Below are 72,089 nucleotides of genomic sequence, written 5' to 3'. Positions count from 1 at the left end.
ATATATTGCTATCTCACATATTAATATACCATACTGTCGTACAATATTTATAAATGTATTTATTTAGAGCTTTTTTGTAGCAATCAAACGAATGTAAAAATGGTCAGCCACCTGTGTGGTTTAACGGTTATTATAGATCTAATTTATCATACTCAGACCTAATTACCTCCTAAAATTAAATATGCAATATTGTTTAATGATGTTTAAGTCAGTAGAAACTTGGAATGATTTCTTTTATGGTGATTTCTCTTACGGAATTAACTAGGTTCATTGATAGACGGTTTGCCCCTATAAAGCCATTGCCCATACTCATATTCCACTCTGAGACACATGATACTCTTTATATTTCCTTCATATCTGTTTGATTACTATCTACACTTCTGGCCACTTTCTTCGAGTTGTTGAAGACGTAACTGATTTCTCTAGAAACTATATTGAAATTTAATTTTTCACGGGTGAAATACAAATGTCACGTCATTGCGAATGTTTTAAAATAAAATAACGAGTATACTTCTAGTAATCTTCGTCATATTAAGTCTTAGTCACTAGAATAAGGTTTTTTACGCATGAGGGGAATATTATCGTAGTATATGATCCATATCAGAATCGTGAGCTGTGCTCTTTTATTATTGTTATACATCACAGGCATAGTTATTTTACCCAATGTTCATCTGGAAGGTATTTAGTGAAGCGTTTTTCTATTCCGACAGGTGATGATGAAAAGACATAAACCTGAAGGTGGACCAAGTTTCGCAATATGTTTCCTTTACACATAACTTAACTTCCTAACAGTCGCAAAAAAACTATAATGAACCGTAAAGCCGCTATCTTGTTAGAACGCAAGATAAGTAAAACACGAATAAACCGACAAAATATGTTTAAATCGCATTTACACGGTCTGATGTACTTTTTTACGTACCGTACAGAACTCATTGTACTCGGAACTATTTTAGTAAATAAGGACATAGTGAATTTTATACCTGAACCAAACTGTTGACTTTGTAATGTGTTTGTTTGAGTTTGATATCTTGTCGTATGTGTGTCAAAATGTTATTCTCACGTATATGCTGACTTTTGCTATGCTTTATGCGATGTTTATGACAATAAAGACTGATTTTATTTCATATGATCAAAAAGGATTGACAGAGAAATACTGAATTTTCTTTTTGAAGATAGAGAACCATTTACAATTATAATAGATATACGTACTATAAAAAGTTTAACAATATGAATTAGGTCTTTATTCAATCATAATAATTATATATATATATATATATATATATATATATATATATATATATATATATATATATATATATATATGTAAGATTTGGGAGGAGCCTGTACTGTTAGGTGTAGGAATATTGCAAGAATATTAAACCGGTAAAAAATTTCTGAGTTTACAATTGATTTTCATAAAGCAACTATGTCAAATCATCATGCACATTAGACACTTTATACTAGATTTTTGTTTAAAACATTCATCGTAATTTATTAACAAGGTTTTGCCTTTATTGCTATTACCCAATTAATTAAATTAAGTACTGTTTTGTTACATTAATTTATCTTGTATTTTCTTATTAAAATTATAATTTTTATAACTCTTTTTTTCGAAAGTTTTGTACCGTTTCCAATATTATATAATAGTAAGAATTTAAAAAAATGTAATATATTTGTCATTGAAAAACTTTAAATCGTTTTACAAATATATATTGATGCATACTGCTGGACTTGGTGGCATAATACAATTTGAAGTAATAAAATAAAATAATAGCATACATAAAAGTACATTAAAAACCAAAATTAGATTGGTAGACGGTCGAATGAATCTTGTTAATACATACACTGAGTATGTGTTCATGCACATACAAGGTATACTATATCATTAGTTCCCAATCTTAAACTGAAAACAACTTGAAATATGTTAATATTTCTTTTTTATTTAGGATCGGATGCCCTCTCATAATCTACTGAAGTAATCAAGACGAGAATTTTAAAAGTGGTTAGGGGGTAAGGACATTAGGTTAAGAACAGGAAGGGTATAACATTTCATAAACCATCGTTATTACACACTTTGCTACCTCGTTTTTCATAAAAAATACATACATAATAACATAGTATGCATATTAAACTACGTTGTTGGTGTTTTCGATTAAGGTCGTTAACAAGTCATTGAGTTTGGTTGTATTCCAACCCTATATGGTCGCTGACTTTGGCACCGGCTAATGTTGCAAAGCCTTATAAATATGTCTTCTGTGCGAGGTATTTAGAAAGTATGAGTGTTTTACCTATTTTTGTCTAGACAACGAATTAAAGAACCCATTCACCCATTTTCTCTTTAATGGGACAAAAACCCTGATACAAATTCACTGAAAATAATTTACTTGCAATTAAAATAGTACTTGTAATGAACTGTGTACGATTTCAATGAAATATTATATTATAATTGATTGAATACAACATGTTTTATTGTAACGTGCATTGCTTTCAGGATGTAGATTGATTTTATTTGACCAAATAATTTATTTCATTTAATATGCTTTACGTAATCATACAAAGTTTAGCTATTATATAATATTTCAGTGATCTGTCTCAAAATCTGTTTTCTCCTTAAAAGGATAAAATGACTGTTCATGCTTTTTCTTCTTTTTTCTTTGTTAAAGTTAATTAATACTAAATTCCACTCTATAAACACGGAGTTGTTAACTGGAACCGGTCTCACACTACAACGTGAAGGGACTCAGACGTGACATCAGGGTAATTCCAATAGATTCCGCTCATCTTGTTATAATAATATAATGCTAATATTCATTATTTTAAAATATAAATCTTTCTAGCGAAAATTCCAGGTGCCTTTATTAATACCTCTAAATACGGCAGACAAGAATAAGATAGATGGCCCATAAATTATTATGTTAAGTAAGTTATAGGTTGTTCAGCTAAGTAAGACGTCAAATGCAAGCGTGTATGAGATTTATCTTATTGATTCACAAATTAACTTAAACTGGCGTACGTAACGCAAACGTTAGAGTACAGTAATGTTCTTGATCAATGAAACACTTAGAGGTTAAAACTCGTTGTTACATTAAACCGAGGAGAGTAAATGTTTACTTTAACTACACCATAAATTGACTCATAATGGAAAACCTAATTTTATTCAAAAACTTAAATAACATTACTTATTACGTTTTTAACTTATAGAAATGTTTTATTTATAAAAGGTATAATTATTCATGTTACCACTAAACTTTTGTCAAAATTAAAACTGAGGTTTACCACAACAGTGATTTGTCAAAGTTCTCTAAGTTTAGTATATGTTTTCGTATTAGCTAATAAAACTAACTAAAGAAAAACTACCATGTTATTGATAACTTATATTTTTAATATATTCGTAATTGAACAATATCATCACGTCATAGTATGTACTTAAAGTGAGTGGGAAGTTCTTCGGTTATGGAGTCAATGGGACAAACAAGTGGAGTTCCAATTTTAAACCCCTTTTATACATAATTGTTATAGTAACATTGCTGTAAAATTTCACTGGGATGAAAACTTTAAAACATTTAATAAACCATACCATCTGATGACTAAATTTTAGCGAGGCAAGTAGTTGAGCCTGAGGAGTGAACCATTTGATAAACATGTTGAATCGAATCAAATTAAATTGTTAATTATGTCACACCAAAATTTTACTTATAGTGAAATTAAATATTTTTACACGAGATATTCCCTTTAGACAACAGGTGTGTATAAAGATAACAATCATTATATCAGTCGCTTCTTTACAATTGTATGCTTATCGTTGGAATCTCTTTAAATTGTGGCTGACACGTACTTAACTTTACAGTATACAGGGCTATCATAAAAGGAATGCTGAGGTTTCAAACTTAGTTTAAAGAAAAAACGAGTTACTTACAGTTAATTTTATATTCATCCTATTTGCCACCGTAAAAAGTTTTTTGTCATGATTAATACATTTCAGTATGTGCACTCTTAGTCGCTAGACAATTGTCAAAAAGATACGCACTTCTCTCCAAACATTTGTTAACATTTCTCAGATTATGGTTGTCATTACTTCATTAATCCTGTGTTTTAAGTGCTTCAGATCACGAATTCTTTTGTGCATAAACAACGCTTTTTATGAACCCCACATGGAAGAATCACAAGGTTTCAGGTTTGGACCCCTTGGGGGCCACATAAGTACAGTATTGTTTGAAATGAATTTGATGAATGCTTTCAAGTCCATTTAGTTGAAGAATATAATTTGTTAACACGTCAAGATACACTACTCTATTAACTGTTGTGGACGAGGGATGGACTTCACAGGACTTCAAACTGCCGATTGTTTAATTAATCAATCGTTTCGTCTGGTACACCTGGTGTACCGGTTGATTTCTGGTTCTTAACTGATCCGGTTTCTTCGAATTTTTTAAGCCAACGTGTTATGTTATTTTGGTGTTGTGGACCTCTTACTGATTCATGTCGAAACGCATTTTGAACTAAAATGAAGTACGGAATTTAATTTAGCCAACAATAAAGCACACTTTGCTTCATATTTATCCGAGAACATACTAACTCATTAAACTCACCGTAACAACAATACAAGAACCGATTTTCAGGTTAGAAAAGCTTATAAAAAGATTTTGGGTTCGAGGCATTCAGAGATACTAATATAACATCTATAAATTCCACTACTATCTCCCTACGAATTACTGAAACCGCACCATTCGTATGATAACCCTGTATATTGGGATAGTAAGCAACCTATTATTGAGGGAACATATTGCATAACTTGGTACATCGTCAGATTTATGTCTTTTCATCATGACCTGTCGGGATAGAAAAACGCTTTACTATTAGCTTCCGGAAGAACACTGGGTAAAAGAACTATACTTGGTGTGTATAACAATAATAAACTATCTACTCATTGCTTTGTTCCTGCGATCTTCACCATTCCGCTATTCGTTAGAGAAACTGGATTTATTAAATTCTGCCTTCCATACTACGTTAAAGCACAGGATAGTGCATCCCTTTCACATTTATAACAGTACTTTTCTTTTAATATTCGGTTTTATCTTCATTGTCTGTGGTTATTACTATTTTTTTAGTGTTGAATATTGCACGTATTAACGTTATTGCACGTTTATTGTTTATTTACTTTTGATAGCATATTTATTGTTTCTTATTTATAATCGATTTTGTACTTGTTATTTTTATTCTTATTAATTCCATGCAGTATATAATTGTCTGTTGTGTTTATTTATAATTGTTTCTTATTTATAATCGATTTTGTTCTTGTTATTTTTATTCTTATTAATTCCATGCAGTATGTAATTGTCTGTTGTGTTTATTTGTAATACTATTTAGTGCATTTAATTTAAATAATATTTATTGCATAAAGTTTATATATTGATTGTTATATACTGCATTTATAACCTTATTTATTGCCTAATTGCTGTTAATTCTGGATCTCCAATCTCGACCTCCCGCGTACCGTATTTTTACTTGAGCATCGGGTAATCACTTCAGTCAGCACACGACGAGGTAACCGGGAAGCCAGTCCCAACATACGAATCTTGAAGCACACAACCAACAATCTAGGAAGAACTGACATTGTTGGACCTTGCAAAGTAAAAACTCACATCAAGTGTGTACATTGCGGAAGTTCCCAAAGCTCTTTAAGATATACATAACTCCAGCAATTGATTATGAATTGTTCCCAAGCTGATTCTCAACTGATAAAATATGCAGCAATGCATTTATTATTGACCGACGTCCATTTGCTTTGAAACTGGAGGTCGAGAATAGGATTGAAACCAGCATCGTCTAGTTAAATTCAAAAGAACAATATATCCATCTTGAACAGACCTGTTGCGTAACTGACCGGTAATTATATAGTCCCATCTGTAATGAAAGAAACCTCTATCGTCTACGTGAGTTGTCTGGCATGATGTATTAGGATAGAACTTTGTGCTGTAATCCTTCCCAGCGTCCCAGCACAGGAAGTCTGTGCTACAAGGACCGTGGATCATTTGCTGTAACACAATTTCCTGAGTCTTTCTCCGGTTTCTTATTCCGAGAGAATAACCTCGCGGATTACAGAGTCCATGTTTGTCTGCTTGTACTGGACCGTTTCCGTCGATCTTGAACACAATGTGGGCGTGAGGAAGACCTCTCATTTACACAAGGTGATGTAAGCGACATAGTTCGTGCAGCCGAACATCGCTCTTCTCCGCAGATCTCGAAGAAGCTCTAGAAGTTTTATCTGGAAAACTCCGCAGGCTGAGCAAGAGTCACTGCGCCCACTGCCTTTAGAACACGCTCTCTTGCTCTCACCAAACTTGTGCTGTACGTGAACGTAAAGAAATGCTCTGGTAAATTCTAGCGTGTTACGAAAGCCATCGTGTTCTCGTAACGAATCTTCATTTACCTGGGCTTACCGGTGATCGTACTTATGAGGAATACTTTACCACGTAGTGCCTCACCCTGACCTTGAACCGTCTCGTCACCTGCGATGTAATACATAATCTGCCTTCCTGCCAGACCATTAAGTTGAGCGTTTAGTTTTCCTATTCACATGGGATTTGGGACTGACGACTGGGAATATTTTATGAAACGAACTCTCCTCCTCTAACCTCGCAAACATCTCGACCTGCCAAGCTTGCGAAAGACGGCCTAGACGCGAAAACCGGTAATCGGAGAGTAAGAGACAACGAGCATAATTGTATCGAGAGTTTTTCCCATTATTGTCCACCATGCCAATGTACCAACTCAACGTGCCCCGCTGATATGCAAGGGGATACTGGAAAGACTCCATCAATAGTCTACACAAATCTATCGTAGACTGCCTTCCAGCTCCCACTTTCCAGACGGGGCTCAGTAATTGTGTCGTCAGTCCTAAGCACAGCGTGCATTTCAAGCCACCTAGTCATTCATCAAGAACAGGCCCATGAGTAGCTCGACTTGTCAACTGGAATAATGATGGGCGTTGAACGAGGGCTGATTACTCACCTGTCTAAATTCACGAACATGTGGATTGAATGAATACAAGTGATTGGTAATGGCGTCAGTTATGTCGGCATTAAGGGATCTTCTCATGGCTTTGATCTTGCGTTCTTCACACAAATCTATCGTAGACTGCCTTCCAGCTCCCACTTTCCAGACGGGGCTCAGTAATTGTGTCGTCAGTCCTAAGCACAGCGTGCATTTCAAGCCACCTAGTCATTCATCAAGAACAGGCCCATGAGTAGCTCGACTTGTCAACTGGAATGAATGATGGGCGTTGACCGAGGGCTGATTACTCACCTGTCTAAATTCACGAACATGTGGATTGAATGAATACAAGTGATTGGTAATGGCGTCAGTTATGTCGGCATCAAGGGATCTTCTCATGGCTTTGATCTTGCGTTCTTCACTATCGTCAATACACAGGCGGCACCGGTTTACGAATTGGACCTCACCGCTCGCAGTACCGAACCTTTGGATGGGGTCGTCCAAGCTGTACACATGGCGGTACATCCTACCCCCATTACGCAACACCATTTCCTTCCTCGAACAGAAGTGCTTGGCAGTGACTGTTTGTCCAGTGATGAGGAATTCAAGTTTTTGAAATCCAACAATCCGAGAGAAGTTCATCAGGGCACAAGTACCTGTTTCCACCCATACGATTCTCATCCCGCAATGTATTGTAAATAGAATCGCCAGTGATGAGAATAGTATCGATGGCTGCAGTAGGAAATTCCAAATGCAGTGAATTAACCGTTTATGCTCCTCTGAAACAGCAGCTCGTTCCCCAGATGCATATCAATTTATAGAGTAATTCTGTTTTTGTGTTGAACAAATAAGATATGAAGACGTATAAAAATTTCATAGACAACTGAATACATTATTTGTTTATCTTAAGTGATATTGTCATTCCAATCTTCACCAGCTATACTTAATGTAAAAACTTAAAAAATGTCGAAAGATGGTTCTTGAGATGGGTAGATATAAGGATCGGTTAAAAACACTCCGAGGTTCCTACACGGCAGATTTTTGAAATTGCCACCACTGTAATTAAGACGGCTAGTTCAGGAAATCCCTTCTTGTACAAAATTAAAGGCTCAGATATCGATTATTCAGAGTTGCTTAAAAGAAAAAAAACTTGTGAGTTATTTCTGTTACAAGAGTCACGTTCTTCGTTAGAGAAACTGGATTTGTACAATCTGCCTTCTAAACTCAACGTTCTATACTGCATGGGTTACTGCATCCCCTATCTGCAGAATGTTATAGTTATAGCACGTTTATTGTTTATTTACTTTTGATAGCATATTTATTGTTACTTATTATTTTTATTAATATTTTATTTATATTACGAAGTATGTTGTATTTATGTAACAGGATGTTTGTTTTGTTCATTGGCATGATTTAAAGGAGCACATGTGATCTGAGGGCGTGTGTGTGACTCCATAGTCAGAAATTTAGTATTTTAATATTCAACTTTAACAATACATTTGTCACTGAAAATGTTTAAATTTTTTAATAAATATGTATTGATCTATACCACTAGAATTGTTGGTATATTACTATTAGAACTAAAAAGAAACCGCAATAGTATACATAGAAGTAGAGTATTCACTAAAATTATGTCGTTACCAAAAAAATCCGCGAGAAGGTCATCAGGGCACGAGTACCTGTTTCCACCCATACGTTATTATCCTGCAATGTATTTTAAATAGAATTGTCAGTGACGAGAATAGTATCGATGGCCGCTGTAGAAAATTCTAATCTAGGGCACAAGCAGAAAATCAGTGCTTTACGAATTTATGCTCATCAGAAACAGCAGATAATTCCCCAGATGGGAAGAGCCCTTAAAATGCAACAGAAAGACACCAATTTATAGATTAATTCAGTATTTGTGTAGAAAAAAAATTAGATATGAAAGAATATAGAATATATTTATAGATCACTTAACCTAAGAGTCGCTGAAAAACTATAATTAATCGTTGCTTGTTTGGCTATAACGCCAGAAAAGTAAAACATGAATAAACAGACAAAATATGTTTAAACGGCATTTGCACGCTTTGATGTACTTTGTTACGTACCGTACAGATCTCACCGGGCTTGGTACCAGTTTAGTAGATAGGGACAGAGTAAATTTTATATCTGGACCAAACTTTTGACTTTAAAGGCGTTTTCTCACTTAACTGTTGGGTATGTGATAAAAAGTGATTGGAAATTTTGTGTAGGAAATTTACTTTCTTTTAGGCATACTGCCATAATATTTTTGTTTTAACCTCTAGTTCGGCCGCTATTTATTATTTACGAGAAGTTTACACGGTAAAAAGAGTAATTCTGCCTCCACCTACTAATTTAATAATATTTTGATTTTCTGGTTAACTGATAATGATACAGGAAACGTAGTAAGTACCTTATTTGTAGATCTCCTCATTGTCTAACATACGATGAGTATAAATTAGAGCTACTGCCTATCGTTCGCCTGCAATCGGGTCAGGAATAAAATATTTTATTAAAATAAAAAAAAAAATATTGAATTGAAAAGCGTTTTGTGGCTAAAGCACTGGAGATAGGGTAAAATGTTACTTGACAGTTTCTTTATACCACATATTATTATATTATCGACAGGATTATTGATTTCAGCTTGGACCAATAATGAACGGAATTACTAACTGGAACCGGTCTCACACTACAAGGTTAAGAGATTCAAGCGCGATATCAGAATAATTTTTTATACATTCCGTTCGTGTTGTTACAATAATGTAATGATATATATGATTTATTATTAAAAATAAATTTTTCTATTAGCAAACAAAGCCGGGAGCCGTTATTGTTAAGTACCTCAGCTAACTAATACCGTCAAACGCAATTTGTGTAGGAGATTTGTCTTACTCGTAGATTAACAAATTAACTTACTTAATGCCCAACGTAGATTACAGTAATATTCTTGATATATACATTTGGAGGTTGGAGCTCGTTGTTACGTTAAACCGAGGAGAGTAAATGTTTAGTTTTACTACATTATAAATTGAATCATAATGGAAAACCTAATTTTATTCAAAAACTTAAATAAAAATTATGTTTTACGTTTTAACTGATATAAGTTTTTTTTAAGGTAATAATAATATGCATGTTGCCACTATTCCATTAAACTGTGGTCAGAATTAAAACTACGGTTTACACAATGATGACTTGTCAATCAAAGTTCACAAAGTATCTTTTAGTATCTTTTTTCGTATTAGCTAATAAAACTAACGAAACAAAAACGACAATGTTATTGATAAGTTAACTTTTTTTAATATACTCGTAAGTGAACAATTATAATTCTACATCTACGTACCATCACGTTATAGTACGTTCTACAAGTAAGTGGGAAGGTCTGCGGTTATGGAGCCAATTGGACAAACGAGTGGAGCGCCAATTTAAACCCCGTTTATGCATAATTGTTATAGTAACATTGCAGAAAAATTGCAGTTGGATTAAATTTGAAAAATATAATGGAACAGACCATACCATCTGATAACTAATTTTCAGCGAGGCAAGGTGCCGGCCCGAGTAATAAACTTTTTTATAAACATTTTGGATTGAATAAAATTAAACTATTTATTGTCTCACACAAAATGCTTTACTTAGAATAAAATTAAATATTTTTACACGAGATATTCCCTATATATACGATAGGTGTGCTTAAAGACAAGAATCACTACATCAGTTTTTCTTTACAATTTTATTTCGAGTCCTGCCAGGCACATGGAGCTTCCATAGCTTGGGTGACCTTAGAGCCGGAAAGCCAAGAGACTGTCAAAGGCCGTAGTTTGCCAATGTGCGAAAGGTCCTAGAGGCTTAGAGTTCCCAAAAGCCAGGACCTGACAGAGCTCGGGCTGTCCCATGTTACGATCACCCAGATGCCAGAACCTTTAAGAGGCGGAGAGCTGCCAGAGAATGGTACATGCCAGAGTCCAAGATATGCTCAAGACAGGTCATACTAGCGGCAAACGTTGATTGGGTGGGTTCTAGAGCTCAGGACCTAATCTGGATTAACCTTATTAATTCAAGAAATTGAGATACAGGATACTTTTTAACAGAAAATATTTCTAAGAGATACAGAATCCTCTTACTTAATTTACTAAAAATATTTATTTTTATTGAACATTAAATTTTCACGCCGACTTGATGAGTTACACTGGTATATTTTTCATTTATTTCTGTCGTATTTAAAGAAATGATTGGTTGCCATTATAATTTGTGGCTGATATTGATTGAACTTTATATATTGCGGTAGCAAGATACCCAATCTTATGATAGACACTAACTCTCATTCGTGTAGGGTAACGTTGATGAACGTAAACTAATGGGGCATTTGTTTGAATTACAATTATAGCCAGGAGAATGATAGTAGAGGGAACTTATTGTACTTTACCTGGATGTATGCTAATAAGAATAAGAATTCTGTTCATGCGTAAAGATCATTAAGGTCCTGGAATCTGGCTTATCGTAACATGAGGCAGCTCCGACCTATGCCAGATCCTGGCAGGTCAGCCTCTTGGCATCTGGCAGGTATTTCATCTAGCTGTTCCTAACCTTTAGGAGCTATCAGGCTCTTAGGTCATCTAACCTACAGGAGCTACATCTGCCTGGCAGTTCTCAGCCTCTGGAATTGTATGTAAAGAAAAGACTGATGTCAGGATTCTCGTATTTACAAATACTTTTCGGCGATACAGGGAATGACTTTGGTGTGGGTTAATAAATAATTTATTTTGATTCGATTTGGACTGTTAATTAAGTGGTTTTACCTTTCGGCCCCTTATCTCTCTGAAATTTCCAAAAAAGGTTTTTGAAAAAGCAGTATTACAAATATATAATATTTAAATAAGAACAAAGAGACATTATGAATGAACACGATAATGTCTATATATCCTAGTTAATTGAAAGTAAGGAATAAAGCAATTCGTAACAAATTCCTTAATGATTTCTTAGGTCACCCCCAACGAGTTAAATTTTTAGGATGCTAATCTATCTCATTTAAAAACATATGACCTTGGATATGTCGCAACAGAAAAACAAGACAAAATATCACAATGCCTTGAACATTAAAATCAGTTTGAATTTATTTCACACAGATTTATTTCGGTATTTTAAGGTTAAAATAGTAGTCGTTTTTATAGATCCAGCAGTATCGGAAATTTTATTACATCTTCCCTTTTGTCCTAAAAATAAACTTGAAGAATTCTAAAAAAGTCAAATATTTTAAAAATAATTGCGGAAATTGAGAGATTTATGTCTGGGTCCGTGTTGGTAACGTCAAAAGAAACTTTGCTTAACTTCAAATTGAATCAACTTCTAGGTCGTCAAGCTCTTCCAAGTTTGCTTCAAAAATCTTGGGTTTGCATTACTTGGTAATGTAGGAGTATTGATATATTCTAACAAAGAACGTAAAAAAAAACAAACTAAATGCTTTGTTTTACGCCTTTTTTATATTTTAGATACCATTCGTAAAAAACGAATTACAACTGTTTATTTTTGCTGTTACATTTTTATCCATAGCAATTTAGTAATCAATAACTTAAAGGTGTTATGCAGATACGAAAAGTACGTTATATTTATAAAAACTTGACAATTTCACAAATACAGATGCTTGGAGGAACTATTGTTACACCCCATCCTTCTGCATGTTAGAGATAGATACAATGTTATGGCCTTACGCTATCTGCTTTTACACTCACTTTAAATATTATATAGGTGATATTTTGAACTTTAGCAGCAACTTATTAAATAATGCATCATAAAACGTATATTGCATTAACCCTGATCAACGGTACTGGTTCTCTGAGGTAGAAACACTACTTACAGAACCTCTTTAAAAATACTTAATTACATTAGCCTACTCAAACCTTTACAATTAACTAAATATGTTTATTTCAATGTGTTGCGGATGGTTAAAAGTTTACTATGTTGAACAAATACATATGTTTAATAAATAAGTGTAGAAGTTTTCATTGAAAGTAGCCTAAAATATTAATGAGCTGTGTATATTATTTCAGTTAAGGGAAGTGAATATTAGTTCTCTGTCTATAACCTACAAAATGTTTCCTTTATTTTTGATATATCATCAACAAATTAAAACAGTTACAATTAAATGAATAAATTCATTAAAATTTTAAGTACTAACCCACAGAGCTTTGAACCACGACCTGGAGTTATAAAATAGCCTCTTGATTTATAGAAGTTAAAAAATAGGCATATACTATCACGTTTTAATATCCAACGGGTAATTTTCCACATATACTCTCTGACAAAAGAAACTATATGAACTGCTGACTCGTTTGTTAGTGCTGCAGAATCAGCGTAACAGCCAACAGCAGGGAATGAGATGTGATCTTAAGGCCGCACAATGTCGGCTGTCATAGTCGCACAAAGGAAAGAAATTACTTCTTCTTCGGTGGTATTTTTACTTTAGCGAGATGTTTACGAGAGTTGTTTCGTAACTCCTGTCACGGTTACTTAGTAACGGTTACTCATTTCTCCCAAGAGTAACTGTTACTAACGTCTCAAAGTCTCCGTTACAGTTACTCAATCTCCATCGCTTTCGATGTTATAGTTATCAAAATAAATGTAAATTGTACATTTTCGAGATGTAACTGTTAACGTTTAAGTATGGTTACTAAACTGAGAGCTGTCAAACCCACTCTCTACTGCTCAATCTCATGTCGTAAATTATATGGTGTAAGGGAGGGTTGAGAGTCTCTACGAACACAATGACACTAACTTCCTGCAATGTGCATATAACCGCTAAGCTGATTATTCTTGATTTTATTATTTTGCAACACTAAAGAGAAAAAGTTCGTTGTATATGAACACATTGCATGTTGGAATAAAGTTAACACCTTTATATGCTACAAATTTACTATCTTTGCTCCTTTCAGTATTATCGTAACATTTGCCACATTCGGGTGTGTTTGTATTTAAAATGTCTATTTGTTCGTGTGTAATATTTATAAATTTACCTAATAATATTAGTACCTCATAAGAAACTCTAATAAAAGAGTAAGTATTTATTTCCCCTCTGTACTTATGTGATCTTGGTTAATCGTTGTACTTAGTAAATGATAAGTACTATGTAACGTACAAGTACATTGTAACTGATGAGTACTTTGTACCTGATGAATACTTGTAAGTGATGGTTACTTTGTAACCGGTATTTGTAAGGGTTACATGAGAGTAACTAACGACTACTACGACATATTCATTCTAGTTCTACCATATTTACAGCAAAATCACTCTAACCCCAGTAATTTTTTATATTTTGTGTTAATATACAATTCAGATAGATAATATAACAATTGGTTATATCAATTAAGGGTGTTTTTGTCACCTGTGTTACGGTCACAGTATAATACGCTCACACGCATAGCCGATACTCATACATTTTCTGACGCTTTGCAGGAACCACTAATTTTTCGTTTAGGTGACCATTGATACCTTTTAAATATTTTACTCATTTATCCAATAAAAAGACAGCCAGTTCAAAATAAGTTTTCCTGTATGCATTTTTAATACTATCATGTGATCAAATCTTAGTGGGTATGTTCATTAAAGTTAAAAGCGAAAGCCTTTGTTACATTTCTCTGAAATAAATCAGATTTCAATTTGAATATTCATCCACGTTTTATTTAACAGGGTCATGTATACTACACTTGGTAATGACAGAGTAGGCGATAGCTACCTACGTTTGAAGGACTAGGTTCAGCAATTAAAATTTTACACTTTTTATTAAGAACCGTATTTGAAAAAAACTATGGCTGCAAATATAATATTTCTTGACAGCTGCTGATACTTAAATGACAAGAGGGAGAGAATACCCGAGGAAACTATTGTCACAGCACCATCCCCTTATAGTTAATGACGAGTATAAATGCCCCTTGGAGACTACTCCCTCTACTGGTACACTTCCCTAGGACAAGTAAGAGGAGTTGGACAAGTTAATGAGGAGAGCTTTTGGCCATGCTTGGAAGTCAATGAGACTATAGCACATTTACCTAGATAGCGCTACATTTAATAGTCTAGGTGATCCAGATGTCGAAAAGATGCAAAGAACTCGTTTTGAACTTCTTTGTTATTTATCACCGACTATTTTTGGATCCCTTCAGACAAACATGACTCTAGATTTCATGACTTAAGTTTGCAAAAGTATAAGATTTCAGATGCTGATCGCAATAAAAAGGTAAACTGGAGCTAAAAATTCGCAAGAGATGTTTTTTGTATGAACACATACCGACATTCTTCTAAAACGCTTTAAACTACCTAAATGGAGAAATTTTTATTAGTAGGTATTGAAAATGGATAAACATAATAATTGATCATTGTAGTTTGAACTTGGTACCTGTAAATATTAGTGTATATCATTCAACATTTTTATCCAATTATATTCACTCAACGTAACCATGACTTTTTATACTCATTTTAATAAATCAAAAATCTTATATTACTATAAATTAAAATATTGGGGTTCCATCACACAGGCATAATGTTATAAATTAGAAGAGGAAATAAAGACTTCACGTAGTGTTCCCAGAAGTTTTAAAAGCTTTGTTTATAATAAACTTACGAGCGTCTTAAAGTTTATAAACGGCTGCAGTATCTGAGAAAGCTCTGCCAAAGTTACTAAGCCACTTCATCTTGTTAAAACATTTTGACAAAAATATACTTCTTAACTAGAAAGTAAAACAATTTTGCTCATACTTACAAAATAAAAAAGTTCACGCGTGCGAAAGCAAGATACATATCAAATGTGGAATATGAAAAATTATGGGCTACATTAGTGGATATATGGTGGAGATTATTTTGCATTAATTAAACAGCAAAAATCACAGAGCCACAATACTTTGTTACATTTAAAAACCTATTTTTAATTATGTTCTTTTTCTTGGAAATGGAAGCAGGGTAGATGATTGGGTTATGTCTTATTTAAAAAAAAATGTAAATATATATATATATCGAGTGAAGTTCTTAAACTAAAAATTCAGGAAAGCTAAATAATTAGTATGCTTCAGAGCGCTCTTTTTAAATAGTTTTATTCTTACTACAAATAAATGTATATCACACAGATTTTTAACTGTTTTTCTCTTTACCGATAGCACTTATTTTTCTGTACACTTCAAATTTCTAAAGTTCAAATGCATAATATGTTTAATTTGTTGGTATGTGCTAATTGTCTCTATACTTTTACTGGGAAGACGAAGTAAAAGTTAAATGAAGAAATTAGAATAGACAGTTTTCAAATTTAGACACACACACACACACACACATATATATATATATATATATATATATATATATATATATATATATATATATATATATATATTAATGTTAAAATGAACGTTAAGTTAAAATGACAATATTCGAAGCCTTCGAGCTAAATTAATTAGATCGTATCCTTAAGCTTATCGCTCAGGGGGATGAACGAAATACATTTCTATCATCTGTCAGTATGGCCGTAATATATATCGAAAAAAAAAAACTGACATAAAGCTTAATTTCTATATAAACACTGAATTCGATGATGGTGGCATGTCATTACATGGAATCTGACTTAAGTTTAGCATATTAATTTACATTAGTAATATGGGTAACCATGACGCAGTGTACTGAGCATTTTTTGCTCCTAAGAAATAACTCCTCGTTTTCCTGATGGAATGAGAGTCCCTTCAAAACACAAGAGAATGGCATTATTATGTTTAAGGAACTTCAAAAGATTGATTTAAGCAAATTAAGACTACCTGTAGGGTTCGTTAAAAACGAGAAAATAAACTGAAAGGAGAGGATATATCGTATAAAAATATGTAGACAAGAGGATAACTATCAGTAAAAAGGAATTTAATCTGAATCCAGTAGGTTTGTAAGAATATTTACACAAAGGCGATGTTCACGCTGACGCTATCTACTAATGTTACAGCCACCGACCTATTTCGACTTAACCTTTCAAGGAACAATGAAACAGCGATCGTGTCAGTACAACTAGATCAAAACAGATGAAATAATATAAAGCTTCTCCTTTCCATTTCCTACCTATATAGCTTTCATACGTACCGTAAAGAACTCTCACAACACCATCTCTGTCTGTATTAACCGTCTCTTGTCCCTATCTACTTGTGATGGACCAAAGAGCACTAAACATCTAAAATAAGAAAAAAAATCAACTGGACTCCTTATTAAATGGGACGTTTTAGTCTATTAAAAGCCATTAAATTTTAAACCGAAGTAAGAAAGTACACGTTTGGATTAAACAGGAAAAAAACAATCAAAAGCATTTATATTAAGATATTTAAGTACACGGTGTTATATTTACGTAAGAAATTAAATGAAAATACTATTTCCTGCATTGTCAACTCTGTAAACTTAGGCTGTAAAAACTTCACTTAAAAATCGGTGTCATGGTAAGATTATTAGAGATTGAGTACAAATAAGACAAAAATTAATGACTATCATGGAATTAAAAAAGCTGTTGGAATAAGAAAATAACTATAAAAAATGTTTAATTAGTTCAGGCACTCCTCTTTTGAATTGAAGATTTATTTGTACAAATAAGAGTTGGAATGAGGATTAAGTTCTATAACAAGCTTTAAATGTAAAACAAAGTTGCGAGTAGTATCCATATAAGTTTATACAAGTTACCATAAGTAAATATGCTATAAAAACTGGTAGAAAGGTTTTGTAATATTAAATATGTTTTATTTTCCTGGTGAAAATCAGAATTTCCACTTTGTCGTCAATTAAGGTTTCCGATAAACAAAAATTGAAAAAGACAAACAAACAAATTACAAAAAAAAAAAAAACGGTTAAATTATTAGGAGTTTTATAACTCTATCGAACCAATTAAGTTTTTTGTAATACTAACGTCATAGTTATGAGTAAATGAAAATGAATAAAAATACTAAAGTAAGTAACAATGTGATTACGTTCTTTCCTTATGTGGTATTCTTTTCTATAATTTAAAGATGTTTGCATAGAATATGAATGATTTCCAAAAAATCTATTTTTGTACCACAGTTTTGAAACCATTGGAGATAGAGACAAACTTTAAATGTAGAAAATGTTTATTTTTTAAAGACCTTTCTAATGATGTACAACACAACCTAGGTTGCTATTTGAGTTTTTTTAGATTGGGGCTGTTAAGTATTTCAAAATTCTATGTATTTTTAAAATGTGTAAATTTTGGGGTAGGGTGGCATTTGATGATATTTTTCGATAAGCCGTCTCATCGTTAGTTTTGAATAAAAATATCGTCTCTCTACATTTGTGCAGGTAGTTGCAATAAATTTACCCACAAACCCCTGATTTTTTAACGTATTGGTGTACCCTGTACATAAGCGGCAAGATAGGTTCAAAATTTTTGCATCAAAATAATCAGTGAAAAAATACCTTTAAAATGAGGTATAACTGAACATACCTTTACATTTGAAAATTTTCCAAAAACCACCCCTACCCCCCAAAAACTACCCTTTTGGGGAGTTTTAGAGATTTAAAAATAATTTCTCCAAATTCTTTGGGGTGGAAATAGGGGGGTTTAAGTTGTTACGAATAATCTACCTCGTTTGGTTTGGCCGCTATACGTACTGTACGGGTGGTCTGCCTCACCCTATATAATTGATTAAATTAGGTATTCTCGGGCATGCAATATCTCTTTTTGTGCCACGTTATACCTGAAAAATAAACCTTATTATTTAAAGATGTAATATAGTAATACGTGAAAGGTTTTATGTTTAAGTTTTGGTGTAAATAGCAACCACTCTAATATCAAAGGATTTTAAACTTCCTCTGAATAACACCTTTGTAGCAGCCACATGGCGCAGACTTGTTACAAACTGCATTAACGACTGATTTAATCAAGTCTGCTGAAACAGCTCGGTCGGTTCACCTAGAGTTATTACTAGTCTATTTACTCTTGTTGAAACTCCTTTCGACACGTACTACCTACGTTTGAAACATATTTGAGATGATAATAACCATATTCTTGTGGTTTTGAAGGAATATCTTTCCTTTTATATTTATATATATATATATATATATATATATATATATATAAGGTTATAGTTCATATATATAAAATATGCTATATGTATATATGCTATACCCAATCTAAAAAAAGTTTTATCCCTATAAACGATCGTGACGTGATTAGAATGATATTTTTCACTCCACGTGGTTACTTGATTAATAGTAAAGAAACTAACAGAATTTTATTCTTTTGCCGTAAAACAAATTCTATCAGGTATATTTTCATGTCTTGAACATCCAATGAAGTTTTGTACCCCAATCTCCCTGAGTTTGCTCATGACTCATAGTTAGATACCAGACGCTGCAATAAAAAGAAGGTGAACTGGACTTAAACTCAAATTTCAATTGAATCAACCATTCCTACCATAAGTACATTATGTGTAGAAAACTCGGTTGCTTCTCCGTCCTCAGATTGTGTTAATCACATCGCAGTGCATACAATTACTCGCCTTCGGCTTGCTGTTACGGGGGGGTTAACACATCAGGGGGTTTAATTTACTCAGGAGGTTATCTGGTCATACCAGGAATTTCCTGGGGGGTTTAATGTTACCTTCTCTAACGCTCAGCCAATTCACGATGTGGGGTTGTAGTCACTCGTTAAATTTAGTAACACAAGTTAAATCCAGAACAAGAACGGATTGCACAAATTACAGTCGCATCATATTTACAAGTCCTGAAATTGCTAAATACGACCAAGATTTTGCCATTAAGAGAGATTTTAGGGCTTACGTAAGGATATACGACAAAAAGCTACGTTACCTTTTTTTAGATATCTAGATTGTCTAGTTATTGAACATTTAGGATTTAAGTTATGACCAATAGTTCGGCTGCTACCGCCTCCAGAAACAAAATTTTCACCTAAAAATTATAAAATATTTCCTTTTAAACAGGTTTTTCGGCCAGACCATTTAGGATAGGGCAAAAAGTTACTGGACTTTTTTTGTAGAACACGTCATTTACTAAAACTTATTGAATGACGTGTTTTGAGCTACGACCAACCGTTTAGCCGCTATTAAGCCCGGAATGTAAATTTGTAGGCGAAAATTTCCAAATATTTCAACTTATTCGCGTTTTGCGGTCAAACTAATGGAGATATAGTAAAAAGTCACAAAACCTTTTTTGTAGATCATATTATTTCCTAAATCTAACCTTTGTTTTATTTTGACCTCCGACCAATGGTTTCACCGCTATCTACCCCACAAACAAAGTTTTCACGTGAAAATTACACAAACATTGCACTTAATCACGTTTTTAGGCCAAACCAATGGAGATAGGGCAAAAAGTCACTGGACCTTTTCTGTAGATCGCGGAATTTAATGGGTCAATCAGATTTGAGCTACGACCAACGGTTCGGCCGCTATCGGGCTCGAAACATTATTTTTATCGAAAAAATCTCTGGAATGTCAAATATTCGAGCGTTTTGTCGCTTAACCATGGAAGATAGAGCAAAAAGTCACTGGACCTTTTTTGTAGTTCACTTCATTCCTGACGATGAATTTTTCGTCAGATCCGAGCTAGCTCGAACGGTTCGCCCGCTATCGGGCTTACAAAAAATGTCTGCACGGGTGGAAGAATGCGCAATTTTTTTGGAATTTTTTTGAGGGGTTTAAAAGTAAAAAATTCCGGTTTTCAGACTTTTCCTCCGGGTCATATTGTGAAAGGTGCCTGCGTGCCAAATTTCACGTTTCCAGCACTTCTAGAAGTATGTTAGAATTTGTATCTATATATCAGTGAGTCAGTCAGTCAGTTTCACATGCGGCTGTATAGTATATTAGATGTACCAAACGAGACAAGAAAATACCACTTAACCTATTTATAGGTGTCTATGATGTCGAAACGATGTAAGTGTTTCGCTGTAAGTTCTTCGTTGCCGACTTTCTTTGGATCTCTTCAGACAAAATGACTTCAGGTTCCAGCAGTCAAGTCTGAGGCAGTGTCACATACCAAATAATGCAATATAAGAAAGGTGAAATGAAGCTAAACTCAAAATTCAACTTCAACTAGGTCTCGACACTGGGTTGGGCCATGGTTACGTAATTATAAATTATTAAAATCAACTGAAACTCTCAAACTGATAGTTATTTCAAATATATATTTTGAATCATAACGACATCGTATGAACGTCTTCGTACAATAAACTGGAATTTAAGGCGAATATTAAATAAAAAAAAAATCACAAGATAATTCATGAGTTCTTCAATAGTTTATGCTGTGATTGACTTCAAACTGCGCATGCTATATGTAAACGTACGTATGTACGTTTAAGTTTTGTCGTTCACTTAAATCTTTCTAACTTATTTGAATTGTGTATTTGTCTGCAGTTCAGAAATAAAATACACTCATGCAACTGTTTCTTCGGGAAAACTTGGTTAAAATAAGATGAAGCATATTAGATGATTCATTTATCCTTAAGCTTCCTGTTAGTTATGTGGTTGCACGGATAGGATTGAACTTAATCACCAGTAAAATGGAAGCGCTGGTTTGATGTGGTCGTCCAGGACCTGTATTCCCAGTTCCTTACGCCCTTATCCACTTCCTAAGGTCAAAGTCCTCCTGTACTGTTATTGTTATAACAAATATATTGTAACTTATATTCTACAGTTAAGCTTTGGAAACTCTCACGCAGGTTAGGGGCGGTATTGATTTTATCACCCTGATCAAGTGTAAGTTTTTTTATTAGGGAAGCTAATTTATTTTTCACCTTACAGATATCATTACTTTCATATTTCTGTTTGTCATTGTACATTACATAAAAAAAATTAATGAAGTAAATAATTTTAATTTTAATTTTTCGAATCCTCCCAAGACAGACTTTGGGACTAAGTGTTCACGAGAAAGAGATAACACGTCATGAAACCTTGTGTTTAATTGATTAAAAAGACTTATATATAAATTAAAGACGCCATTCTTAACAACTATAATTTTACTAATAACATTTATTTATGTTTAAAATACCATGTGTACGTTTTTATTGATGGTTGAAATGTTTTAATACCGACTGCAATCTTGAGTTTATTCTGGTTTATACCTCATAAATGATTATAATTTCATAAAATATTATGATTGCTTCACTCTAAAAAAATAACAAAAAAAACAATGGAGACCGATATATAACAATTGTAAAAAAGCATAATTTGGTTATGGAAAAAGCTATAGCAGCATAATAATTATTGTAAACAGTAATATTTACACTATTTCAAAATTTACTTCTTTTTCGGAAATATGAGGTATAACTGTTTTTATTTACAGATATTTCAGTATTAGGTTATATTTTTCTTTAATAAATACAGTGATTGAGTTGCTGAACGACTTAGTGTTACGTTAGTTACGTTAGTGTTACGAATATTGTATTAAGGTATGATTTATTATGAAAAGAACAAGAAATATTTATGAGAGAAGGAATGCAAAGCGGGATCTCAAATGTGTTTTCTTTGACTTAAATTTGTTACTATGCTTTGAGAGTACGTCTGGAAGAACGTTTGTTGCATTGAAAGCAGTTATTTTTACATAATTTCTTAGATGTAACTTAAAAGCGTAATATACAAATATGTCTTCTATGTGGATTCTGTGTGCAAAACGAAACTGGTTGAAGATCATTTTCTGTAACAAAAATACAATTGTAATATGAAAATATATATTGTATGTACAATGTACATTCACAGTGCATACTAAACTGGTTGAGGATAATGCTCTGTAATTTTGGAGAAGAGTTTAGAAAATGCAACATACTTTTGAAGGTATATGAGTTTATTGGTTCGAAGCCGATTAAAACAGAGTTCTAATGTCACATATTAATCTCAAGAGATAACAGAAATGGATATTTTCAGGATTATAATTTATTTTTAGTATGAATAGGTTTTCTGTGTTTGTTACTAATATAAATTATTTTTTATTTGAAAAAATTTTATGATATCTTTACAATTTCTACCTTTGATTCCTAATGTTCTTAAAGGTTAGTTTTTCTACCTAAAAATTCAAAAGATATAAGGAATTTGAAATATTCAAACTCTAAATACTCACCATCACCATTTCAACAAGTAAGTTTCAATTTTATCTACATGCATAACAAGTGACCAAAGAAATTAATTAGTAGACTAAAACAAAAGCAACAGAATATGCAACCAGCAAACAAAACAATAGATATATAATATGAAACAAATATATATGAATTGTAAGATGCATAATAATAAAGTATAAATTGATAACAAGTAATGAAATGAAAAAAATGAAATGAAAATTCTTTATATTTACAGGCAAAGTTAGGGCCGCATGGCCCTTTCTTACACAGTAAGTTTAATGTGTTTCAATAAAGAGCTGACAAAATTTCTGTTTGGTTTGTGCTTGAGATGACAAATTAATAACAAACTCCATGCTGTCCTATATGATAAGATCGATAGTCTTGACAGAATGGTAACTTGTTTCATATTAATAGTCCTATAAGCAAAAACGCGAGTTGATATTATAAAATATGCTCCGATTGTACAATTATTTTTTATTACATTGGTTTGAAATTCATAATCAAGATTTGGAAATGTATTCTAGAATTACAGATATGACCTGATCCAAACCAATTGATCGGGAATAATGAGAAGATTTTGTTGGTATTTATTAAAAAGTTATTTATTTACGATCTATATTCATATTTGTTTCAATTTGTAGCATTAAACTAATTGAAGAAGGGAATCTATTTACTATTAATTGTTCTAGCCCTCCATTATCTAAGTCTAAACCAAAGCAGTTTGATTTGTAATGATCTGGAATGTTGGTTGGCAGAAGGTTTAGAGCATTAAAGCACCGAATCCAAAATTCTGGGAGCCATGACGCGTCAGTAGTTCTTTATAGGGCGATGTGCTGAAAAAATAATCAGTGATGTGCTTTGACAGCTGCAGCGATATCCGAATCGAAGGACGAACACAGCCATAAACTGAAACTAAATTACTGAGTCAACAAGACGACAACCAGGTCTTCAAAACGAGTGAAAAGTTTCTAACTGATGATGACGTTTTTAACGGACAATCGTTTAACGATTAAGAAGGAAAGACCCTACTATAAAGTCTATGATTACAGGTCGTTATCAAACCTTTAAAGTAATTCATTAATTCAGAAAATAACTGACAATTTTTAGAAATAGACAATACATTGGCCTATTTTGAGTGCTTTATTTATTTATGTTAGAGCTTAACTCACGGAAAGGACACAAATCATGTTAACTATCTAGGGCATTGTATAGCCTTGTTTTAAACTATCAAGATGCACCTTCTTCACTACTAAAATTAAACTTTAATTGAGAATATAAGTTTAGAAATGTAACTGAAAATCAGTTTTCAAAGATAAAAGCAATTGAAATATATATAAATTCATCTACAATGCTTTCTTTTTTGGAAATCAAAAAGTTATTAATGGATAATTAAAATAAAAAATACAGAAAACAGAAAAGAAACAAATCATTTCTTAAAATATTATACGATCAATGGAATAAAACAAACAGGTGGTTGATTATGTAAGTGATTATTGCCGCATTCCAGGTACCAATATATCTTTCACGTTAAATCAAAATTATAACACTTATATTGCACGTAAATACGACATCCAGTATTTTTAACTCCATAAAATATTATTTTTCTCTTTTTCCCTTAATTTATAAAAGGTAATAGAAGGGCATGACTATTACATTAAATTTATTGTACCTTTTTCGTCTCTTATCTTCACATAGCTACCCACAGCAAAATATTACTATAGTACGTACAAATGTCACAATATTTTGACTTGCTGTGAAATTCAACCCTTAAATAATTGTTATTATCTAATAACATACACATTTTATTATTTTTCTAACACACATTTTAGTATTTGATAAGTAATAGGAATGTTTCTTAATTAAAAATATTCATTTTATCGTTTATTGAACGAAATATTTGTATCCCTTCCTTAACCAACCTCATCTACAAAACTGTGACTACATTATTAATTCTACTTGGCACAATGGTCCAATCTATCTTAACTATAAAGACTGACGAGAAAATGCGAACACAGCAACCTTATTTTAACTGTGTTTCCAGAGTTTCCTCTATGAATTAATTTGTATTAGAGTTCAACTTCGTAATCTAGAATTGAAGTTTGGCGCATTTAATCCGAGTATTATATCTAAATATGTTTACTTGTTGCAATACACATACTAGATCAAAATATTTTTACGTAATATACTAGTTTTTTTTGTAGCATAATTGCACTAGTATTGCACACTAAAGTTTGTTTCATAGTACATGGTGCAATTCAAGTAATCTAGAGATTAAAGTCGTTGCTCTTTTACTGTATACTGAATGTAAGAAAAAAGCAGCCTAGACTCTGTGGCTTTGTTGTCAAGCCCGTATTCAGACCACCCGCAGCTAGGCTTAACACCGAGTGTTCTATTGTAATACCAGTTGATACTGATACTACAGAAAGTGGTTCTTGTTAACCAACCAGTATGTAAAACTATATCAAGAAGGAATATTTATATGACTTCTTTTTTTTGATGAGCGGCAAATATTCTATTACTCGAGAGATTTCAAGATGGAAAGATTTTATTTCTCTTTATCTGTCTGTCTGCTTGATTGTCTACACGATATGTCGAAGTCGAGCTGACATATGCAGTAAATTATAAATTGCGCATGAAGCTTTATTTCTGTATAAGGAACATTTCGATAACGGTGGATTTCACTCCATTGGAAATTATATACAGATTTAAAATCCAGTTTAATGAACAAAAACGAGAATATGTCATTTGGCAAGATATGTAATATTCCATTTGTCGACTTCAAAGTATTTGAAACTCGATTTATAAATAAAAAATGAGTTCTATGATGGTACGTGTTCAAGTATAAAATTTGGCTGAGCGTTATTGAAGCAAGTGACTTATTAGGCTGACAAAATATCCTTCTGTTTGCCTGACGACCTACAAAGTCCTTATTCATATGATTGTCGTTCTATCTGTCAACAATAAAATGATCTATAGACTTAAAATGTTGCATTAAAACTCAGCAAAGCCTTTAGGGAGACCTGGTGAGGCGTACACTGTGTATCTAATATTATATAAAACATTGTGTATTTACTGATATTAGTTTATAATGTATTTTAACTTACTATTCAATTTTAAGACTATTTTGAAAAATTATTTGAAATTTACAACATAAAAATTCATAACAAAATGTAATGTAAAATTTAATACAATTTAACCTAAATTCAAGTCACTTTAAGGTGCTTTCATACGTGAATACATAATCGAAATGAATAAAAAATATAATTTGAATAATGCAATTTTACTCATTCTAAAAGAAAATTGTTATCTATGAGCCTAAGTTTATCTTGATTAATTTTTAAACTGTAATTTTAAATTGATCTGAACGATTCTACGACAACTTTTTGTGGAAGCTTGGATACTGAGACGAAAGTACAATAAAGTAAATATAAGCAAAGTACCTACTGATTGTGACAATATGTAAGCAAGAAACAAATAATCTATGACCCAATGCAGTCGTGCCATCCAACTAATACCAAACTGTATGTTCCTATTGGCACTACACAAAAGTTTGTACATGATAGTCTACTGCTCAGATAATTATTTGCAACAGGCGGTATCGCCTCTCCAAAGTATCAGACATCGATCTACACAGTCAACTAGCAGATTGTAACAAATCCCGGAGGAATCAGTTCACAAAATGTGGCAAAAGCTTTTTGTGTTAGGAGATAAAAAAATTAACTCTATATCTGCTGAGTATAATAGCTAATTCTTATAATTTTATCTTCATCATTACAAAGTAAATAAAAGGCTACGTTTGGTTTAAAAAAGAAACCTATGTTACAGACCTAGAATGGTTGATTGGATTTTCACCATTAAGTCAAATACGTTTGCTATACTAGTATACTTTATTTTGTCTTTTAGTCAGTAGCGACAAGCTACTCTACATGCCATATTAAATGTGTTACTGAACTGTATGATCAATCACTGCCTAGCTAATTGTGTAATACATTTATTTTTCTGTATATGGGTAAGTTATATATTATATGCGTATAAGGGGGTATAAACAACGCATTAACCTAGTCTTTACATAACTGGTATAAATATAAGGAAATCAAATGTTAGGTGTACAGGATGAATATACCGCATTTCTCACTTCTATTTAGCCTGGAATTTCAATTCCATATAAAATATATACACAAATATATTAAATTACAAGTAAATGCTAACAAAGTACAATCCTATACATCCGAATAGATTGCAACTTGAAACGACGCAGATGATATAAAATCCAGATATATCTAGAATGACATAATACACTATAAATTGCGAAAAGAAAGAAATGTATTTGTTACAAATATAACAGTAAAACCAATATATTATTTTGTTTTACAGAGATTTTGTCGAAGGGAATATAAATATAATAATTATTTTAGAAAACTTAGTTTACTGTTTCCTGAAATAACTTAAGTATTCTATTTTATTTAAAATTGTTAAACTGATTCCTGGAAGTACAATCATGCAGACTTAAAAAAGCATCCTTTTCCTTTCACTATTTCAGATAGTTGTAGAAATAGAATCAGTTTATCACATCTTCCACTTTCTTCGTTATGCGAGTTATTTTTCCCTGTTCTTTTCACCGTCTAAGAACATCGCTTCGACACTTCTGTCAGTCATGATACCAATAATTTATATCATTATAATTTACAAAATGATCAAAATCTCTTGTAGGCATAACACATCAATGTTAATTACATTTTTAATTACATTGTACGTGTTATCTTGATCATTTTAACATTTTTTAAACCGATTACTTACACGGGAAATTTTACTAAACTTGTTTTCTTCTTGCAAATGTTAGACTTCCTCCACTCTTTACAACCGATTGAGTTAAAGAGGACATCTGGATAAATGAGGTCCATATAATCAAGGTTCCACCGCACATGATTTCAGTACACCGTCTTAATATTTTTTATCGTCTTGATGCAAGGAAGACCGAATTTTGAAAAATATTTCAATGATATATTTGTTGTTGGTCATTATTATACAGACGAAGAGGAAGTGACTTTTAAACTAAGTATAAGGAATGTTTTTAATTACGCCCAGCTAACGCCTAGCTCTGTAATTGTTTTTACCTTATTTGCTACATTATACTATTTAAATTTAAAAAAGAAAGAATATGAGTTGGAATTTTAGATTTATAATCGATAACGTATGGGAAAATATTCAAATAAGTTAAAGTTTTCTAGAAATCATATCTACTGCGTTGAGATACAGAAACGAGTTGAATCTAATCACAGTAATAGCTGAAGCGCTAGAAACAAGTAGCTGCTATTTCTGTATATGCTTTACAGAATGTATTGATGATGAGAGCCCTCAACAGAGTACATCAGGTGATTGGCTTTAGAAGGAACGGTTCTTGAATATCTCGCCAGCACTTTTCGTGAATCGGTTTAATTTGGGATGTGTTTCAGAAATTGTATTTTCTTTCAAACGTATAAATGCATTTACAATACTTTAAGAGAAAGTTGATGAGTATTGTATTGAATTGTAGAATATTTAGTAATTAAGTGCTTTAAAACTTTTTCCAACTTTATCCATACAAACTAAAAATAAAAAAAATTAAAATGTTTTAATTTGAACTCAAAGGAGTTAAGGATCTTAAATATATAAGTACTAGAAAGACATACCAGTATACTTCGTGTTTTATACTAAATAAGTGTGACACATCAACTCATGACATAGGCAGGCATAAAACGGGGTAGACAGGATCATTTATCGTGCACAATGTCTCTAATTTTTCTTTTCAATAATTATGTTGATATTGTATTTATATTGATTCAAGGTTATCTTTATAGCTGGGTTTTTACAAATAAACCTAGGCAATTGATTTATTTCGAATATTAACTTAGCACATAAGGCCTTAAATTTTAATTTAATTAGCGTGAAATCGTTTCAATATACAAGTTTATAAATAATTTCTATTTTAATAATCATGGCAAGCAAAAGTGAGCCTTGTAAATTTGTATTATAAAACTTTAAATTTTCAATATATATAATTTTGTGACTTTCAATTTATTAAAATTCTAATTTAAGAGTGCAGACATCGTTTTTACTTGGAATCTTTCAATAAATTTAAAACTTTTTACCAACGCAGTATTTTTAGTTTATTATTTATTGTTCAGCGGAATATTAAAAAAAATTAAATAAATACTTACGGTTAGAATGGTTTTAAAATAATTCTCTGCAAAACATTAGGTTACAAAAAAGAGTTACAGTGAGATGCAGGCAAGGAGAGAGTAATTGAAGAGTTGAGAAGACAAGTCTGGCTGTGGTTTATAGGAGTTTTGTAAGTGACACTTTTAGGAGGTCTAACACACTTAGTAAGAGTAATGAGCTCCTCCTCCTAAATGCTGTCATTAAGAGAAAGTCATCGTGTATACTTGTCACTGTACTTTACTTGTGTATACTTGTGTGTGAGTGGCCTTTTCCTAGACAACAGAAGGTAATTGACACAGTCAAGAATGCCATTTTATTAGATGAATTATAGAATTGCAAGGTTCGGGTTCAGCTCATGCGTGGTTTTCCAGCTACTTACAAAACAGAAGACAATTTGTTAAAATTAAGTTTTAAGTGAAATGGGTGTAGTCAGGCAAGGAGCCCCCCAACTTTTCTTCTTATTTATGTCAATGACCCTTGTAATGCTTGATTAAATGGCCAAATCACAGCATTTGCCGATGACACGGCCCTCTGTTGTATAAGTATGACATGGAAGAAACCGCAAGAACATTTTTAACTGATCAAGAAACTTTAAATTGAATTGTTTTGCAAAACTGAATTGGTTCTCAGCACAAAACCAAAATATTTGAAATAACCCCCGTTAAAGGAGGTCTATTGAATTTAATAATACAATTATATATATAAATGTTTTGATTGTTTAAATACGTTAAATACTTGTGTAAACTGTTCGTAAATAAGGGAAACCAATGAAATAAAATATTTGGGTGTAATTTTTAGATAGATAATTAAGCTGGAAAATACATGTAATTAAACTAAAATCAAAATCATGACAGGAATTAGACTTTTTTGCCACTTTCAGGGCATATACCCAATCCAAACACTGCAGTGTTTATATTTAGCCTTTGTAAATAGCAGATAAGAATCCGCTACAATTTCATGGGGTGGAACGCATATATCCTCAATAAAACCTGCGGAGGACACGCAAATGTCGTATATTAAATCAATTCTAATGAAAAGATTAAGAAACCCTTTTCATCCATGTTTTGTTTGTATGAAAATGTGTACGTAACGTGGTATTTATATATTTAAGGTCTTAAAAGTTTTTTATTTAACTAGTTGAAATTTACCATCAAATGTTAACTTTTAAAAACTAGTTCTTATAATTGATTGGCATTTTAGAGTTCCTAAAGTAGTAACTTTTTATACAAAAAACATTTAACTATACATCACCACGATTTTTTAATAGGTCGCCGCAAAACATATAAAAATATTAAAAATGAAGTAAATTCCTCAGAAGTGTTAAAACTTAGCCTTTAAGTATGGACACAAGCAGTGGGGAGAATATTTTTTAACTACTATTCATTAACAAATTTATTTTCTCTTATAATATATTTACTGTGATATGTTAGTATGGTATTACGTTTCTTTAAAATAAGTGTGCTTTAGTGTATACAAGTAAACCGTTAATATTTGTCATTTTAGATTGGTAGTCTGTAGCAATATAGTATTTAAAACATGTATTTTGTTTAAAATGTGTGTGTGTTCAATTTATTGTTTAATTCAAGAAAGGTAAGCTTAAGTTTAGTTAATTCTGTTCGGTACGCGATAAACGTAAGTGTACAATAAGTTATTTATGGGAATAATATTTGTATATAGTCTTAGTGTCTGTCATAGCGAATGAACTCTTTGTTTAATTGAAGAAATTATCTAATACGATCCGTAATCACGCTTTGTTTTTAGGCCAATATTAAAACTTTATACTTCATTTGTCATAAACAAATATTATTTAATGTTATTATAGATTTGCAATACATATATAATTTGTCTTGTTACTATTATTTGTATTTTTTAGGATATAAATAATCTAAGTGTTTTTGTTTGTACTAAACACTTTTACTTAGAAGCTTCCGTTTTTTTTCGGAGAATATAATGACAAAATTCTCGTGCAGCTGGAAAAAAATAATTTACTAAAATAAATAATTTAAGATAATAACGAGCTATGATAAATCAGTCTGATTCAAGGAAAATAAGTAGGAAGAGGTATGTAAGGGAAATAGTTTATGATAAAAAGCAAGCAAAAAGAGTGGAAACACTGTAATTAATTATTCATTAATTTAGACTCACGCTGGATAATTTGTGTTTTAACGATACTCCCTCAGTAGTGATATTTTGAAAATAATTCAATCACGAGTTTATTTTGCTGCACACGAGGTCCACTTGTATTTGTTGATTAATGTAAAAAATAAAACCAATATCGTGGTATTAAAAATATCTTTATTTTTGTGGTCTGTGCCTTTTTGCATATCCAATTAGGTAATAATTAGGTTTACTGTAATGAATTTGATACTCAAGAGAAAACTTTCAAGAGAAATTATTCCAGCTTGTAAAATAGGATTTACTTGAGAAACCACATGGCCTAGGCGATTGTGATATACCACGGAGGGACGGTATTTGACTTAAAACATACAAATCGGGTAAACGGAGGAACACTTCATATTAATTAGAGAAATCTTACATATATTGAAATATATTCAAACGAATACTGCAATTAGAGAATTTTGGAGAAGGGAAGTTTACAGGTACAATTTTGTTTGTACTAAACACTTTGACTTAGAAACTTCCGTTTTTTAGGAGAATATAATGACAAAATTATCGTGCAGCTGGAAAAAATAATTTACTAAAATAAATAATCCGAGATAATAACGAGCTATGATAAAACCAGTCTGATTCAACGAAAATAAGTAGGAAGAGGAATGTAAGGGAAATAGTTTATGATAAAAAGCAAGCAAAAAGATTGGAAACACTGTGTGTGTGTGTGTGTATATATATATATATATATATATATATATATATATATATATATATATATATATATATATATTCATCAAAGACCTTTCTAGAGTGACGGAAACTTCGGAAAATTTTATGGACCATATAATAGTTAACATGTCATCCGAATTTGACACGATCGACGTTATTGATGCTTCTCGGGTGGGCTAACCTTAATATACAATGTTAATTGTGACACACCTCTTAACGTCAAGTTTTTAGCCCAACTTAATTTGACATTTCTTTGTGTCAGTGTTTTCCATATTGACCCATATGGAGATGCACAATTGAGCAGCGCCTGAAGGTTGAAGCCTTTTTCAGAAAATGGCTCACTTACTATTAAATTTTGCGTTTTGGTTGCATCTCATTTATAAGAATCAGCAAGAAAGAAGAATAATAGACAATTAACTTTTTTATCGTAGTAGTATGTGTAAGAAAGAAAAGGAGAGGTGTAACTTGTATGTTATAGAGAATATTTAAAACTTGACTAAAAGATATTGGAGGGTGTTAATAATATTAAAAGATATATAACAAATAACATAAAACAAATCATTAACGAGCATGCGCCGATTATTTGTAAAAAGTGAGGAAATCGATATCTCCATGGAGAAGTAAGAAAATAAGTGGATTCACTAAAGAAAAGAAGAGACTTAGAAATAGAATTTAGAATAGAAGACAAATCGAACACTGGAATCAGCACAAAAGAAACACTCTAAAAAGACTTATTGTTGAAGCGAAAACGTTATTCTTTGGTGAAACTTATTTACTTTCTGATCGATCTAAAGTTTTGGTTATGACTAAAAGAATTTAATGTCGTTTATAAATTAAAATATATGTAAAATAAGCCATACATGAAATTAATTCCACAGCAGTAGGTAATTATGAAATTGTCTATTCAGACGGTGAAGACCGGTAGTCCTTTTACACTTGGAGCAATTACTCACCTGATAAATGAATCTTTGATGTATGATCAATTCTATGAACAATGGAAATAGCAATGTGATCATATTGCCATTGTAACCAGACCTACTAGCAAACAACAGCTCAGACTGATTACTATTATTCTTCATACGTCAAAATACTTGAAAAGATCGCCAACCGTAAGTTAAAACACTTCAAAAAAGGAGGAAAATAATTCACAAAACTGCAATCAGGCTTCAGAAAACATTATAATACAAGTACAGCACTATTCAATTTGTTCAGTGACCTTTACGAAGCAAAAGATGCTGGGAAATTTAGCTAAATTATGCGACTTGAATACTCTCAATAATTTAATTCTTTTAACCAAGAGATGCTGATTCCCAAGTTGAGATGTTATGGATGTAACACAACATCCAGACAAAAGGACACAGCATCTCCGTCACTCCGTTTTACTCTCTATTTGTGAATCTAGCTATTGAAGTAAAATCGACTGAAAGATATTGGAGGGTGTATCTAAAGAATGGCAATATTAGAGAATTGCCATTCTTACATATCAATATCTTATATATATCTTACATATATATTGCCGGTATATCAACATTGGAGATTTAGGCAATTATGCCATTGTATAATTCCCGCAGTACTCGGTACAATTCTGAGTACAAATGCATAATTAGTAAAGTATAACAGTAATTCCTTACTTTTGATGTGATTTTTATTAATTTCTCATATTTTCTTTCAATAATATAAGACGCTAATGTGGCACTTGTGACAAAGTGATCACTTGCACTGTCTTGCATACTGCTTCACAAGAATTAATGCATTCCCTCAGTGACACCATTATGCAGGTTATGCTCGGCGAAGAAGTCTTGTTAGTCTCAGACAATATTAAAAATCTTGTAGTCGTGTTGCACAATTCAGAGAGCTATAACTAAGCTTTGAGGCTTGTGCAGTACTTCCGGAATCCGCAGGGCTCCATATACACTTACAAGTACTGGTGGTATTTAAATGCTGATATCCTGCATACTGTAACAGCATTTATGCGGAATACAAATAAAGAATAAAAAAAAAAACAAACAGCACTGCCAGATTTGTCTATTGCTTGAGACGTTTTAACCACGTGTCTCTCAATAGGGATGCTGCCTATCTTGCAATCGAAGCCGTGTGTAGGATAATGACATTATGTTTCATTCTCCAGGTCCTTGGTAATGGAGAACTACTGTACATAGTTAAGAGGTTTCAGTACCGGTTTTATTTTTACTATGGTAATATCATATTATTACGTGTTTTTTTTTTTATATTTTCAATAAATAAAAAATTTGATTTAATATAAGTATATTACCTGCGGTAATTTCACAGATTAAGTAATTATTAAGTATAAAGCTAGGCAGCACCATACGATGGAGTTGCAGACGACTTGACCGACCACTCTGAATTAATGGCTTCGTTCACGCAACAAGTTCGGGCGTATAAAGTAAAAGTATAGCAGAGTATATTCTAAAATTATTTTACTGTATTTACTCAATAAATATATTTTTATAATTTAATCAGGTAGTGAATTAATTACTTTAATTTAATTATTAAGGTAATTTAATTACATTTCAGGCTCATAGGTTGCTTAATTTAATAACGCCAATCAAGATTCCAGGAAGGTTACTCAACGCCTCGAGACAGTTGAGTTCCAAACTAAATTACAAGTCGTAAACATAGCATTCCATTTACGACACCAGCAGTTTCGGCGAAAATCTCAAGGCAAGTATATTCTGTGGAATTTACCGCAGTACTCGGTACAAGTCTGAGTACAAATGCATAATTTGTAAAGTATAAAAGTGATTCATACTTTTGATGTAATTTTTATTATTTTCTCATATTTTCTTTCAAATAATATAAGACGTTAATGTGGTCTAGGAGTTAACATATGTCTATACATTATCTTCTTCGTGTTAAAACTACGGTAATAGTAGTGTATGATTTTACTTACAAAAATTTGCTAGTGTAAAAACTAGCGAGTTCAAAGAAGCACAATATTTCTGAATGAGACCGATAACCGTGTAATAAATATTGCATTGTTATCTTTAACATGTATATTAAATTTAAAGTAGAAAATTGTCCTAAAGTGTATAAAGTTAGCTCATTACGAGGGGATGTAAATAGGTAAGTATAATGAACAGTACAGCACCTAATGAAGCTAGTAATGACCGAACTTGTGAGGTACCAGGCAGGTTTAGAATAATGGATTAGTATAGACCAGATTACCTTGTTTCATATGTACTATAATAACAGCCAGAGTAATTAATTCATCTCTATAAGGAGGTCAGTGTGCTAGTCAGTTTTTGTTTTTTTTTCTTAACAGAATAAAAAATATAATGCGATGTTTCGTAGTTGTTAAAAACTTTAAACTCAATGCTAGTCTTTTTAACAAAGGTATAATTTTTGAGTTTTCAACTGACATGCAGAATCGTTCAACTGGTAGAAAATCTAATAATAAAAACTATCACCTTTTCTTAATATTATGTATTATTTAATTTTTTTCATAATTGTTAAAAGTTCTTTGTTCATTGGTTTTAAACATAATACTAGTTACACGGTGATAGATGTTAATTAAGGGATGCCTAAAAATCAATGAACAGGCTCTGGTTAGGTTATACAGTATTATAATTGAAGAAAGTTGTTAAATATAAATTATAACACGTTGCATTGAAGTAAGTTTACAATGACAATAAATCTGTTACTAAGAAGTTTTGCGAATAAAATACTGCACTGATTCTACACCAGGACACTTTAAGAAGCACTTCTGAAGAAACTGGTAGCCTCTGCACCGTCCTTCTAAGTGAGAACTGTAACAATTTAACAGTTATTGAGCCAATACATCGTGTTGGGGACGTTATTGTTTCTTCTCTTTAATGGTTCCAGTCTCCCAATGTTCGATTATTTCAGTTTTCTGGTTTGTTAACTTTTCCTGTATTTATTCTGCGTAAGTATGAAAATACTGGATTGTTTACACTTAAATATTTTCTAATATTATATAGTTATTGGTAGATTTTTCAAAACTGTATAAAAACATTCGTACAAAATTATTTCAAAAAACAAACTAATTTTACTATACTTAAATTGTAGTTTACATGAATATCGCAGTCAACTAATATAACCTTTAAGGTATTTGTACATTTTATAAATAGTGCAACATGTCGCAGAACTGTTTTAAACTGTTTTATCGACAGAGTTAATTGAGTTTCTTTGTATACTCAGGAGCCTCAGTATGAACTTGTCTAGTTGACCTCGATGTGTTAGTTCTGTGAAAATTTCTTCCATCCTTACTCATCGTTATCAAAATATTGATTTCAATGTTATTTGCGAATCCTTTAGTAATGAAATATAGCCTTTTCTTAATGTTATTAGATTCAATTATTTACTGAGTATTATATTAATATTTTGGAATACCCTTAAATTTCTGGTTGAATATTTCTCTTTAAAGACCTTCTTGGGCACTTCTTTGCAGCTCTTGCTCTGATCTGACAATGACTAACTAAAACCTCTCTAGAGACGAATCGGTTATAGAGTAAAGAAAATGAAATGGTAGAACGTAAAATTTCAATAGCAATAATAAGTAATGTGATAAAATTAGATAAATACATTATAAAATCAAAACAATATGTAGTATGGCAGAGAGTATTGTGGCGTTATATTCAGTTTCATACCAATATATTTAATAAAACATCTGATATGGTTCAATGTTTCTTAGTATAAAGCACAATTCAAAATAATTGAAAGAATTTTAACGAAATGTATGAGCATGACATATGTACGTTTTGGTACCCAAGCCCATATCATATTGTTCAGAGACTCGGTTGGGTTTTGAGTACCCCCATGTAAGCATCGCCTCAACAGATCAGGGTTAGAGAGGTCCTTGAAAATAGGTTTGATTACCTCCATAATAACCTGAGGTAGATGAAAGTGGTCATTATGACAGTACCTTTAATTTTTCTACTGTGCCATTTGGAATTTGCACCAGGTCTCCGGTCCTTTAGGGCATAGTCCATGCGCTGGTTATCCATGCGTTGAAACTAAATGGAAATACAAACAAAGCCCACACTGCCTGTTTCATACTAACCAAACTACTGACATTTCGTCTAATAGCAAGCCGATTGTATGTAGTTATTTTTTGAATTGCTGAGTCACTGAGCCTTCCACGTCCTCCAATTGTTTTTACCGTCAGAAAGCTTCTCCTTTCCTTTTTTTGATTTCATTGTTCTGAGGCGAGTTCCCATTCGTTTCTGGACATGACAAACACATTCTAGTTTTTCAATTTGGCAGTCTGAGCCATAAGGTTTTCGCTGTGCAATAGTGGCAAAAGCTGCTGTATCGCCATTTCCAAGGTATTCATTGTAGCGTATGCTATGCATTTGTTCAGAGCGCAAGAAAATATTTCGCACGCCAGCCACCTCCATGCCCCCACTCGAGCCTGAATAATTGCTGTACAATTTTGGTCATGTTGAATTTTTAATCTTTTTTTGCATCTACAGGACTTGCTCAGAACTCCAACGTCAATAAATTTCCCTGTAGTGATGCTTATGCCTGTGACCACACCATTCTGCGAAATGTGGCCACGCTTTTGTCAAGATCCATCAAACGCGACAGTCAGATTGCGCTCAACAGGTTCTGGAGATTCATTTTCTTGGGTTTTTAAATCTATAGCTTCATTAGCTGCTTTTTTCATGCTAGCTAATCTTACCTGTTTGATTACATTACATATCATTTTATTGAAGGGCTTCAATTCAGTAGGGCAAGGCAAGTTCATCATTCCGCAAAATAATTTTGCAGCTTGCTCTCCAAGGCCAATGCAGCGAAATGAATATGTCAATGTTACATTTATCTCAGCCTTAACTGTTTTAAATATTTTACTGTTAGTGTCACATACAGTTACACCACAAACATTACATGTAAGTTCAATGGTTACACTCAGGTCTAAGCGTTTCCCAGCGACAATAGACATTGATCGAGCGCACTGTGCACAAACACAAACTTTATCGATTAAATTTTCAATTGTTTGCAACTGTACAATATTGAAACATTTAGAATCACACTTATATGATGTGTATTCTGACAGATTCTCAATTATTTTTTTACTCGATGTACTTTCCTTGGGAGTGTAACTAGTTCCAGGAGTAGACACAGAAGTTCCAGGAGTAGACCTAGGACCACTATCACCAGCTTCATTATGTTGAACTATAACTATTATGGGTTTTCCCACATTTTTACGTTTCTTGAACACGCTATTCACAAATCTAGGCATATTTATAAACTATTATTATAGATTATAAGTATCAAAGTTATCAATAGTCATAGTTTTTACCGGTACATAACCTGTTTTCACTTCAATATCAACACACTGTAAACAAGAGGCGAAAACAGTAACACATGTAAACAATAATGAGAAGCTGAAAGCAATAACACATGACAAACAGGTATACCAACCAATCAAACCAGAATATTAATTTTTTACTATTTAAAATGAGTACTATATAAAGTTGCAGCGTTGAAGAATGCAACTTAAAAAATTGTCTGGATTGTGGTTGCAGTACTTCACAAAATAATTAATAAAAAAAACTACTCTTCAGAATTTCCTAAATTTTGACTTAAATTAAAGGTCATGAATTTTATATTAATATTCAAACAAAATTTAAAAAAGTATTTTTTTATTATTTCCCTCCCGACTCCCTCTTAACTTTTAAAGAGCTCTAAATATTCGACGACATTAAAATCAGATTACGTAGTACCGAGAAATTATCAAGCGATTTTCTTATAAAATCATATGGAAAAGAAAAGAAATAGTAATTACATCAGATTTTGTTATGATTCTATTCAATTTTCCTCTAAGTTTGTATTTTATAAGACCAGGCACTATCTGTGCAAAATATTTATACATTTCTGTAAAGGAAACATAGATTTTTTTAATCAAACTAAAACTTGAAATACAATCAAGATTAAATTACTTGACCGGTGTCTACATTTTAAAAGTGGAGTAGTATTAGAATGTTCTATTATTCTTTTAGTTGAAATACCAATTTAAAGTAATCTCCGTTTTTATCACCATCTTTTCATACGAAATATAGATTTTTCATAAGGAATTATTTTAATCAATATCAAAGGATAAGAATATACAATTTTCAGATAAATGCTTGTAGAAGTAGCCAATATGTAGGAGTGGTTTCGATATAACTTCAATATTTCTGTAACACTTATTCTAACATATGTTCTTATTGCTTAATAATTTTTTACAATTCATAAACGTTTTAAGATAACTTCTTTCCATTGGCTTATTTTTACATATATAATACATACATAAAGGCTGTGAGTGGAACATAAATTGAAAGAATAAAAACATTTCAGTCCGTAACACAACATACTCTTCATACGTCATGTTTCAAATTATTGTTCATGTATGATCATACAGGTTGACTTAATCTGTACAATTTAATTAAAAAAGGTATGGTAATAGTAATAATTTTTAAACTATAAAAATAGGAATTACTAGTTTATCGTTAATTAGTGTTTCATAAATTGAAAATTTCTAACTCAATCGAAAAAATTATAACTTTTGTAATAGTAACACCATAATTATTAGTCAAACAAAGTAAATAAAGACCAAAACAACATTATAGTTACGTTCTTTCTTTTTTTAAGTTTGTATTTCCAAAATCTAAACATATTTATACAGAAATAAGTTATTTCTACTTCAGGAAATTATTTAAAAATAACAACGTTTCTGTGAATTATTTTAAAGGTACTCTAATTGTTGTTTAGTATTTCAATAATTTTATCGATTATTTATTTGAACAGAATATATTAGCAACAACTACACTTAATTTAATTACATTTAATGATACTTTAGATTTTAAATATAGAGTTTTATTTAAGTTGTCTCATGGAGATTGTGAGAGATCGAACTGTCGTATAGTAGTGAAATAAAGGGATTGTCCACAAAAAAACCTTTGGTAAAGTTAAAAAAAATTATGTTTATGAATTTTATGCAATACAATTCATTGAAGTGTTACACATTAGGTGAACTTGTGTATTAACGTTAGCAGTTGTCTGCAGCTTCACTTCCACATCACTTCAGTACGACTTGTAATCTTATCTAATTTTAAAAAGATTTGCTGTTGGTTCATCCTCATTACCTAGTGCTCTTGTATTTAAAACAAGGTTTGTAATCGGAACTTGCGCTTCGATGCAAAATCTTAATAAACCACTAAAAACTACAAATATTTAGAAAAAAGTTATTGAGAGAAATCTCAGAGGATCATACTCAAATATAATTGAGTTTATCGTACATTACACAGTTTCCAAGAGTAAGTCTTTGATTTTAAACAAAATATTCAGGAATTTTACACGTATTAGTGTTTTACATTTCAGCCTCATGTATCTACTTTTTAAATTGAAAATACAATAATAAAATTCAAATAATACGTTGTTAAACTTAGAATACGACACAAATCAATGGGCCTCTCCGATATAAATAGGACGAACTCCAATATAAAACTTTGAAAATACTTGGGTCGTATTCTGGAGTTATCTGTTAGAAGACGCTTCGAGAGCTTGTATCTACGCTTTATACTTAAGAATATACAAAATAAATTGAGATATAAAATATGATTAAGCTTTCGTTCTAAATATTTTAAGTTTTGGATGGTAATTGAAAGTAAAATGACACAATTGTTTAATGTATAAGTAAAAAAAACAACGATAATTATGAAATATTTATGTGATGTAAACCCTAGTGTAACATTTCCCAATCTCTGTTTGGGACAAGCAACAAAGTTGGAGCTAATCTCCATGCTGACAGGTTATTTCGTGCATTGGGAGCTTTCGCTTTCACGAACCAATGTTTCAGTGAACCACGTTGCTAAAAAATATTTCGAAACTCATTTCACTGTAAGAATAATGTAATATGTTTTAGTATAATAATTATATCGTCTTTATAACTAATTGTAAGTTCACCAAATATATGAACTGAGATTGCACGTATTATTACAATATATTTTCATTGATTTAAAATGCTGTTTTATTTTTTAATCTTGAATTAGATATTTGAACATCTGAAGTGATAGGACAGAAATATAAACGAGCACTAGTAAAGTACGCCGGTAAGGATTAAATATGCCGAAACGATCTGCACTAGCTAATTAATCTTTGTAAAATGTATAACCTGCACTTACCTTTGCCTTCTGGTATGGTATGATTTGTGTCCTGAATAGTGATTTTTAATTACGTATTGATTTTTATATCTTTTATTTACATTTAATACCCGTTATTCAAATATTGTTGAAGATTGTTAAGATTATTATTCAGAAAGTACTCGCTCCACCAGGACTCGAACCCTTATCTCTCACTTGCCGGGGATACATTTATTCACTGAAAATAATTTTAAAACTTCATAAAGAAATACGCGTTGAATACAGATGTTTTAACATTTATTTGATAACACTCTCATGCCGTCTATACAAGAAACGCATTGAACATCCTTAGGTAATCTTTGGATAGATAATCTTTATTTCAAATCTTGACATTGTATTTTTTAACATTAATTCATGAAAAATCATATTTACTCTACAATGGAAGCATTTTACTGCTAGAAGACTTTGATTTTGTTTTTACATTTTCTAGGAAGATTAAATTTGACTCATATGTATTTTATTCTTTGCAAACAAGTAAATATATATATATATATATATATATATATATATATATCAAAAAGAACAACTATCCGTAGCTGTTGAAATAGGTTGACATCCCAAGGAGAACAGCTGGGGTTCAACACAACTGGGTGTTATGCTCGGGGGGCTAAACGGTACTATATCGCCCATGTTAAAAAGCCCAATTATAGGTACACTTATCTCGGGTTGTATTTGAGATAGAGTTGAAATTTTTGGAGGATGTTTCTTAGGTCTTTGGCAAGCTATGATGAACCAAATATATTTTTAACATAAAAAATAAAACTTTTCTAAACTTTTTCATTTTTTATTATTTTACTGAATATTGGATTTTTTTATTTTTTATTTCTTTCAATTTTCTTATATATATTAATGATTGATTCTTTGAATTGTTTTTATGTAACAGTGAACGAGGTTTAAAAATTTCAAAGAGATATCTTGAACGGTTCTCAAGATATTGGTACCTAAAGGTGAAAAAATGAACCTTTCGGTAATCGCAAAAAACAAACCAAGGTAGCCTTTATTTACAATGACAATGTAACTTACAATAGTTAGAAACCTCCTGGACATTAGTGATCACCCCCGCCTCCACTTTCAGCAAGCTTCTTTCTTCTCTTCTGCACTCTGGCTCTTTGGTCATCTCTCGGGCTGCTCTATCCGCTTTACGGGTCCAGATGTCATCCGCATCTTTCAGTGCAGCAACAGTACGTAATCCAAAATCACATAAAGTCCTAGTCCTGTTAAAACTTGTAGTCTACTTATATTGCCATCATTAAATGTTAGAAGAGCATCTTTAGCTCCTAATTCCAAGGTTTTTCTTCCTACAAAGTTATTTTTAGGAATCCTTGTCTACAAAACATTATTAAAGGATTCATTCACGTTTTGTGTTTTGCCGTGCAAGCATTTTCGAAGCAAATCTGGATGGGCCAAAGCTTGAAAAGTAGGCTTTATGGCCTCCATTGCTGCTAAGGGGATGGCCCTTTTGTGATTGTAGGGTTTGTTTTCTGCTTGGGTTAGCCTATACTTACACCAGGTGTCTGGTGGCGGAGGACACAAGCTGTGGCTGGGATTACCATCAGTTGACAGACGGTGGAAGTAAATTGACCACACAGCTTTACTTCTTAGTTGTCACCATTGTTTCTAATTGCATTTCCATAGTAGCTTTGTATTTCATCAATAGTTTTATCTGGTAATTTTCCAGTACCTTTGATAGATTTACCATCAGACAGCAAATTATTTCCCAACTTTTTCTTAAATTTTCTCAGTCTGCAACTCATTTTCTTTTGAATGTGGCCTACACATTCAAGTTTCTCTACTTGCGTTTCTCCATATGGTTTACTTTTAATGACTGCTGAGTATGCCTTAGAATCACCATCTCCGAGAAACTTTACGTATTGAACTCCACGTGTAGTTTCAGACCGCTTGCAAATCGCAACTGCTGCGACAGTTTCGATTCCACCACTTGGACCTTCATAATTCTTTACGCAATGTGGTTCATGAGCAACCATTTTTGTATCTGTTTTGTTGCGGTTGCATCCAGTACAGTACTTTGTCATTACTTCTATGTCCAATATTTTGCCAGTATCAACACTTGTGACTGTGCAACATGAGTTTTTGGAAACAAATCCTCTGTTTTGCCATGTACCATCATAGGCTATAGCAATGTATCTAGACCCGTCATTATATTCTACTGCCTCTGCAGTAGCTTGTTTCATTGATAATTCCGCTGCATTAGATAACACTTGGTTCAAAACATCTGTGTACATCGATGGTTTTCTCTCACCATCCTGTCTTACATACATGTTTCCTGTAAACTTGCGTTTCTTGCACCATGTTTTTATTCTAGGCATTGTATGTTCTGAGAAAGAACTATAAAAATATCAAATAGCAATTGAAAACAATTTTCACAAATTCTCAACACCAGAACCATATTGTTGTTGATTTACAGCAACATTTATTTAATTCTCATTGCAGACAGCTGTTTTTAGACAGGTTAGCCAACATGTGTATGTTTTAAAAATGAAATACTCGGAATAAAAGGCAAATATATCATCATAAGTGAAGTTGATCAAGTGTCGCGATCACTTGAATTATTCAAAACATTCTGCCTATACGTGGGCAAAAAACCTACATGTAAGGTTATTTTAAAACTTAAAATTAAAATACTTAGAAATGTCAAAATTCCAAACTTTTTGCACCATTCTTTTCAGAAAGAAACATAGATTCAACAAATAAATTTAAAAAATTTAAAAAAAGAATTTTTCCTTTAGCCCCCCTTGGCAAAAGTGTGGCAAATTTTGACTTTCTGAGATATCGGGAAGTTGAAAATTGTTGACGAGTGAGTGCTTTGTTTTTCATATAATCTAAATGTTACATATATAATTGCGTATCTATACGTAATCTTCTCTCATGGTTCGTGTAAGGTATGTAATTTCATTAAATTTGGTATACTCGATCATCCAATGTCTCTTTATGCTCCGTTTTAGCGGAAATATAATCGAGAACATTGTAATATGTATTATAGTAATTCGTGAGAGGTCTTGACCAATGACAGTTGTATGAAAAAATATTTGAAATTTATCAACCTCCGAATAACATCTTTCTCAGAACTACACACCGCAGACGCCAAAATCTGCATTACCGTCTGAGTTAATCAAGTCTGCAGTAAACTTGACCAACCCAGTAACAGATTGGCCAGTTCGCCTCGAGTTATTGCTAGCTCTTTTTGCTCAAACTTGTTTCGGTAAAGTACCAACTACGTTGGAAACATATTTGAGCTGTCGAAACCTATATTACTAGCAGTTATTAAAAATATTACATAGTAATTTTGAACATTACGAGACTCTTTTGTTGTTGGTTAACTGCTTAATTTCTTATAAAGCTTGCTAATGATATGAGGGTAAAAAAGGAACACTAGATTTAGTTTAAAATGTATGTACAGACTGAAATATTCAGAAAATACTTGTTGGGAAAAGCTGATGTAATTTCTTACTTTAGTTCCTTGATTTTAATAACCTCCTTCCAGAAAAAGTTTAAGGAAACGCAATTAAATGTGTACAAAAATATATACAAGGTAATTCGAAAATCTATATCAACTCAATTAATCAAACTAAATTAATGTAAATAAGTACTTTATGACAGCTTCCAGTGATGAAGTTAAAAGCATAATTTACCTGGTATTCCTCAGTGATTCTGTCTGCGGTTTATGCATTACTACGTTTTCGTAGCGATTGTTACGTCTTCATGTGGAATAAAATTTTTTTACCATAAGAGCGCTTTATAAGACGTAGGATGTCACGTTGCTCGGAGCTCGCTGAACATCCTGTACTCTGTTACGTAAACACACATCGCAATTAAAAATATTAAGCATAAAGTCATATTAATTTTTACTTTAGCTGATAATTTTATGTATTATGCATTGTCAAAAGAAGAAGCTTTGAAGACAAAGCAAAATATGATCGATTGCAGACCGGCCTCTTTCCTGTCTAATTATTCGAAACTTTAATACATTTATGTTACGTGATGGTTAAAACCCTCCGAGCGTCGGCCGACTTGTTTTAAGTCGACGGCACCTTTCTCTAAACGTCGCCGTCTTATTTTAAGTCGACGGGCACTTGCCGATCAAATTAATTGCACCCGCGCTATTATTGGCGTAATATTGTTCTAAATTACATATAACGAAAGCCCGTGAGTTGTTTTTTTACATTTAGTGGTCTTTGTATACCTCTTGGTCTGTACCAGATGCTAGTGTACGTGGTTATACCAGCTGTTATTTCGGGCGGGACGCGGCTCGCGTGATTCTTCAGTGTGTTGTTGTTTTGCACACCGATGAGTGATTGAGCATTTTTGCGAATAGTATTTTGTGTTGTGAATAGTTTTCTCTTTATTTGTGTGAGTTTAGTGTACTAACTGTAAACAATGGGTGACCCGTTGCAGATCAAGTGAACATTAGAGAAATCTTATCATTGACCGATGTAAGTGAATTTGATAATTCTGAAGTTGAGGCAGTCCCTACTACATCCATAGACGAAAATAACCTAGACGATGATCAAATATCCCTAGGAGATGTATCGGAAGGTAATTCAGATATAGATAATGACCTATGTGACTATTCATCTGGCTCAGATGACGATTATGAGCCAAATGCATCAGATTTGGATTTCTAGTAATGAGGAAAGCGAAAGGCCTAGGTCCGGCTCTAGCCCAGCTGGGAAACGAATCCGACAATGATTATCGTCCTGAGATCCCAGTTCATCCTGCACCTCCTGGGCCAGTGTGGGTTCGAGTATACCCAGGTTCTGAAAACCCAGTCGATCTGCCATCAAAATTTCGTGTGAGGAATCCGGGGATCAAAAACTGTCCTCCAAGAAATAGTTCACCTTTGGCATACTTCTCTTTATTTTTTACCCAAGCAATCTGGTTTTTGCTATGTAATGAAAACTAATTTGTATGCTTCAAAAAAATTGGATGAAAAAAGAACTGGAGGTAAAATGAAACCAACATCTAGATGCAAGCGATGGGGTTGATGTTTCAATAGCTGAGATGAAGCGGTTCATTGCCATAGTTATTAATATGGGAATGATCCGGAAACAAAATGTAAAAAGATTATTGGGCAACCCTTAGCAACCAATACATTCCCCTGGTTTGGACAGACAATGTCTTACAATCGTTTTTTGTCTCATTTTCGTCATTTCTCCATCTGACTTCGGCAAACACTCTAAAAAAGGGAGAACCAGGGTACGACCCCTGGGTCAAGGTTCGAGAGTTCATGGACTCAATTAATCATGCCTTCAAAACATATTTTGTTCCCTATCAAAAACCTATCGATAGATGAAAGTATGATAGGTATGAAAAATCGATCGGTATTCATACAGTACATGCCAAATAAAAGGACACGCCAGATTTGGGATTAAAAAATTTGAAATATGTGACAGTGAGACTGGATATATCTTGCACACGGCATTATAAAGTGGTAAAGACTTTCTCCAAGACGGCAATGATCCATTTACTCACAAAAGTTATAATGGAATTAATGACACAAACAAGGCTTCTAAACAAATTTTACCACCTCTTCACAGACAATTTTTATACAAAGCTTCCACTCGCTGAATCCTTGTTTGAGAAGGACACTTACCTTACTGGAACTGTGAATAAGAGGACCAAAGATTTGTCAAAGAGTGTCTTGTCAACTAAATTAGGTGAACAACAGAGTGTTTATTTTAGAAGAGGGCCTGTGTTAGCAGTAGGGTACAAACAAAAAATAACCCGAAAACCAGTATACCTTTTGTCAACAGCTTGTCATGCCCAAGATCTACGAGTTCAAAGCAAAAAAAAAGTCACCATGAGGCTGTTAAAGCCATACATGATACAGCAATATAATTTATACATGGGTGGAGGTGGACATGAAAGATAAATCCATCTATCACATATCATGCTCGCGGACCACCACTCGCTATTGGAAAAAAAAATTTTTTTATAATCTCCTTGACATGGCAATTTTCGACTCCTTCATCTTATATTCAAAAAATACAGACAAGCCTATGCCCAGAAGAAAATTTGTGATGGTTTCTAATTGATGAAACTCACAAAGAACAGCACCAGAAGAAGTAGCCCCTCAGCCTGCTCCAACATCAGTAGAACATGCACTGGCACACCTACCAGGGAACAATCAAAAGGGTATGTCCTGTTTGTAAAAAAACGCAGCTATTGGTGGTGTGAAGCATGCAATTGTGGGGTTCATTCCCAAGTGCTTCAGCAAAAATGAAGCACTTCAGAAGGTCCCTTTACAGGGATAAAAAGGCAGCACCAGATGGACAAGACGACAATGAATAAAACTGTGAACAGTTTTTTTTTGTATATAATGTAAATAATAAGTGTTTTTTTCGTGTGTGGTGTGTGTGGTGTTATAGTTTTTGTGTTGTAAAAAACTCGTTTCTTCATCTAATCTACAAACTACTTCAAAAAAGGTAAATAACAAAAGCATTTAACTGCATGAAAATAATTTTTATTGTTGTGCTACTTAGCAACACCAAATAGGCAAAAATTCAAATTTGTGCATATCCATGTAAGTTTGTATAAACATTATGAATATATTCACAGAACCCTATAACCCTGTATATTTATGTGTTCATGACTAAATTTGGTATAATTTGCCTATTATGAAATTGTTCTAGAGGTAATATAACAATAACATGTGGATACTTTTATTATATTATAAAAATATTTTCTAAAATATTTTTTCCCTTTCATAGGCTGTTGCAAAAAAAATTTTTTTTTTTAATTTTAATTTTTATATAATCATATTCTGTAAGTCTTTACGAGAAAAATGATGTATAATACTCTATATTTAAACCATTCTTTAAGATTTTTTATGAGTTATATGCAAAAAAAGACTGCAAAACCTATAAAAAAGGTGGACGTTTAGGGAAATATGATGGACGCTCGGAGGGTAAGTTTAACTCATTACGTGCTTAGGAAAAAATATTTAAATTTTAAATTTATTTCTTATCAAATCGTATCACCGGGACATGTTATTTACGTACAAAATATTTACATACAATTAGACTAAGCGAATTAATATTAATACCAATTTATTATGGTATATAAAAACGATATTTCTCGTATGCTAATTCCTACGCACTACACTCACTGCAGATAAGTAATTATAAAAACGAAGGTGGGGCATGGCGAGTTGTTAATATAATTCAACAGTAGTAATACTAACTAAAATCATAAACGAATTATTTGTTTACAGAACAATAGAATGCTGTAACGATTACATGCCACACAAGAAGACCGACTGTAAAATTGATATTGGCAACACCTCACACATTTCCATACATAGTAGAGGGAGCTCATGCTCGCCTATTCTCTCATGCCCAGAGTGTGCAGCATGAGTCCTACACTACAGTTGTTCTTGTTTAATGAGAATTTTTTGTCAGCTTATGTATCCTCCATAGTTTCTTTCGAATAAAAAAATTGTTATATGTAACTGGCTACTCAAGAAGTCGCATTTATTGTTACATAACTGAACGTGTAAATAAAACAGAAGTAGATAAAAGTAAAACACTTTAATAATCAACATATTTCTTGAGAACTTTGAAAGCTAATTCCGGTGATACTAAAAAAATCTAATAATGCATTGTGCAGAGCATGACGATTTAATGTTCGAGTACATAACTTCCTCATATGATGATTTATATTGTTCTGCATTAATAAATTGTTCTCTCTCACCAGTTAACTTTCATTAGATGTTTATAAACTATTACAAATTAAACTGATTTTATGAATTGTTGTATATTTTGTTCGTAAAACTGTGTTGTACAGAAATAAAGAACCACGTATTATCACATTTTATGTCAAGAATATTTTAACGTAGTGATGTAGTTTTAATCAGTTAGATGAAAAAGACTTCACATTATAAGCCTGCATACGTTTTACAAACTGCTCAATAAAAATTATACCTTCACAGTTTTCACTTAAAAAGAAAGCCAAGGATTTTTCAATAAAACTATAATCCAAACAAACTAAAGTGAAAATCCACATGGTAGAACTGAGGCCAGAAAAATAATAATAAAAAATCGATAAGGTCTGATTTGAACCAGGCGAAAGGCAAAGAAATATGTACATCTCAAGATTTTGTTTCTTGTCTGCAAGTTTTCCTTAGCAATGAATTTATTTTAAACACTACAAGTACCTAGACAGAGGCGAAGTGGAACATTAATGCAAATAATGAATGGACCTTGACCAATTACAAATCAGGAATTAGTTGAAGCAGCAAATACGTTACCCCACAACCTCTAAATGATCAAGGTGGAGTAGGTTTCGTTATCGGTCCGTTTCCCGTTTGGCCGCAGGCCAACGAGCAGAAAGCTTATGGTATTTCATGTTATACATATTAGTTTTACCTATTCCAAATATGTTTCATCGTTATCAATGATCGTGACATGATGTTCACTTAATAAAGAATGATATAACTCAGTGATTACTTGAATAATATTAAATAAATTGATACAGAGAATTGGTAATTTATGTATAAAATAACACTGTCATGTAAACAATCCAACTAAATGTGTTACCCAAATTCCCCCTCAGCTTTGCTAATGACGTAGATGAGTGTGCACGCGCGTACATGTGTAAAAAAGCAATTATTACTTTTGACAGTGCTTTGAGATAAAAGACTTATTAATATGACTGAACCTTAAAGGTTGTTTTTAAGAAAGGAATAATTTACAATATTTGGTATTGAAATCTAATGTATACATTTGTTTCACGCTTTCCTTATTTTGCGAAAGGCCTTATTATTGTAAAACGATCTAATTTTCTTTTCAGCCCTCTTTATCACCAGCTATCTTCACAATAAAACGAAAATAAATTCAAAATATTTGTATCAAACGTGGGAATTTAATTTGGTATACACCATCCACAACTATGACATCATCAATGTAATCAATAAATACAATGTAACACTTATATATATATATATATATATATATATATATATATATATATTTACGTTAAATTGTATAAACGGCAATAGCCTTATTAAATTTCAATAAACATTGAATCACAAAAAGTACTTGTTATTGAAGTACTTATATATATATATATATATATATATATATATATACACCAAAGTTCTTACTATTTCTTCTTATATTCAATTCTTTAATTTTAAGAAATTCTCGATTTTGTGACCTGCTATTCGTCTTTTTAACTATTCACAAACATTCCTGTACACTATTCTCGTAAAAATGTTTTAATGTTACCAAGCCTAATTAGACCAATTCTCTTATTATATCTATTAAATCTCTAATTAAAGATTTTTTATAAAGATAGTAATAAGTAGAAGTCCTTACAGCGGCGTTTCGATAGCTGTAGAAGAAACATTCACCTTAATTTAAAAATAAATTACTTTAAATTCGACATCACGGTATCAAGCTTGACCCTGAAAGAAATAAAAATGAAATATCTCAAGTTTTTCCTACATAGACGGGTGGGTAGAGGACAATAATTACAAATTTTAACTGGGAATGATTTTTGTAAAATAATCATACAATAAATTAATTCTCAATAAGTATTTGGAACGAATTAAAAATGAGGGCAGCCAAATAATCAATAGAAGTTTTATATTATCGACAACTAAAAGGAGTCACATTATCGTAATGTTTTAATACCCATCATTGCTATGTTTTATTCTTATATATAATTACGTACCAACTTTAATCGTAATCTTTCCAGAAGGGTTTTGCGTTGTACCGATTGTATTAAATAGTAATTTTGGGGTAACTGGATTACCGGTGGAAGGAGTAGGCCCAGAAGAATGATAAGGACTGGACAGTACAAAAAAGCCTTCTATCAGCGAGGCGCGCATCGCAGATGGGAGAGTTTGATAACGAAATTGTGAGGTGGAGTGAGGTAGACGTGCCGTACCTCCCATGTCAGTGGATCTGTAGTAGTGGTAACGATATAAAGCCTTTGAAAGTGTTAGAGTTGTTTCTTGCTAATCGTCGTCGAACCTGCGGGTAAGTGAACTTTTAACTGGAGTCCAGTCAATATTCATTCTTAGTTATTTTGAATAATCTTGGGGAAAGAAATATTGTGAAAATTAAATTTAATGGGAATTTAGGAACTTGTCCTTTTGATCTGTGCAATATAAAACTTGTTGGTGCAGTATGAGCACATGTATATACAATTTTATGTAAAAAATAAGATAATAACTAAAAGAGTTTTGTGGTTGTTACAGATGCTTTCAGCAATTTAAATCCCTAACACTGAAGAATATCTAATATTCTCTAACACAGAAGAATTTTTATAATACAAAGATTGTTGATATTTAAAGTAAAGAAATTACTAACAGAATAAAATTTAATTTTGAAGATAAATTAAAGTGAAGAATTGCCAGATCAGATTAGAGTGTGGAAGTTTTGAATTTTGAAAATTGAATAAAAGACAAGCTGTGAGAACTTTGGAAATTTTTTTTGAGTGACGAATATATTGCAAGTTTGAACTTAAAAGTCATCAAGAAGTTTTTATTTTAATTTTAAATCCAGTGATTATTTTCAAGAAGAAGTTTTATTTTAGTTTGAACTTTATTAATTTGAGAAGATTTTCGTTTCCTTTTTGAACCTTCACAAAACTTAAATTTCAAAGCTAACCCCTCATGTGCCAGTAAAACGGTACGGCGTGATTGAGTATCAAACATCCGAATGTCCAAACATATTCAAAAACGTTTTGAAATTGTTGCCTGAGAATTAGTGAAGCATATCACTCGTGGTCCTGGAAAAATTTCATTTCTGTCTGTCTGTGTATATGTCCTCGCGATATCTCAAAAATGAACTGACCAATATCCTTTTCGATAAAGCGTTATTTATAATTGATCAACTCTGAATCTGTAAGAGTGCACGTCAATTTATGGAGATAAGTGACTATGATAGCAACCATACAAAAGTAAAATAAATAAATTTATAAACAAAATATGTCAAATAATTTTTGTTTAACATTTAATATTTTTTCATATATTATACAGAATAATAATTACTGTTGTAAATTAATCGGGCTACTCTTCAGTGTATCGTGTGGCTTGATTTATCGATAAAGATATATAAACTTTAAAGTTTGCATGATACATCATTTTAAAATACACAAGAATGATTTCTGTCATATACCATTTCGAACAATAAAATTAGAGCATCATTGAAAGCTACCACTGACAAATCTGACACAATATTTTTTTCTGGTGGGGGTGTATAATTTACTTGTATGCATTATTGTCTACCTACCTATAGTTCAATAGGACGACTCTATGATGAAATAAAGTACTGACTTGTCATTTTAATGTCATCTATGCCTTACACCGACCTTATAATATATATATATATATAAATTTTCATGGGTGAAAACACCCATTGGATGATTAATGTTGCAAACTGTTCTTTTCAAAACGACTCTATGTCATGTAATTGCAATAGAAATAAGCTGATTCAATTATGGCTACCTATAGTTCCATGACTAACATTGGGTAGTATCTATAATAACAATTTGTTCTCTTGCAATTTATAATTAGACATACACAACCTACGACAAGATCATATTGGGATTTTTACGTTCATATCAAACGTGCTTATTTTGGTATAATTTTTGCGTATACAGTAAATAAACGCCCAGAAAATATTTGTAATATTTCATTGTGTAATTTCAAAAGCTTTTTTTATTTAACTTAGTAAATCAACTATCTATATTCAAGAAATGTAATAGTTAAGATTCGGTATTTTGACTTCCCCGGAAAATGCGACGTTTGTAAGGCTATTTTATCATAGGAGTAAATTTAAATGAAGACATCCAGGTATAAATCATGTTTACGTGGAATAAGTATGGCTTATTCTAATATAGTATTAGTGTCATACTAAACATCAGTATATTATATTTTGTAATAAAGAGGAATTACAATATAAAATTTGATACATATATTTGGAATTTTGTTGAACTATACAAAACAATATATGTTTAAAACAGTAAACTATCATTGCAGATAAGATGAATTACAATATAAAATTTGATACATATATTTGGAATTTTGTTGAACTATACAAAACAATATATGTATAAAACAGTAAACTATCATTGCAGCTGCTATCAACTGCTGCTATTAGTCATCACATTATATATTAACTAATGTTGAGACCACCACTATAAATATTTTATTCATAAAAATAGTTCTTATGTATACCATAATTGGTTGCAATGCTCATAATTAATTGTAAATTATATTCTGTATAATATATATATATATATATATATATATATATATATATATATATATATATATATATATATATATATATATATATATATATATATAATTATTACAGATATCGTCAGAGAAATAAAACCAGAGAAACATTTTCTTTAAAAGTTTTGACATGAAAAACCATGTATTTGGAAGTAGACTTCAAGGACTTTTGTCAAAAAGTGTGAAGTGAGATATTAAACCTAGGAGCTAACAAAACGGAATGTGGATTTCTAGAAAAACCAAGTGCACCGGAAGTCATTAAAAAGCAGACACCGTAGTGGAGTAAAAGACCACGAGGGAGTTCTTTACTTTGCTTGTTCTTTTGTGCGGCCAAGACAGCTTACATTGTGTGGCCTTATGACCACGTCTCATTTCCCGCTGGTGGTTGTTCCTTTGATTCTGCGGCACTAACAAATGAAACAGCGGCGCATCTTGCTTCTTTTGTCAGCGGCCATTGTTTTGGAAGAGTGTCTTTGTAGAGGTGAGCTGTATGTTATACTGCAGTTTTAAGATTCTTGGGTATTTATACTCCATTACAAATTATATTCAGGATATACTGCGTATAATTATTTAGGTTAGATTTGGAGATTTAGTTTTCTACAGTACTTAGTGAATTGTTACAAACAACTTATTAAAATTTAAAAAGAACAGGTCTAGATTGGAAAAGTGTAAAAACGTTTGTAAATTATGAAATTTAAAATTATAGAATGAAGCTGATTGTTGAACTTGAGGTAAGGACGGTTTCAATCCCGCATGGCACAATACAGTCGGTTTGTTCCATTAAATGGCATTTGCTAGTCTGCAAAATCACAGTCCAACAGTTAATACTATATCCAAGTACTTTTACTTCCAGACAGTGGCTTGGTTCGTCACAGCTTCAGGAGAAGGAAGATCAAAAGCACTACTATTTAACGATATTCCATAAAATAAGCAAAACCAATAAAATACGGGGCTTTTGTCACGAAAATTGCAGGATTAAGATGTTTTTTCTGACTTCTAAGTTTAATATCCCACTTCATCAAATCCTCTTTGCAGTCTAAGGAGAAATTTGGTACACTACTGAGTGATGTGCATCAATGATGCTCGGCAAATTCCATTGTTAGACATGCACTATTATACAATTCCTTCTTGTCTATCTATAAATAAATATTCATGCAAAATTCGAAGCATATACAGATCTTCTTAAGATATCATTCAAGTGTTTAAACAATTTTTTTTATAAACATTGGAGGGTACTACAACATAGCAGTGAGCTGAATTGAAATATTGCCACTAACCTTTAATATTGACTTATTATTGACAGTGCGTTATAATTTCACTTTACTCTTTGAATAACATTGTCATCACTAAAAGTCTCTTACGGTTATATATGTTATATACCTTTAATTGTTGTATTCAGCCTTCATCTCGTATCCATCATGGTTACATAGAATACCAATTTAAAAATATTCGCTAACTCTCAGCCAAATCCTATGGATGGAAATGCACCATTCTCAAAGTTAGTGTTGCTATTATTGAAATATTTTCATATAAATTTCAAATCTATAGGTCAGCGTAAATATAAAAAAAGGCAGGAAAAAATTAAATTTCCCATTCACACGAGTAACAAGCTTCGGCAAAGCTCAGACACTGAAGGCAACTTAAATTTCAAAACTATGACTAATTTTAGATAAAAAATTTCTACTAATAAGCTTTAAAAAGACAATTAATGGTATAGTATTGAGAATTTGGCGCTTAAAAAATTATTTTGTCATGATAATTAACCTTTATCACAGATTGGGTCAGACCATAAACACTTTTCATTTGAAAGCATTTTAAAACTCAACACTAAACCCGTGGTATTAAAACAAACTCATACTATTGAATAACAGTCACTTAGATACTTGTGTATCTATAGTTTTCTCCAATAATTTTATGAACGTACAAGATATATTTAAAATGGACGTTTCCGAACGTTACCAGTTTTATATATCTGCAATATGTTATTGATAAGGTCATTCTTTTTTTATTATGTTCTAATGAAGAGGGCGATCACTTTTTAAGGTTTATTCCTTCTGCGCTCATGCGCCACTAGTCTGTGCGACGATCTTATCAAACAGAACAAGGGGAGAGTTAATTCAGCACAAGCTAGATTACAATTATATTAGAGATCGCTAACTGATATATACAGGGAAATGTTAAGGCTATGTTAATCTTTACCGTACTACCTTTTTATTTTCCAATATCCAAATCGAGCTTCAAAGTAAAAATGGCTTTTATTTTTATACTTTTTTAGTTTCATAAAAACGTTTGATTTTAGGAATATTCATATAGAAAGTAAATAGTTCTATAAAATTATTTTCCATAAAAATTTGTATTATTACTAATGTGCGTGTAAATTGTTTCATGAAATATAACGCAATATCATATATATATATATATATATATAGAGTTCCATGGTTAAAAACGACCATCCTATAGTTAATTAGACGTCCCCATATCATCCTTCCAGTACCAAATCTGGTAAAAGTAGAGTACCTATAATTTTAGGCACCACCCGTTTACGTAACAGGGAGTTTTTCGTTACTTTGTACAGTAATTTATTGACGGTAATAATAGTATGAAATATCAACTTTACCAACAAATATTTTTATTAAAATATAGTTAATTCTTCTTGTTATACATTATTAATTTTTAATAAATGTTGTTTCATCATATGAATAGAGATTCGTTTTCCAGGTCCTACAGATTCGTTCGGATTCGAGTAATTCATCGCTCTTTTGCTGTATAAACCAATGTATTTATTATTGTATACTCCAAAATTTTAAGTTGTCATGATGATGGAATTAATCTTATGTATACTAAAAATAACGGTATTGATACTTTAAGTAAAGATGTTTGCTGTGCCATGTTAGTACTTTTAAAACATATTTATATGCATTATTTAATTCAGAAAAAGTTGGTTTTGTTGCTTTAATAATTTAACCTGTTACAATGAAATTATGTACCTATATTAGGAACAAAAAACATTCTACTGAAACCTTATATTAAGAATCTTATATTGGGATTAACAGTAGAACTCAAAGCCAATACATTACTTTCCTCCATAAAGTTCTCTTCACTATATTTGGAAATGAGTAACTTGTTTAAAGAAATCAGTGCACAAAGACATTGGATTATTATATGTGTTTTAAATATATATTTTCACTGCAAAATTATAGAAAAGAACAACATTGTATATATAAGAGCACCTTTGGCTTCACAATTAAATCAAATAACACAAATAAAATTATTTTAAACTTTTAATTATTTTAAGTAAACTGAACTTAGCACTGTCTCTTCCAACTAAAAATACTAAAATTTAAGTTTTTCTTTCTTACACTTATTTTATTTGCTTCACTACCTCATTCTTCATACTAAGAAGAAACAAAACTCAGCACTGTTAGAAATACAAGGCTTGTAAACAATGATGTGGAAACTGGAACACTGCAGGATGTATTAGTTCGATATGTTACGTCGGTATTGTCGATATATTGAACATCTGTTACTGCGCATTGATGCTGTATCACATCATCTATGTCTTGGTTCACTAAATTAGTACTATCTATAACTTTTTTTCTTTATGACGTTTATGTACTTTATTACTTCCATTAGTAAAATAATAAGAATTACGGAGAGCTGCAAATAACAGCTCTCGGCCAAGAAATATTTATTCGGTCAAACATATTTAGTGACAGGAATGAACATGAATTTAAGATTTATATCTAAAGAGTTATAGTTTTTAAAGACAACTGTTTAAATAATGGCTATAAATCTGGAAATTACCAGAAAAGAGTATAACCCTATAATATTATACATAATTTTGTATTGTACATTATTTGTTCAGTAAGATTCAAAGTAGCTTTTGAATTTGTGGTTGAAAATAGCATATTTGTAAGTTGATGCAACACATAATACAAAAACTATATGTTCTGTATAATAGCCTTATATTCTTACACTCGTCATCATAGTCGTCTAGTTGTACTAAAGAGTGTGTGTTTCTTTTTAACAATTTATAAGTGGGACTATCACAATAAATAGTCTATTACAGTAATGTAGGAAACATAAAACAGGTCGAAAGTGCAGGTAAACGTGTAATTGAAGAATAACAGGCAGCAACCCTCCAGTCTGAGTTCCGCTTGTTATTATTACAACAAGTTTCATTAGTTCTTGCAGTTATACACCTTATACAAACATTACTTCGTCAATTCACGGTTTCTGCATGGTACGTAAACTCACATTTCAACCTATTAATTATTCTGAATTCTAAATATTATTATCTTAAAATATAAAAACTTGTATATCACATTCAATATAATGAAATCTTATACTTTCACATGATGTGTTCCCAAAAAGGCTAGGAATGTAATTTATGGAGAAAAATTTATTTAATCTGCAAATATGTAAAAGTATGTATCCGAAGGACTTCTATAGTTATGCCAGAGTTTTTGATCAAAGGTTTAATAATTATAGATGTAATTATAATTCTTAAATAATACGCTTTAAATATATGATTAGGTTTAATCCAACAGGAATGAGTATACTAAATGAGGAGAGAAACGATTACAAGTCACGCTATCAAATTAAAGAAATCAATAAGAATATTATTAGAAAATGATGTTTTAATGTGCTTAAATGTGTTTAAATGAGTAGTTTGCCAGATATATAATTTATTTTATCTAAATTTCAGAAAAGCCTAAAAAATTATACTCTTTTTACTAATTTATGTAGGTTCAAAAGTAAGGACTAAGTCCAATTTTTCAATTAGCGTATTGTAAAAGAAAAGAACAATTGGCTTTTTTACTTATCCAAAATCTCCATACGAAGGTTCGTATCTAGGTAGATTTGAAACTCAGCAAAGGTATGGCAGTGTGGTAAACATATAATTAAACACATATTTACACCTCCTAAAGGTGTAATAAAATATTTCAACGATTATATGTTTAAATTAAACTAATAAAAAGTAATAATATGCTCTGAATTAAACTGTTTGTTTTGATCTACGGTATATTTAATTTATATGTTCGCTTATGTATCTATCTGATATATAGATCAGATAGCAGATCTTGACAAATGTTACTCATTTAATGTATCAATCACGGAACGATGGAAAATGTTCGGATATATTCTCTTTTCTTCTAAAGTTGCATACTATAACGCAAACTCACTTGCGTTTATTCACTAGATAGTTGACCGGGGCTCTAATTGTATCATTGAAGAATCAGGATGCAGCAATGTATCTTGCCGAAATGATATATATGATGTGTATTTTTATTTTATACTATAAAAATGTTTTACTTCATCCATCTGCGTCAGATTGTGGGTCATTAATTTGTAGAAGTAAAGACAAACTATTCTTGACTTGACTATCTTTATCAAAACTTGGGTGAGTATGTGAAGAGAAGACCTGAACTGAAATGTGTACTTGGACGAATTATTGATAGATGTGACAGTCTAAATAAACATAAACCTATTGTGTGGTTTTGGTTGATTCCAGCGTTTTTTTTTTGTCTGTACCTACTTTTACTGTTTATCGGATGTGGCAGGTAAAACAATGAATAATTGTATGAACAGCTCGGCTATTGAGGGACTGGAAGGACACCACACAATGTTGTTAAATGTTGTTGAGGTAGGATATTGAGCGGGAAGTTCTATTAGTTGTCAACAATAGAGGGTCAATTTACCCAACGGCTATATCCGCCCTAGTATACCACACAACAGTGTCAACTACTATCAAGTGATTCCTAAATTTCCCCTTATATATATTTTTATCATACCGGTGTGAAATGCTTTAGTCAAAATGTTTAAAACTATAATTGAACACTAAACTTTCTCTTTTTCAGTTATTTATAAATTACAAAAGGAATGTTAATGAGTGTTAACCATGATGACGTAACGTACCTTACATTCCCAAATATGAAGAAAATTTCAGTGAGACATATGACTGGTAGTCTTGTCCGTATTATGTTACTCAAGCTAAATCTATAACGTTACACAAAATTGATATTTTAATATTTTTCACATAATATTTTTATACCAACATAATGTATACTAACTTTATTGGCCATGTTGAAATTGAATACTACAACATAAAATAGAGGGTGTAAACTTAAGCAGTAGGCAGCCTTTGTAGCTGGCAAAAACTGGTAGGACAAGCTGACTTTGACACCAAAGCCGCAGAGCACCTTTGCTTTGTACACTTCGTATCTAGTAACAAAAGTTTTAAGAGTACAGATAATTTAGTGAAATCGTTCGAAAATAATGAGAGAATATTAAGACTTATTTTTAATGGTAATACTTAACTACTGTAACATGCACAGTACATAGTGACTTCCATTACCATTGATAATGCTTCGTCTACTATCGTTATAAATATTATACTTTAATAATGTGTTAATTGAAACATATTTATAATTTAAATGTAAGAAATATTCGACACCGGACTCAATTATAATAATTTACATTTGTATTTAGTTCTATTGATTCGATTAAAACGAACTCTATCATATACTTTTTTTATCAAATCAGGTTTTTCTTCTAAGTGAATTTATTACTAATAATGTATATAAATTGGAAACGAAATTCCTTGCAACTTAAATTATCGGCTGCATAGTCAGAAGAGGCTAACTAAAATCAATATATATATTCTAAAACAGCGTAAAATGTTATATCCACTAGCTAATGTATAATGTACTAATTTTTAAATTTTATATAACAAATAATATATTAAAAGTCAAATTTTAAATATAAATAATGTTAAATAATTAAAAGTCGACTTGCTGATTACGTCTAGTAGGTTATAATTATGTAGGAGTTTAAAATGGTGCTTTTCTTTTGCTTAAGGCCCCAAGCCAGGCTTTTAGATTCCGGTAGATTAACTACATACCGAATTACTTGTTATGATGACGGTTTTACTATTAATAATCCAACTAAATACGATATTGAAAATGTGTACTTTTATATAAAAATTACTACAAAAAAAATAGCTGAGGATAAGAAATACTTTTTCTATTGAAAGTTAAAATTATTTTTATGAGACTAATCTACAATCATACACAATTATACTTATTTTAAATTATTCCTCTACTAACTTTACTTTTTTACAATTATTAATACACATAGTAAATATCTATTTTTACTAGATCTGTTAAATTTAAGTGATAGTTTGATACTAACATCATTATTAAAGTATTACTTAAGTAGATCAATTTAAAATAGTAGTAGTGTAACATTTTCCTTACAGGTTTTTAAATTAGGTAACAATACAATATAACGAAAATGAAAAGAAGAAAATACAGAAAAGTATAAGCACTGAGTGCTTTGTGACGGACAAAATTACGATATTTTTAACGCTAATCTATGCTTGTACTGGAACAAAAGTTTTAACAAAAAATCTTATAAAATAAGCGTAATAGGTATCTTTAATTTAACACAAAAATAATTTTACGGGTGTAGTATAAATAGTAAGTTGAATATCTATTCACCATAACTGTTCAACAAATATTCTGATTTTTTTTTTTCAATAAAGCCTAATAATGTATGCACAACATTTTTAAGTTGAAGACGTATATTTAAATATCTCTGTCAATATTGTAAGAATATTCTTATTTATAAGGAAGCAATTAATATTTCGAATACTTATTTCAGTAATTTTAAAACAATTCAGTGATACATTATAATAACCTTTAGTAGTAGCAATAACTAAAATTATGACGGGTTTCAAAATTTCATTAGTTTTGTTTTAGTGCAATACATAGTTAGAATCACAGACAGTTTCTGTTATGTAAGGGCTAGTCTATAGGGCATCTATCTTCCAAGTGCTCGGCTTTGGCTTTGATTGGAGCCTAATGACCTGTGGAGCTAGGCGGCTTGCTCTGGTGATTACTGGACAGTGATTTAGACGGAGATATTTGTCAAGTGTATCCATGTGTCTAATTCACATGGTGTTTATAAAATCAAGAAATACTTAACACATTATAAATACTTATTGCGAACATGTACTCATGAAATAGAACACATGTTCACTTAATTACATTAATAAGTTAAATTACCTATTTATTTTAAACTTTTTATGTGATAGCCTTATACGAGTATTAACCCTTTTAAGTTATACATGTTCAAATTGTGTAGTTCAACAACATTTTTAACTGTCAAACACATTTATATGATATAGGAATACATTTCTGTAAGTTACTCATTGTTGACTAAGTATGACCTCTGAATGTAACATATCGTATAATTCACTAAATTGTCGTACAAGTCACTAAGTGGTTATATTGTGATTGAGTATAACGGATATATATTTTCCTTAAATATAAAAAGTTTTCTGATTTAGTTTCCTTTGAAAGTGATATATTTTTTAATTAGTTTACAACAGTCAAAACGATATAATACATTAAAATGTATATAAGAACTAAAGTAACTTTTAAATAATAATTGTACGTTTTGTATGTCATATAAATAATTTACAGGCAAAACTTAGGCCTCCGTTGAAAATTAAACAAAATTGAAATACATGACAGGTAGCTGTTAGGCCCGTTGGATATACATACAGGGTGTTTTGCGAGAGGTTGGCACAACTTCAGGATGTGATATTACGAAAAAACACAAAAAACCCAAAATTCACAGGAAGCATAAGACCTATCTCGCTTCGTTTATTGCCTGTCTGTCTATTTGTGTTTTTAATTTTTGTTATCGTATCTCAGAACTCGTCGTAGCAAATGACATGACAATTGGCAGATGTGTTAAGATAATTAAAGAGAAAATTAATTTAAATTAATTACATATATTACTTTCCATTTCAAAATTGTGGTATTCAAAATTTTTTAAACTTTGATACCCAAAAACCGTTAATCCTACTTAAGAATTACAAGAATAATTATTTATTTAAAACTTAATTACAAAGCTAACAATACAAAATTATTGAACATTGGTTCAGAAATAAAATAATAACATATATTTCACTTAGTGAGTGTTTGTGCTTTCTTACATGTAGAAAGCATATTTTAAAGTATATGTCCTAATTATTTGTTAGTAGGACACATGCTCATATAATAATTCTTTTTGCTTTTTTTCTACTATCATATACTAAAGTTGTACCAACCTCGCGCAAAACATTCTGTACATGGAAGCGGTATATTTGTTGGAGATCTCCTTCTTAGTGGATTTCAGCATTTATGTTTATTATATATGCAGATTTTGTTTTGTGTTTGATTTGGTGGTTAAATTCCCAAGTTTTCTATTGAGTGTTCTTTTCTTTTTTTTATTTAATGTTTACTTCAAGTTGTACTATTACCTCGTTATAAGTATGATCTCGTATTTACATTATAAGTATTATAACGTAGGGTAATTTTTAGTCACGTTTCTTGGACGCCAGACTGTTGTAGTGTTATGAAGTAATCTGGAAATTTCGTACGAAGAGAATATATAACGCTTTAAAATATCATAATATTTATCATCAAAATTATCGCTAATCTGGCATTGTACGTATAACACGTTAATCACCAATTCCGCTAAATATAAAAGGTGGATAAAGCAAGCTCTCACCCAAGCTTTGATGTCAGGGCCAGACCGCGTTATATTCATCCACGAAACAGCTACTTTTAATTAACTATTTATATCTTTATAACTTATTTTTGGGAAGAATTGTGAGATATTTATAATTATTGGAATATTTTTTATAACAAAAAGGCTTTTTTATATTAACAAACTAATCCAGTAGGTTGGACAGATTTTACCAGTGTCATTCCTCGTGAACTACTAGATAAAGTTATCAATAAAAGCATTCTTCTAAAGCTAGTTTCCCTTGAAATTTCCTCAAATTTTATGCTTAGTTTAAAGTTTTTTTATAACAAAGCAATTAAAGTTTTTAATTTTGTATACAGCAAAAAATTCCAACGCACTTGTTATTCCTTTGAATTAAGGTTGTTACACTAGTTAAAGTTTTTTTTTTCATGTTTGTAGAATTTCTACTCGCTCCTTTTTTCTGTTTTAAAAACATATATTTAAACTTTCTTTTTAGTGTTTAAAAAAATCAGATTTGGTTTAATATTATATTTCTATTTATTCAAAAATTTCAAGTATTCCATACCAGTATATTTTATCTCGCCTGATTATTAAAGATTATTATTAGGAATTCCGTAGTTCTTATCTGAACTTTTTAATTACACAATTAATTACAAAATAATTTTAAAATAAATTTTAGGCTAAGAAGTAAAATAAAAAATTATTATTATTTATTAAAAGATTTCTCTTCAAGCACCTACGATTTAATGGTTAAATATCAATTAGATGTGGACGTTTGCATTTACATATTGGCCTCAAAGCAAAAGAGATTCTCTGGATGAATAAAAATAATTTTATATTCTATTAAATTTTGACCGATTTTACTCGTATATGTATGTGAATTTGACGTAATGGAACTCTGATGTTTTATTAACAATTCATAATTATTTCATTTATGTTAATAATGTTAATGTATTTATGTTAATTTATGTTAATGTATTTATTTCAAGTTGTTAATAATTGTAACCTAATCATCAAAGGGATAAAGGATGTATGCATGCATAAGAATCAACTCAAATTGTGTCAACGCAAACAAATCTAAAACATTGTTGAAGATATTTTTTTAAATATTTGTTCTACTCTTACAGTTAATCAAGGCTCAGGTGACATGTTAGTGCCTGCAGCAGTTAAAATACACCTTTGATTATGAACTCCCTTTGAAATATCACAGTATAAGGCTGCAGGGTTGCTTACCTCTCCTTCACTTTACAGTAAAAGAGGTAAATAAATTCACATTAGATCTTTAAACTAATCCACCATATGTGTACGGCAAAAATGTAACAGATGAATATTTTCACGTAATTACATTTATTTTAATAATTAAAATAAAATTATAATTTTAGCAACAATGTTAAAATATTAGTTTTGTTATAAAAATATTGTGATTGTAAACTCCCAAACAATTTCGGAACATCGGAAAAAATACATTATTTACAATTTCAATATTTTTATTATTATAGGAATTTTAATATTTAGGAATTCTCGATTTATAAAAATATTAAGGAAGGAAGATCCTTTTAATATAAAAAATTATAACTAAATTAGGTCAAACTTTATACAAGTGTATTATCCTTCAAAACTGTTTTTAAAAATAACTGGATTTTAACAAGGAAAAGTAGCGGAGTACAGTCCTGGCGGCTGGACCGCCTTTATTACACGCTGTCTCCTGCGTTATTTTTCGACCCCACTGGTCATTGGGATGCTTGAAATGAGATTAGTAATCCCTTATAATCCATTACAAGTTTTCCTGAAATATAATTTTGCATTATAAAACTTTAAATTAAAAATGTTGTATGTATCAGTTATAATACAATAGAATGTAACTAATTCCCAATCCCGTGGTATAGAGCTGGCCACGTGATATCGTGTGGCCCACGTAGATTTGCGGGGCTATTTTCATTATTAGCGACATCAGCTTGGTCAGTAAGCCATTGTTTAGTTAATAGGCTACAGCCACCCGTATTATCTGCGGTTGGACTAAAATACGTCATGAAACAGCGCCTAACTCCAGTATTGCAGCATATACATTTTGGAAGATGGGTATATTCTGATATATAAACATAATGTATCGTTTTCATGAATTAAAATTAATTAAATTTAAAAAGGACTAAAATATATAGTAAAATAATTATTTAATTTTGCCAACAAAATTTCCCAAGAGCCCAAAATATAAAATGTTACCTTGTGTGAAATTTAATATACTAGGTTGAGTGTCTTACAACATAAATCAGTGTCCAGTACAGGTTAATCAATAACAGAAAATGCATAATGAAACATTAAAATAATTGGATATCTTTATAGATAAGTCCTGTTTATTGCAGAGCTGGTCTGATCTTCCACCTCAAAGGTTGTTTGACAACTTCATTGAGTTTACTGCTGCGTTCTTTACCACGGTATAGTTACATGCTAATGCTTTGATAGGTAAGTTATATACTCGTAGACTCAAATAAGAAATATTGGTGCAATCCATGTTTGGTTGGTTTATTATAATTTTTTTTCTTAATAACTACTTAAAACCACCCTTTAAATTTATTTTAGAAGACACGAAAAATATACAGCAGTTATTACCATTCTGTGCAGAATTGTGGGCATTTAAAGCAGAATTTCGTAGTAAATTGTCATTAGGCTTTCAGAATATTGCTGAAGGTAAATAAATAAAAGTTGTTGAATATGTGTATAAAATGCCTGCATTGAGTGACATTGTTGATTTATTATCTTAAATTATTTAAAAACATATCATTCCTTGAAGCCATAGGGAGTAATATAAACAGACACATATTGTATAAGTATCACATTATCTTCAGCTAATTTTCCTTAGATCTGACTACAGAATTGTTAGTTTAAATGCATACGAGTATTTATATGGTTATAAACATATCTTATGGTATGGTATTCTGATAAGAAATTATTATACTCTACCAACAACTTATATAAATAATACAATATAACTAGTATAAAATGCAGATTCATGTATGATCCCCAGAGTATATTCTATTTTTCATCGTTGAACACCAAATAGTTTTAATAGAACAAGTTGGGGCTTTTTTATTACTATTTATCAAGTAGAAGTCCATTGAAAACCTAAAAAGTTGGTGAAGAAACAATGTTAAAATAATCGATTGTTTAAAGTATTAACTATAAGAAAGAAACCGGGATAACAAAGGGTGAGTAGGAAAGAGAGAGGGGGAATGTTAAAGGTTTTATTATGTGTCCACGTATTTCAAATCTTCAGTGCCTTGTAAATATGGTTTCAATCACCTGCCAGTGTCAATATGATTTACTGAAAAATTTCACCATACATGAAGTTCTTCACGTACGTGAATTTTAGGAGACCATAATCAGAGTGGACAAGGACAACGATGTCTTCTGGACGTCTAAGTCTACTTAAAAGAACGTACAACTGGCCGTGGGTAAAACAGTCAGTGCCAAGGTCGACTCCGATAAGATCGATTGTCTGAACTTTAACAATAAACGTAAATGAAATTTACTTTGTACTTATATATCTAGTGATAATCCGCCGTTTCCGGAAATGATGTCGACCGCCATCGAACTAGTTATGGAAACTATAGGTAGAACTAAAATACATGCTAAATTTCATATTCATGGCTCAATTCGTTCTCAGTTGTTTTTGTTAACCAAACTTAAACGTCCTCTGTCCCTATCTATTATTTACATTAATATTTAAGTTGTCTGGTACGGTAAGGACACGATAAACATGTAATACATCTTATTTCTAGATCGTATTTTTTTTCTAAGAGACACTAACATTAAATTTAAACTACTGACGCTGTCAATTTATTTAATTCATTCTTTATTGGCCGGACAGGCAATATCCTGCTATTAGGAAAGACCAGTTGGGCCCTCTTAATATAAAGATAAACCAATATAAATAATGAATTATTAGGATTGGAATAGTTCCTAGAAGAAACACCTGCCTATCCGAATGGCTATGCTTATTTAAAGGCTGGGTTCCTTACGTAAAGAATAAAAATGAATGAGATAAAAAATAAAGTCACTGTATCGTCCTTTCTTTTCGTGTTTATCCACTGCACTGCTATTTATCATTTGTCATCAACCTAAATATGATAATTTATAGCTTGGTGTTATTAAAATACGGCCTTTCTGCACTATGGGTTTTCAGATAAACTAATAACTGATTCTGGTGGATTATTTTACATATTTTGTGAAACGGATATATATTTGAAGCGTGTGAAATTACTAACGTGACTGATGGCTTTAATTAAATTACAGACATTTAGTTCTGCACATTTATACATGCAGAATAATAACAAGTAATAAATGAAAATGTAGCTCTCCTACAGGCGTTCTTTAAATATTGTGTTTACAAAAAGAACAAGAACACCAATACTAATTTTATTATAATTGATATAGGTAAACAAATTTACTATTATTTTATCATTGCAGAGCATAAAATTATAAACAGTTTATTTTGTTGTTAATTATATACTCTCTAAGTACAAAGAAAATACTATGCTTCAATCGTGAAAAGCTCACATAAAAATGCTATTACTAATTAATAGAGCAATTTTTAATTATAAAATATTCAGAACGGTGTTATAGTCAAAATTATAAAGTCAAATGGATAATTAAGTTGAATTAAAACTCATACCAAAATAATATATACAGGGAAAAGATTCCGTCAACGCCAAATTAATTAAAAGAATAATTTATTTTACTCAATCAAGATGACATTTGTTTTACATTAAGAAGTAATCATTCGTAAATCCTCTTACCAATAAAATTACGAACACTTTGACTGAAGCTCCGGTTATTTGAAATTGAATGTACGAGTAAATATAACCTGCAGGTAATATACCTTTAATTTTTTAAATAATTTTAAATTCACGCTGCTTGTTCTGTTTATGATTGCTAATCAATATAATTCAATCTTGTTTTGGCAGAACTTGTAAATTTCTAATATATATATATATATATATATATATATATATATATATATATATAAACTTTATATAATATATATTATGTACAATATATTTCATATATATATTTTATATATAATATATTAAAACCATATTTAATAAGGAGCTTTTGGAGATAGGATAGGAGAGGCTTCTCATGTGTTTATCATCTGTTTCATACACTTGGTAATTCATAAATATACAGCAAGTCCTTGCATGGGTTTCCCAACTTAATATGTAATACTTTTAAATGTTTTGGATCATGTAAGACCCCTATAATCGATAAATCGATGACCTACTTAGATGACTTGTTTATAAATAATAATAATCGAAAGGTAATATCTTTGCCAAACTCTACGTAACCACTATGTCCAGTTTTATAGAACTCAGAATGGCATAAGGATAATTCTATACATGTGGCTCTACTGCAAATGTGCTAAGTATAAATAAATGATTGAAATTAAGCTATAAAATACTCATTAAAAATGAATTTATATTAACAATTATTTTTACAAACTTGAGACACCATATGTTTCGTTTTGCCTTTCATCAGATGTTTTTGAGTTAAAACGTGATGTTGTTACAAGTTCTTATAATGACTGAAACAAATGCCACTCTTTAAGCATTTATTAATATAGTACTTCTTAAATTTATTTCTTCAGTTTTAGAACTTTTATAAGAAATTATTTTATGAGTGATAAATGTTGTATAATACTACTATTATATTTTATTTAACTATATTAATTATATAACTTTTCATATAAATATAATATTATATTTAACTTTAAATTGTAAAAAAGATAATTTAAGAAAACCCTAAAGACTTCTTGCTTGTACATCTTAAAAGGATAAAGTTATTATATTGTTCATGTTGAATGCGCAGATAAACCTGAATAAATAGACGTCGATACAGAATATACGTTTTATGAAATATTTCTCAAAATAAATTAAAAACAGCATTTCTTTATATTGCTTTATAACAAGTAGATGACAAGCTCTGCCGTCTTACAGATTGTATTTTATGACACACTCTCTGAAAAATTTTCAAGCGGCTGCTTCAAAGAAATACACCCGAGACCTCTACATGTAATAAGTTTTCAGTCGAGGCTTTCATGTCAGTTTTCTGTTTCTGTGAACATTCTGCAAAAGAACGAATACTTAATGGTCATTGTACATGTATTAATGATTTAAAGTAACCTGAAAACCTGCTTTTTATACTATTTAAAGTACTATTTCTGCACATAAAAGTTTGCTGACTACAATTAAGAAATTGGTAAATCTCCATTTAATTTTCCAGTGATGGCGTTTATATATTTATCTGAAATAATTAAATATTACACACTAAACGTTATCTCGGTACTAAGAAAAGCAAAGCAAACGCTTTTTCAGGGGATATTAATATAAAATTGACTAATTTATGGAAAGATTGTGTAATTTAGAATATTCTTAAATCTAAAATTCCAAATAACAACAATTATTTATGTAAATTTATCAAAATTTTCGTCTGTAATTTTTATAGTTTAACTTTTACTGTGATATATTAGCAAAGATAATTTTTTAAAAATTCATATTTGTCTCAAAATCTATATTTAAAATAATGGGGTATTTTTGCAGAACAGGAAACTGCAAAAAACATATATCTACATACTGATTGAAATCGTATGGGCACTCATTGAAATTCATGCCACAATTTAATTTAATTTTATAGGAGTGTAAAGATGGTTCGTGTTGCATAACGTAAAATATATTTCTAGATTTTAAGAAAGTATTGATATGTTCATTATGACAGGGAACTGAAAACCCTCTAATTCACTTAATCCTACTTCTGTAAGGATTCTGGATAGGCAAGATATTCCGGATAGTTAATGGTGAACGAATGGGTCATCATGAGGAAGGACATGCCATTTTGAATATTGGAAGGGTCTATCCAGTAATATTGGGTAGGGAAATGTTCCTACTCACGTTTCTATCGCAATAGCCTAAAACACTAAAACACCATAGACACCAACAATTATTTTTCTCAAATTTGTGTTAATTGTGTGTCGCTGCTGGGAAATTTAGTAAATTTATAAAGTTACAAAATGCTGTATCCTTTTATGTACTCAGCGTATTCATAAAGTTAAATTAAACACATATCCGGATTTTGTGATTTAGAACTAAACCATGTTACTACAACTAAACAAAACCTGGTCAAAGAAAATAATGGATTGGATACAGATTTTAATTCATCTAAAAAGTGTTAATTGCCACTGTAGGAGTTAATTAACTACTAAAGTAATTATTCTTAAGAGATTGGCATTTTACTTAGAAGTCTCAAGTGCATTGTTATTGGTATGTGTTTAAGTTCTCATCCTCTTAATACAATCGTAACTAGAATTCTCTGGAGCAGTTACATGTAACTCAGTAGGTCAATCAATACAACCACAAGACCTCCTTGAGCTTCAGGAGTCAGGTGGTATGTCCATTTATCCTATGTAAAGTAATTGAAAGTACCAGATGATGAATTCTTACAATAATTTGAAATGTAAATTGTACAAAATAAAAAATATATATCAAAAAGTGTTAAAATGTTTATTAATGTATTTATTTACATTTTAAAATTACCATATGTACCTTAAAAAACATATCAGTTTGGTATTTAACTTTATATCCATATATTATTTACATTGTGCTATATATTAATTATATACTTATAATAAGTGCTAAGTATTATTTGTTGTGTACCACATTCTAACAAACATACTCACACATTATATTATCAAAGTAGCATAATATGTCATACAGAGGTAACTATTTTCTATGGTGAATAAACAAGAATAACAGGTGGATTCATATGATGCAATCACACATTTCCATACATAGTGGCGGATCTGCTGGGGGCTACGCGTGCCTTGCTTTGCTGAACACCACTTATAATATAAATAGTTCTAAATTTTTTAATACTTCCTTCACTTAGAAACCACGTTAGGAACCCACATGTGCGGTTTTACAGATGGTAAAAATAAATTGCTACAGAAAAAAAGCATTTTTACCGTTGATAATTTCAGCTTTTAATTATAAGTACCATATGATCAAATATAAGAAGGATGGACACAATGAGTTGTTCATATATTATGTTTCACAGAAATATACAGATTTATGTCACGTAAATGTTATCCCGTTGAGTTAAAGATTAAAACAAGAGAAATATTACAAAATAAGTCTTATATAATCAAATCACAAGCGCGACGATTCTGAAATTACGTAGAAGTAAAGAGGTGTAAAGATGACGTAAAATTTTAATCGAATAAAATGCAAATATTAATTATTGTATTATTAGATACTACAAATATTAAATATACCGTACTCAAAATGTTGATTTACAATAATTCCTTTTAAACATGCAGCGAAAAACACAGATTTATAAAAAATAAAGTAACTTTCGTTACATCTTAAAAGCAATACAAGTTTATTAATTTGTTATGGGTAGAATATCCTTTCTAAACATAAATGTAAATACTTTTTCAGAACCAAATATTTTGTATCGAGAATTTCTACAATAATAAGCAGGTTATTATTGTCTATAGAAATTCCAGAAATTAGTAGTTTTAGAATCAAAGAGATTAAAATATATCATTAACTTCATTTGATCAACTGAAATGCCCACCTGCAGTTGGTGATCGTAGCGGATAAGTTAATATACAATATTAAAAATAATATTAAATACAAAAACTCAACTACCCGTAATATGTTTTATATTAGTTTAGATTATTTATTTATATAAGGTATGCTTATGATCCAAGAACCTGGATGTCTTTGTCTGTTTATTTCTCCTTTTAATTTGGTGCATCGATTTTTTATGCAGGTACAAGGCTCTACTTGTTGTGTTAATGGCCATGTATATCAACTGTTGTATACTGCAGGTGGGCATTTCAGTTGATCAAATGAAGTTAATGTTATATTTTAATCTCTATGATTCTAAAACTACTATGGCCATGTTGTATCAACTCTAATATGTATAAAACTGTACGTTTTGAGAATCTTGT

The sequence above is a fragment of the Homalodisca vitripennis genome, chromosome 3 (genome assembly GCF_021130785.1).
Source record: "Homalodisca vitripennis isolate AUS2020 chromosome 3, UT_GWSS_2.1, whole genome shotgun sequence".
NCBI lineage: Eukaryota > Metazoa > Arthropoda > Insecta > Hemiptera > Cicadellidae > Homalodisca > Homalodisca vitripennis.
Note: the sequence above shows the minus strand (reverse complement) of the source record.